Genomic DNA, 72,089 nt, shown 5'->3' with positions numbered 1-72,089 from the left:
TTCAAGAACATATTACCTTAATGTCTCATGTTTTTAAGAACATATTACCAATGAAGTCTAAGCAATATAATTAAAAGGGAACAACAAAAATTGAAACTAAGGAACATGTTTAAGTGATTTTCGTGGCATTACAACTTTTGCTCTTCAGTTGCAATTTGATTGCTGTTTTTAGCATGCTCTGCTTTCTGGTTTGTATTTTCTTCATCATAGTTTTCATTTGGGCTTTAGATATTTCTTGTATTTCTGGATTACAAGCTTGGTTGTATTTAGATTTAGTGTTACTCTTTGCTTGAAGGGAGTGATTCTTTACTTGATCTCCGATTGGTTCTTTAGGAATCTATTTTGAGCAAAGTTTTTTTTTTTTTGTATATTTACTTTGGTACTTTGTTTATGATTACAGCTTGATTGTGCCTAACATACCATCTTTTTTTCTTGTTTGTATTTTTTTGAATCATTGTTTCCTGATTTAAAAGTGACCTAATCTATGATTTTATTAAGTGCTATAGACTTTTATAAATTCATTTATGATTACACACACTAACTGCAATGGATTGTGTAGTTTCAAGAGCCATACTAATATAGAGTTTGTTTTGGACTTAATAATATGCATATTGAGCAGGTTTTAATTTCTTTTATTAAAGTACATTTTTTTATTTGGACAAATGCTTGCATTCTATTTTCTGATTCTATTTGAAATTTAATTTGGGGATTTATATGGTATTGTTCTTATATATTAGTTTCTGGTTATGAGATTTATGTCTTTGATTTTGGGATTTATATTTGTGTTAGTGTAAGATTTTGGTATTTTTGTGATGTTTGTTTCAGATTGATTGATTTTAGGATGTATTTGTTGGTTAGGTTTTTAAGGTTTTTGTTTTATGTAGGCACTTATAAGTTGGTGATTGGTTTACTAAGTTTGTTAAAATGATTGTTGTTTACCCAAAAAAACAGTTGCTGATGACATGGCGATAATTTCTCACACATGGTTGACACGTGGCGAAAGTACTGCTCAACTATCGACCAGAAGCACACCGAATCGTCAGGGTTACTTTTTGATATGACCAGGCTGGTCGTATCACCTAATTTATTTCCTTCTTAAGTTGTAATCTTATAATAATTGCATTGAATATTTCTTCATTATTATCTTGATACGCGATTATTAAGGGAAGATAAGATACGTTGGCATGTGTAACCCTCCTTGAGCCTATAAATATGAATAAAATAGCTCAAGGAAGGGACTTTTGAAATTTTGATTTCTGAATCTTTGTGCTAACTATTGAGAGAAAATAGAGCTATAGTGAATTGTACATCGTCTGATTTTAATACATTCAAGGTTTGTGAAACTCAAAGAACCCTAGTTCTTTGATCACTGCTTTGAGATTCAATAATAACAACATCACTAAGTGGATGTAGGTTATTACCATTCTTTGGGACCGAACCACTATAATTCCTTGGTGTTTTCTTCCTTTCCGTTAGATCATTTTTCTCATTCTTGTTTTATAATTTGTCATACATTTGACTCCGTGACCTTGGCCAAATCGAGGGTCAACATTCTGGTGCTTTCGTGAGAGTTGAACTCAAGGAACTGTGAATGAATCTAATGGCAAAAACATCCAAGAGACTGGACAGGCTGCTGGCGCTGCACCATCCCAACCTCCTCCCCCAAATGTGGCCGAAAATGAACCACATTTGGAGTTTGATGATGAGGAACTAGACTCCAAAACGCTGAGGGAAACACTAGGAGTGTTACAAGATGAGTTGGCCAATCTGAGGGCCAATAAGGAGAATGATGCAGAGACGATGGCGTTGCAGCAAAGAGAAATAGAACGCCAGCATCAGGAGCTAAGTGAGCGGCAGGTTGAGATGGATCGTCGGCAGAGGGATGCCATGGCCGCCCTTGAAGCAGCCATTCAACTGGCTAGGGGTCAAGTTGTACCAGCCTCCCAGCTAGATCATCCACCAAGCGCACCACCTCAAAGAGGTCCCAATCCAAGCCCTCCGCTCCAGCCAACAAGCCCTCAAAGGCCGGAGCAGCCGCCTATGGCCCAGGATGATGTCCCACCTAGGGATCCTGAGCAGCAGCCTCCTTCCCAGGCTGGTCGAGGCAATCCCCAGCGCCCGAGGCAGAATAGGGCCAAGCAATCGCCCCGCAGCCCTAGACGCCCAGGGGATGACGAGCCGAATCCACCGAGCAGGGGACAGCGTCCTTCTACCAACAGAAGGAACACAGAGTCAGGCTCTGCGGTCAGGGGCCCCCCACGACATAACAATGCATGGGGACCCAATGACAAGCGCTGGCCTCCCCCTGACGTTCAAGAGATGCCACCCTGAGGAGGAAATAGCGTGAACAGCCGGCCGCGCCATAGTCAGCCACAATTCAGAGATGGCCATGGCTATAATGAAGCTGATTCCGGCAGAGGGAATGCTGGCCGGAGAAATGAAGAAAGAGGTGGAGGTAGAAGCCCCCCACCTAGAGAAAATAGGCCAGCTAGCCTCAATGCTGGGGGGGAAGCCCAGGCAGCCGAACGTCTTTAGCCGGCTAGGAGCTAGCGAGCAGAGACAAAGAGACAAAGATCTTAGGGACGTACTTAACGACCGCCGTGAGAGGCACGATGAGTACGTTCCCCCGGCACCAGCGGGCCTAGCAGTCTCGGAGGCAGTTCAGGCTCAGATTGCGAATGACAGGGCATTATCTAGAGCTTTTCTTCAGTCGTTCACCCCCAAGCAAATGGACAAGTTGAAGTAGTCAACAAAACACTGAAGGATACACTGAAGAAAAGACTAGAAGAAGCTAAGGGGGCGTGTCCAGAACAATTTCCTAAAGTACTTTGGTCGTACAGAACCTCCCACTGAATAACAACAGGTCATACTCCATTCTCTTTGGATTATGGATATGAGGCTATGTTGCCTATTGAGTTAGATCCGCCTTCGCACCGCAGAATAACGTACGACCAAGGCTCAAACAGCCAGCTATTGATGGAATCCCTCGATTTAATTGATGAGAAACGTGAGCAAGTCCAACTCCGAGTAGTTGCGTACCAGAAAAAAGTCGCCTGGTATTTCAACTCTAAAGTACGAGAAAGAAAGTTCAACGTTGGAGATCTTGTACTACGAAGAGTTTTTCTAAACACTCGCGACCAAGCTGCTGGAGTACTCGGACCCAATTGGGAAAGGTCGTACCAGATTGAAGAAGTCCTTCACCTAGGCACCTATAAACTTGCTCGCTTAAACAGAGATCTCGTTCCTCGCTATTGGAATGGAGAACACCTGCGCAAGTACTATCAATAATCAATTCTTCTTAAAGAATTGGCTTGTATTAATTTTACTTTTTACAAGTTTTGAAAAAGGGTTGGTCATTTTATGTGACTGATCGCTTATAAGTGTAAGATCTTATTGATCACTCATACAGACATGTTTCGTCCATTTATTACGAGAAATATAAGGGACTGTGCGCAGCTAGTCATTTCTTGCCAATTATTGTATTTATTACAAGTATTTGCTCATTATGTGTGTTGTTTCGCTGTATTACAATTTCAATTATTTTGCTCCAAGCAGGATTGTTCAAAGAGGTTGTGGTCAAGGCAAGTGACCAAGGACCTAGAGCTCCTCGATCACTTGGGGGGCATATAAGGTACAAGTAAGCAAAGCATATCATCAAAAGGTATGTAAACACATGAGCAAAATAAGTGAAAGCATGTTAAGGTACTTAGAGTATTTTTCAAAATTTTGTATTTTGTTAAATCAAACCAAAGTACTATGCTAAGTTTGGTCATACGAACAGATGTTATAATAAAATGAAAATGTATTATAATATCAAAAACAAATTACTTTACACCACGAGCAGTACTGCTCGGATGTAATTGTCTAATTAAAAGGAAAATAGCTGCCAACGCAACAATAAAAAATTAATGTCTTTACATCATGACCAGTAGGTCGTGTAATTAAAAGATAAAATGATAAAAAGGAAAAAGACTAAGTGGCTGGAGGGTCTTGAGGAGCGTCCTGGTCGACAGCTGCGCCAGCTTCATTGTCTGCACCATCTATCCTTGTTGCTAGAGAGATCTCCGGGGAAGCAGGAACTTTAGCCCTCTCTTCTTCCTCCAGGTGAATGGCACACTGAGACATTAGAGTCTGCCTCAGGCGTTCTGACAGATATTTGAAGTTAGCCTCCTGTTTGTGCTTCCAGAACTCGTAGAAGCAAAGATGAGTGGCTTCTTTGTACTTCTCCAAGTTCTTGGCTTCAAGTTCCTCAAGCTCCTTCACGCGTTTTTCCAGCTCCTCCGTCTCCTGCCTGCTCACAATCAAATCAAGCTCGAGATGTATGGATTGTTGGTAGTTGAGTTTGGCGCTTTCCCTGAATTTTTATTTGTCTTCATTGGATTTCTTCAGGTCGTCCCGAACCTCCAATAGTTCCTCGGTTAGAGTGGCTTTTTGCTCGAGCAGTTCCTCTTTCTGCTTAGACAGCTCTGTACTCTTCTCAAGCAACTCACCATTCTATTTAGTTAGCTCATTGTTCTTCTTGAGCAACTCAGTGCTTTTCCCTTCGAGCGCTTTCTTAGCCTCAGCAAGCCTGGTGTCGAAATTTTTGGCCCGAGACACCATCGCCCCAGCACGGTTCCAGCCAGTGGTCATGGTCAATAATCCCTGCAATCAGATGAAAAAGGGTAAGGCGATGGCAGAAAACCAAAAATAAATTATTCAGCATCAGGAGGTAACTTACGCTAACTATCTCATTCAGCCCTCGGTTTAGTATTTGGTCAGGCTCCATGGAAATGGTTTCGGTAATGGCCTCTTGACTGCGTTTATATTTTGAGAGCTTGTATATCCTCTCCCTGGCTGAGCTGACCACGATGCTGGACATGGAGCCTTCGGGCTGAGTGCGCTGTGTTTGGCTGGTAAGGACCTGAGGAGTAGGGTGCTGGTCGACGGGTGTTGGAGGAGTGGAATGCTGGTCGACCGAAGGAGTTGAGGCCGGCTACTCGAGTGGCGATGGAGGTGGTGTGTTCTCCTTCGAATGGACAGTGGCTGGAGGGTCCTCGGTTCGGGCCTTCTTTGAAGCGATTTTACTGCTCTCCCTTCGAGACCTCTTGTTAGGACTATTTTTGGTATGGTTTTATGACATGTTTTAAGAGGCAATTTTAATCTTTTATTTGGTTTTGTGCGATATTATGCTGGTTTTTATTGTGTTTTCAGGATTAAGTGTGGTTATGAAGGAAAAAGTTTGAAATTGAAGCAAAATTGCTTAATTCTTGAAGAGAAGGTGTTAAACGGGCTAAGGAATGGAAGTTAGTGAAATCGGGGGTCAAATTGAAGATTTGGTGAAAAAATGCAATTTGAGCCGCAGCTCTATGCATTAGCGTCGCGGCCCTGAGAGTTACAGAGAAGGCAGCAATTAAAATGCAATTTGAGCCGCGGCTCTATCAATTGGGGCCGCGGCGCTACTTGAAATCAGAGAGGAAATTTGGATCGCGAATTGCACTTGAGCCGCGGCTCTATTCATTAGTGTCGTGGCGCCAGTCCGTACGGAAGCCAAAGTTAGGGCATTTTTCAAGGGCAATTTTGTCCTTTCGCACATAATTAATTAGGGATTATAAAAGCTTTTTTAATGACTTTTTTAGGACAAGATTAACCCTAGGAGACGACTAAAGGCACATTGGAGAGGATTGCAATCGGAATCGAAGAATTCATCACAGTTTTCTTCTTTTCTACTTTGAATTTCTGTATTTTGGATGCTTTTAATTTCTTCTATGGTTATTATGGATTTAATCATGAACTAAACTATTATTCTAGGGTGTTAATGGATTCTCCTGAACCTTTATTTTAAATTAATGCAAGTTTTATGATTTCAATTTTATCTTGTGATTTATTCAATTCGAACACAATGCTTGTGAATGATTGATCACCATTAACATGAAATATATGATTTTGATTCGAAATCTGAAAAGTGAGAATTTAATATGCTGTAATTGAATAAACATAGATTTCATATCAGGACAAAAGTACCTGTGTGATCTGTGTAGTTTTAGGGTTGTTAATCTTAATGCCTATCTTATGTTTATTTATCACAAAGATGTAGAAAATTTGCATAAGATTGAGACTTATATATCCTAGTACGAATATAAGTTATTATTGCTGGCCTGCTATCACAAGAGAAGAATTGAATAGTAAGATTTGTGTTAAGGAAAATTAAAGAGGATGGTTGATGAAATTAATTGCCCTAGTTTTTAATCCATTGAATTTTCGTAACATTATTTATTTTCAGTTATTGAAGTTAATTTTAGATTTTTATTTTACAATTTTAGTTAATTCTTGTGACTCAATTATTGTTAGCCAAATAGAAATAGGAATTAAGTTTGGGTACTTAGTATACAGTCCCATGGGAACGATCTCACTTACTCTTTATTACTTGTTACGATTACGTGCACTTGCGTATCGATTTTACACAACACCTCTTGCTGTCCTTCTTCTTGCCAGAAGATGCAGTGGCAGCCTTGTAATGCTCGAACACGTCTTCAGATGACATATCTGCACAAAAGGAAACAACACAAGCAGTGAGACAAGATATATATACGGGGCTAAAAATGAAAGTAAAGAGATTATAAGTAAAGTACCTGCGCTACAACTACTGGTCGCTACATTACTTACTAAACTACTTACTGCCTGGAAGAAATCTGAACTTAAGATTGGAGTATACTTAAATTTTCCATCCTCGTCAAATAAGTGACACAGGGAATTGGCAAACTATCTAAGAGCGAAAGATCAGTACCGTTCTCATCTGAAGATTCGTCGATGGGAGCGGGGGGTTCAATGGCCTTCTTTTTTCCTTTTCCCTTTGGGGCAGGGGGAGCAGCAGCCCGCAGAGTGCTGGAAGGTTCCCTGATTGTTACTCCAGTGGCCCTCCTCGAAAGGGGTTGTTCCACGTCTAGGTGCTACTCGGGAACCTCTCCGCCAGTAGCACTCCCTGCTGTTGACTCCCTCACATCCTGATGAGGGGCCAAAAGGTCGACCAGCCTAAGGTTAGCCTCTGTGACCAGATGCTTGACGCTTTTCTCCACGTCAGTCATACTGGCTAAGAGGGCTGATCTTAACTCCATGTCTGGAGTGGGGTCTGGTCGCAATCATGGGCCTAAAAGGCACTAAAAATCTAAGAAAAAATTAAAGAAAGATTAACGAACAGTGGTACAAAGGCGTTACCTCCGTGAGTGAAGGCCAGGTTGTTCGCAACCATGTCAGTCGTAAGAAAATACTCCTGATAGTACCTCCCCACATTCGATATGTGAGTGGTGTCGGACAGGAAAGTGCGCCCTGTTTCTTGATGACAAAAGTGAAAAAACCCCGCGCTTTCTTGGTTGGGGTTAGACTTGAGGTTGAACAGATAATTAACCTCATGATGGAACAATCCATTTTTTGTGGCTATAAAGGATATAGAGTGCTGTAAGCATTCTATATCCATTGGGGGTTATTTGGAAAGGGGTGACCCCGAAGTAGTTGGCCACCCCTTGGAAAAAAGGATAAAGAGGCAAGGTAGCCCCTGCCTCAATATGGTACCTTGACCAGGCGCTGAAAGTGCCTCCAGGCAAGTTCACCCGTTGGTCTTGATTAGGTCGGACTAGTGTCACCCCGGGAGTCCATATTTCCTAATATAGTTGGCAATCATCCTGATCGTCACCCGACTTTTAGGTACAACATACCATTCAACATCTGGTTGAATGACATTTCGGGGTTGAGCATGAGTTTGGATATTTGGGTCAGGAATATTTTTTGCTTGACCACTGGTCGAGGGAATTTCAGCATCAGGAGTAGGCTGATTTGAAGAATTGGGAGTTTTCTTTTTCTGGGCTTTAGTTTTTGCTCGACCCATATTTTGAACGAAGATCGATGGAGTGTTTGAAGTGGCACGAGAGAAGGGAATTTCAGGTATTAGCAACGACGGTTGCTCCTCGTCCTCAAGCAGCTGAGCTAGTAAGTCGTCGTCGATGGGTCTTTCTCCTCCCCACGAATCTTGCATGAAAAGTTGTGAGCAGAGAAAGGGGGAGGTAAGACATAAAGCTTAAAAGCTTGTGTTGAGAGTTGTAATAACGTTGCTCGCGTATAAAAATTAAGCTTTTATACGGAAAGCAGCATTCCAACAAAAACACTAAGTTCTATATGAGCAGTTTGAAAAACATATTGAAAAGCGGAAGTAAAAAGTTTTTCAGGAAAAAACTTTTTCAACTCCGAAGGGGCGGGAAAAACCCAGTTTTTCAACTAGCTTAAAAATCGAATTTTTACTTCGATTTTACGCCCTAAATCTACAATCTCGACTACCAAACTGGCTCCTAACTCCTATGGAACGTTATTTCGCTATCCTACCAAGCATCTATCAGTATGCCCATTATCCCAAAACAGTTTCGGCCAAGAACAGTAAAGAACACAAATTTAAATACATAAAAATCAGTTTTGCATGCCATCTCAAACATCCAAGGGGTTCGTAAAACTTACTTGGATGAAAAGGGGGGTCTGAAACGAAGCAGCTTTGAACGTCCGAGCAAATGATCCTTAGAACAGCGATGGAAGCTTTTCAAATTTTCTGGGCTCTGAAAGTCGAGGTTCTTGGGAGTTCTTGACGAGAAAATGGCGAGTGAAAAGTAAAAGTAAAAAAATAAATTTGGGGTATTATATATAGTGACTGCGACACGTTAAAAGAGGTAATCATGAGTTACTTTTTCTAAGCATGGGGAAGTGAAATGGCCGTCGGACACATTCTTGGGAAACCAAAAAGACTTGATTACACATGATCGGTCACCTTTTTCGAGAAAGCATGGGCGGTTCTGACAGATTTTATGGGGTATTCGAAGAGTCGGTTTCCTAAGTTTACTTATTGCTGGTCGCAATAAATAAACTTGGGAGGGCAAATGTTTACCCAAAAAATGGTTGTTGATGACGTGGCGATAATTTCTCACACGTGGTTGACACGTGGCGAAAGTATACTACTCGACTATCAACCAGAAGCACACCTAATCGTCAGAGTTAATTTTTGATACAACCAGGCTGGTCGTATCACCTAATTTATTTCCTTCTTAAGCTGTAATCTTATAATAACTGCATTGAATATTTCTTCATTATTATCTTGATACGTGATTATTAAGGGAAGACAAGATATGTTGGCATGTGTAACCCTCCTTGAGCCTATAAATATGAATGAAATAGCTCAAGGAAGGGACATTTGAACTTTTGATTTCTGAATATTTGTGCTAACTATTGAGAGAAAAGAGAGCTATAGTGAATTGTACATCGTCTGATTTTAATACATTCAAGGTTTGTGAAACTCAAAGAACCCTAGTTCTTTGATCACTGCTTTGAGATTCAATAATAACAACATCACTAAGTGGACGTAGGTTATTACCATTCTTTGGGACCGAACCACTATAATTCCTTGGTGTTTTCTTCCTTTCCGTTAGATCATTTTTCTCATTCTTGTTTTATACTTTGTCATACATTTGACTCCGTGTCGTTGGCCAAATCGAGGGTCAACAATTGTCTATTGATGGTGTTTGAACTTTGAGTTTCTACATTATCTATATAACATACCATAAATTCCTTCACTTGCTCAAAAATTTTATACATGACTTATAGAATTGGGCCGTTAGATATTTTCTTACTATGCTACTTTGATTTTTTTTTTTTTTTTGCCTATGATGTTGATAAATGATTTTATTTTATGTTGGTGATTATGGGACTTGATGTGCTCATATATTTGTTTTTTAATATATGTTGGTATATCAAGTGTCATAAATGCACATAATAATAAGTCATATTTTCTGAAATCCTTATGATGATTAAATTGGGGATAATTATTGTGTTGAGATTAATTATATTTTCCCATTGTTGCCAACCCGAACCCCACCTCCAACCATCGTCAGTGTCCACCTCACAAAGCCATCATTGACATTCACAAGTTCGAGAAAAAGGATGCTCTCTAGTAATAATCTCAAAGTGAAGAATAGACTTGTTGATCATTTTTATGAAATGTAATTAGTTTAATACTCATCTTTAATAAGCAATTAATATTTTATAATATATGTTTATTTATTTTATTATTAATGGTAAATAATTTATTTGAGTTCGGTTCGGAAGTCACAAGATGATTCTTAGTTTATAGAACATTTACCAAAATATGGAACATTTTATTATTAATTTTATTATTGTATGATTTTTTTCTAGTTTATTTCTAATATAGAACATTTATAAATAACAGTTATTATCTTTTACCTACACATAACCATTAAATTTGACCAAAATATAAATTGTGTAACAGACCAATAAAATCATGCTATGTGGGCTAATAAAATGACTCCACGTGGTCCATAATATTGTGCCACGTAGACCAATAAAATGATGACACGTGGTCTATATCAAATGATGACATATGTACTAATTATCAAACGACATGTGGACAAATTATTGTTTGACACGTGGAGCAACCACACGATGCCAAGTGGCAGTATTGACATATGCCACATGTATGCTACTATGGAAACCATGTCAGCAGACACGTAGGATGACAAGTCATTAAACACGTCATCTGATGACTCATCAATTGATTTATAACTTAGTGGGGTCCACTGATTCTTTTACCTACCAGTATTAATAAGGGTAGGTAAATACTCTTTCCCCACTAACCTTTACCTACCAGTCTCTACCAATTCAATATTGGTAGGTAAACCATATTACCCACCATTAGGCTAGTTTTACCTACACTTACAATTCGTAGGTAAAGACCCCATTTTCTTGTAGTGACTACCCCATTTGGTGGAACCCGAGGTCCCAGAGGCTAGGACTTGGTCCGGAAGCCTTTGATCATTTGATATTAAAAGAAACCTATTTTATGGTTGTGACTTAGGCTATCACTAAGGACTCAGAAACCGAGATCGCACTCGAGGGTCGTTCTCATTTATGTTTGCTTGGACCTAAGGTAAGAAAACTGCACCCAGAACGTGTTGTATGTGATTAGGGCTTGGCCCGTTTGTTATATATTAATATGATTAGATCTTGGGCCCCAGGATTGGTTATGTTAGACTATTGTTCTAAATGTTTGTTGATGAATGCTTAAGTACTTATATTCGTTACATGAATTCTATGGTTAGGGCATGTGGCCCCGTCATGTGAATATGTTTAGTATTATAGAAATGGTTATCCAATGGGATTATATGATTAGCATGAATATGTGCTTAATTTGTTGGGATGTGCCTATCCACATCTATTTCTTATAAGTAAGGTGTGTAATCCTGGATCAGGGCTTGACTTATGAGTCAAGGACGACAATAGCGCACTGTGCGCTGGTCGCAAGGTGTTGGCCTAAACTAGCAACGTCTTATTATGTTGATCGACTCTAAGGTCGGAGATGAACCACGGGGGTTGGGCTAGCTCTATGGCTAGTGAGACAAAGCTAAGGGCGAGGCCCCAGGTGACTCTATGGTCACGTAGCTAGGGCATAGGTCCGAGAGTTGGCATGAAAGTCAACTTAATAGGGCAACGACCCAGGTCGATCAAATGATCGTGTATTCGAACTAAATGGCATCAGCTATGAATTAATGTTGTTGATTATTGTTGAATGGTTATTTAAAGTTATATTCTTTGTTGTTATACGTTCTGTTTTCTTGCTGAGCCTCGACTCACAGGTGCTTTGTGGTGCAAGTAAGGGAAAGGGAAAGCTTGACCAGCCATGAGTTGGAGAGCTTCGGTGGCGACGTGTACATATGCGACTGCTCGACCATCACGACGGGGTTAACTCAGAGGAACTAGGGTTACAGCCCTGTTTTGCCCCTTAGGCCGACTGTTGTAACTTTTGTTATGTATTTACCCTTTTTAATAGTTGTGTTGTAATATTTTGGGATCCCATGTTATATAACACTTTTGGAATAAAGTCAATGGTTCTTTGACCAAAAATTTTAACCCTAACCCTTGTCATTAACCTTAGTAACACGCTTTAAGCCAAATGACCTGATTAGCAGGTCTAACACAATTTTAAGTACACAGTGTAACAGTCCTGGATTAGGAGGGCATTATAGAAACTGTGGGCTTGGGCTTTGAACGGAGATGGAGGCAGGTAGTCTAGATCTAGAGCTCCATGGGTGTCGACAACAGATTGCTCGGCAGTAGGGTGTAGGACCAACATGATGGTAAGGGTGCAGGGCGCAGATTACTGTTGGGCATCAGGTTTGAACTTGCCCAGGTCTTCAACGAACAAAGGAGCCTGCTGTGACTCCTTCGACTTTGATTCTCACTCTAGATACAGCAACACCTACGACAAAGGAGCTAAGATGGGCTGGTTTGAATTTCCTTTTTTACTTTATTAGATCTGGGGTTTGAGTCTTTGTTCATCATATTGGAATTTTGGGATTGATTTGTTTTTTATTTGAAGGGTAAGTATTCATTTGGTACCTTGTATTTTTGCAAAGTTGAGCTTTGGTACCCTCTATTACAAATAATACTCACATGATACATTGTAATTTCAAAATAAGAATAAAATGGTTCCCTAAACTAAATTTTGGTCAACAATTTTTTCTATATGACAAAATTATTCTTAAGATATAAACAATTAAGTCATTAGAATATTATGTTAAAATATTTTATAAAATAATCTTACATGTGTCAAAATATTCAAACTAAAAACATATTTAAATTATTAAACAACAAAATGTATAATTAATAAAAATAAATCCTAAATTATTCTATTCCTACCATTTTTTTCCTCTTCTACTTGTAGGTGGTCGACGTTGGGATCGACGGGGCTGAGTTGGGTCGAGGATGGCTGGAGACATGGCAGAGGGTCGGTAATTGATAGATGGGTTTGTTTGATCCACAGGATTTGGTGGGTTTTGCCTGTGAGATATGGTGGGTCAAGGATGGGTGGAAACGTGCATCTGTCATCAACTCTATTTATAGGTGCACATTCGATGGTTGAACTACGTTGAAGGGCGGAGAAGCTCTACAACATTTCTGGGTGCATAAGGATGGCTAGAGACGATGGTAGCTCAACAAAATTTCTGACTTTTTTTTTAGATTTTCTTGGCAGTTTATGCACCAATGAAGCCCTAACTGATATGATATTAGCTCCATTTTTCCAATATGTTTTCCAATCTCTTCCTCCTCCTCTTCTTCCTTTCATTTTCTCTTATGATATTGTAGGTGGTCGACACCAATAATGGGTGCATCTGAGTTTGTGATGGAGGCACCAGGGTGTTGGATACATGGGCTTTGTGACGGAGGCTCTGGGGTGGTGGTCTGGATTGTGAGTTCTTAAAAAATGTCGCATTTTCCTTATTGGAAACTGAGAATGGTTTTTCCATTTGTAACGCTTGATTCATTTTATTTTATTTTTCTTGTATGATTTTGAAATTTGAGTATTTAGCATTGATGAGGATAATATGGGTTTGATTTTGCTTTTAGCTTTGGTTTTGATTGGAAAAGAATGAAGCACTTTGAATTGAGTTTAATGTTGTTAATGATTTGGTTTTTTCTATAATTGTTGAACAAATGAAGGACAATAAAAGCTTGATTTTCTAAAGAACAGATTTGACGGAGGGCAACTTTCTACATTTTGATTGTTTTTCATTATGTAATTTTTTGCTTGTTAGCTGTGTTTTTCTAGGTTGTTTGACTGTGAAGAACAGTTGGGGAGCTGATAGCCAGAAATAGAGAATGAGAAAGAGTGGGAAAATAATAAAAAAGAATTTTATTTATTTTGAGTATTTGGATTTTCAAGTTGAAGGTGGAGATCAAATTATGTTGTTAAATCTGGTATAATTTTTTTTATGTTAAATCTAATTCTGTTTTTTGTTTATTATTAATTAAATATATTTATAAATAACAAACAAACCAATTAAAATTAATAAATTTATTATAATTGAGGATAATCTGGTCATTATGAAAAATATGTGACTAAATTCGAGCCAAATGTACTATTTTTAACTGATTTTCAAAACCAAGGGTACCAAGTGAGTAATATTATTGGTAATAGAGGGTACCAAAATGATACTTTACCAAACCATAAGGTACTAAATGAGTAAATTCCCTTATTTGAATAAATATTGATTGTATGAAGTTGTAGAAACACTAATTTTAGGATTGATTTGGAATTGAAAGTTTTTATTTTGAGATTGTTAGATTGAATGTTGAATGATGAATTTATGTATTTGATTTTGTTGATGATCTTATTTGTTTTTTGGATGAACTTCTAAAGAAGATGATAAATTTTTATTAATATCTTAATTAAGTTTGATTTTCAATTTATTTTAATTATGTTTATAAAGTTTAATAAGTGTCGTTGTTAACTTTTTATGATTTAAAATTAATTGAAATGATTATTTTTTAAATAAATTATATCCTGGACCAATAAAAGATCCACACGTGACATAATCTTTATCATTACATAATGAAGGAGTTAATATGAGTAGTGACAGAATTACACAATATGACATTTTGAATAGTTTTGTCGCCAATTTTCGAGTTTGGGTATACAACAGTAACTATAATAAAAAAAATTAAGTATTTATGCTGCAATTAACCCTTTATATTATAATTTAACATTGTAATATCACTATAATACTATATAATTTAACATTGCATTTTAACTCAAATTCAACAATCAAGATATGGAGTTCAAAGAAAAAGAAAATATAAATATGTTATTCAACATGCGAGTAGTAGCTATTATCGAAAAAGAAAACTTAATTTTTCTGTTCACACATTTAAATATCCCATAAAGCCTCTAGTTTAGGGGTGCTTAGGTTTGTAACCCTATACAAAGGAATAATAATTATAAAATACTTGTCACCTCTTTTTTTTTTCAGGTGGACGTAGACAATCTATTCTTTTCTTTGCGTAAACTCAGTAGTAGAATAATTTTTATTAAGAGGTTTTTTTTCTTTCTAATTCCTAGGGTAGAAGTAGAAGATCATTTTTGGTGTAATTTCTTCTTTTTTGATTTCTAAATCATTATAAATTTTGCATACCCAAATAAATAACAGGCGAAAAATTAAAAGTCGTCATTTGATGTGAAAAATAGTTTAATTCTTGGATATATAATGTCAAACACCTTGAATTTTATTTTTTGTTTACTTTGAATCCTTCATAACAATTATTATTATCTATGAATTTTATCCTTAATATCCTTAATATGGGACGTGCACCGTGCGCATGAGAGTAACATAAATGGTCTATGAGGAATGAGTAATAATATGCGGATGAAATTATACTAAATATGATATTTTTTCTTAAATTTTAAAAAATATAGTAGTTTTCTTTTTTAATTTTTTATGAAATATTTTTTTTGTTTATATTTTTATGAGAGTTTTTTTTCCCATATATTTGTAAAAAAAAAAATTGATGAAAAGGAAAATATATTAAACCTCAACAAAACAAGTACAAACCAAGCTCACAGGGAGTACCAACAGACAAAAGAAATTACAGATGACATATAAGCTCTAACACAGCCTTCTCTTTTCTCCCAAATTTCTTCCTAGAAAGGCTTAACAACCTAGCTTTCAAGCAAGATTTAATCAAGTGATCAACTCTAGAAACTAACAAAGCAGAATAGCTAAAAATACAAGAGTTACGATTAAGCCAAATAAAATAGACTGATACCGCAAGAGTTGTTGCTGCAACTTTTTGCACTAGACCTTTCAGTCTCCCAACCATCCATGAGGTCCAGTCATCGAATTTGGAAGGCCAAATGTCTTCTCCCAGCCAAGATGCGACCCTGTGCAGAATTTGTTGAGAGGAGACACAGTCAAAAAATAAATGGGCATGAGACTCCAGCTCCAGCCGCAAACAGGACACAAAGAAGAGTCAAGACGAATATGGCATTGAACAAGTTTATCCCGAGTAAGCAAATGACAGAGGATATATTGCCATAAAATAAACTTGTGTTTAGGAATAGAGAGATTACACCAAATAACATTAGCAAAATTAACTATCTCCTATTTCAACAACTTATTATACAGCAAACTCAGATTGAGCTTCCTTTTGGTAACCGCAGCCTTAAGATCAGCAAGAGATAAGAAAGATTTCAGATTAACTAACTTCCTCCAATACCAGCTCACATCAGCCTTGAGATTGTACTCTCAATAGTTTTGCCCTTTGAGATAGAGAGCATCAACCCATTTCACCCAGAGAAGATCTTGCTTGGAGGAAAGAGCCCAAACATACTTGGCTAACAACACTTTGTTCCATTTGGACCCTTCTTTAAACCCAATGCCTCCCAAACTTTTTGGTAAACAAACATGGTCCCAAGCAGTAAAATGTAGTTTGCTTCTGTTGTCTTTAGAACCCCATAAAAACTTTCTGCACAGTTGGTCTATCTCACGAGTGACACTCTGAGGAAGAAGAAAGATACTCATCCAATAAGATCTGATGCCTAACAACACTGAATGTATAAGCTGGGCTCGACCAGCGAAAGAAAGATGATGGCTGGACCACGAGTGAAGCTGGAGTTTAATCTTTTTAATTATTATACCACAATCTCCAGCCTTCCATTTAGCAGGGCGGAGAGGGATCCCAAGATAACTTAGGGGAAACGCACCTTCAACAAATTTTAGACTGTCCAAAATGCTCCGCGAATCCTCTTCTTTCATACCACCAAAATAAACATGAGATTTAGTCATATTAGCTGAAAGACCAGACACTTGACTAAAGGAAGTGAAACTCTCTTGGAGAATTTGAACCGATCTGAGAGATCCCTTACAAAAGAGCACAAGGTCATCTGCAAAACAAAGACTAACAAGCTTCAACTTTTTACACTAGGATGGAATCTGAAATCCTTTTTATGAGATGCTTGAATAAGGAGTCTAGTAAGGTATTCCATGACTAGCACTAACAGCAAGGGTGATATAGGATCCCCTTGTCTTAATCCTTTCTTACCAAGAAAACTCCCTTGTAATCTACCATTCATCAATATAGAGTAAGAAGTACCCTTCAAACAGACCATAATCCAGTGAATAAAACGACTGGGAAAACAGTAGGCTCTCAAAATGTCCTCCAAAATTTGCCAATCAATGGTATCATACGCCTTGCTAAGATCAATCTTCATCACACACCGAGGGGAAATATTTTTCCTCTTGTAGCCTTTAATAATATTCTGGAAAATGAGTATATTGTGAGCCAATAAACGATTTTTGACAAAAGCTCCTTGATTTTGATTTATTAACAGAGGAAGCACCCTAGCCAGTCTCATACAGAGCATTTTCGAAATACACTTGTAAAGTGTATTACAACACACTATTGGTCTATACTCCACTACCTTAGTAGGAGTCTCTACTTTAGGAATGAGTGAGAGGGTTATATTATTTATTTCAGTTGGAAGCACACCATGATCAAAAATCCCCAATATTGCAGCAGCAATTTCATCTCCTAAGTCTTTCCACATAACTTTAAAAAAACCCAAACCATACCCACCAGGACCCGAGCTTTTGATAGAGTTAATACTGAAAAGAGCTAATTCCACATCATTCTTAGTAAATGGTTTCAGTAAACTCAGTTGTTGATCTAGAGTCAAAGTACCACCATGTATAAAGAAATCTTTCTGAATAGGAGAAGAGGCCGAACTAGGACTGCCCATGATGCTGCGAAAATGATTCATAAAATGAGCCACTACATCCTCAAATTTATCATTTAGCTGACCTGTATCATCCAAAAAGGAGGTGATTCGATTAGTAGATTTCCTCTGTTTTCAGACAAGCATGAAAATAGGCTGTATTTTCGTCACCAAAATGAAGCCAGGTAATCTTGCTTCTTTGTCGAAGAAATATTTCATAGAGTCTAGATTGGCAAGTAAAAACCTCACAAGCAGACCTTTCCGCACATTGAAGCTCGGTGGAATGAGGGTCCTTTTGAAGATTATATTGAGCAGATTGATAGTGATCCTTAGCTACTGAATAATTGTAAACGACATCACCAACCTCCCTTTTATTAAACTGGTGAAGAACATGCTTAAGCCTAACCAATTTCCTCAGAATTTGCTGTAATCCATAAGCATGTAACGGCTTAGACCAGCTATGCAGCACAATGTCTCTGAATCCAGCATGCTCAGATCACATGTTATAAAATCTAAAAGGTTTAATCCCTGAAAACAAAGCTTGCATGGACTTAATGATGTAGTAACAATGATCAGATAAAACATCCCAATTAGTAAAGGCTTCAGACCGAGGAAATAGATCCATCCAATCTTCATTTTTGAAAATTCTGTCCAATTTGGAAAAAATTTGGGCTTCAGCATCTTGTTTATTCGAACAAGTATAATGGGAACCACTAGTGCGCAATTCATCTGCCATACCAAGAGCCCTCCACCTCTGAGCATCTTCCATTTCCAATTCAGTAACAGCATGCCCACCAAGACGATCATCAAAATCAAAAGTTGTATTAAAATCCCCAGCCAATAGCCACGGTTTAACTGGAAAATGCAGAACAACCAAAGCTTGCCATAAATGATGTCGCTCCTCAATTGTATTCCTCCCATAAACGAAAGACAAACAGAATTCTTTGCCAGTTCCCAAAGCTTTCACTCGACAGTGAATAAACTGATCACTTTCATGCAGCACCTCAACAGATACCAGATTAGACTGCCAAACCAGAAGAATCCTACCTTCAATAGCCGGACCAGTATAATAATTCCAGCCAACAAAAATATTTGTCATCATCTCCCCAATTTTATTACCCCGAAGCTTGGTTTCAAGAAATGCTCCTAAACCAATTTATTTACATAGCAAAAAGTAAGAAGGGATCTCTGTTTATCCCTTTTACTAAGGCCCCTTACATTCCAACTAAGTATGTTGCAATCCTCCATTGAAAATATTTGTTGTAGACAGTCCCAAGTTCATGACCTCCATTATCCGATCTTGCAAAGAACTATATGAATTCTTCATCAAATTCTGAGTTGCTGGTGCAGAATGTTTAACTCCCCCTAAACGTTTAGGAGTGATCCAATCTGAATCCTGCCCATTTTTTGTAACACATACCTCCTTTACAGCAGATTTTTTAGTATCATCTAAGATTAAACCACCATCAGTTTCCTTTGAACATGAGGCAGTAGGGGGTTCAGCAATGGTCTGACCTATCATAACTTCATATTTCTTTGGACCTTGCTTCACTTCTTTTTTCCTCCACACAACTCCCTGTTTTCGGTTACAATTCGCTTCAGAATGACCTAGAATTTTACAACCTTGACACTGAGTAGGTAGCCATTCATATTCCAGAAGATGTTCCATCAATTGGCCTCTCTCATTAAGGAAACTAATGGTTTTAGGAACATCATCTGAAATCTCCACCTCCATTAAAACCCTTGCAAACTTCACCATTGATCTGTCTTTGGTAACCTTATCAACTAGCATAGGTTTGCCAATGGTACTAACAAGGGCACTCAAGCACTTAAATCCCCAATATTGCAGCCTAAGACCAGGCAATCTAACCCATACAGGAATAGATTTCACTAACCTCATTGTGTCTAATTCAGTGGACCACAACCTCAGAATTACTGGCTTCCTATCAAAGTGCACGACTCCAGCTTCCAAAACCATATCACGCATGGCTTCATCCCTAAATTTCACAAGAGTATAGTCGACATTCATTTGAGCTATCCTTTCAATACCCAGTTTTCCCCAAATTCTATTTATAAATCCTTCAAATACTGCAAATGGGGGGTTGGCTCCAAGGACAATACAAACCATTGCTGAATTCCAAATAGAAGCTTCCACTTTTATCTCCTCCACATCCACCTAGGCAATCAATTTACCATCTCGCTACAATGGTTCCTCATAATTCAGGCGAGTTCCACCCTGGTGAGGCATCGCTGCTCGAAATTGGGACCATTTGTCCTTGGCCAAGTTTTGAAAATCGTTCACATCAGCATCCTCCTCACTCCATTTCAAACTAGAACCCATAGTACCAGGATCTACCTCATACGCTGCCGAAGACAGGTTTTCCCCTACCTCAAGAAATTCCGCCACTTAATCCTTGAATATCTCCTCTGTAACAATCGGTGGCTCATCCTCAACACCAATCAATCCCTCCTCATTAGAGAGCTTGGCCGAAGAGGTCTCAGTCATAGAAGAACGAATGTCAGGCTTCTGATTCACTTTCTTGCGTCTCGCCATGGAGAGAACCAGAGAGAAAATCGCACGCCTTATATTTGTAAAATTTTATTTGTATACCATATTTTATTTTTTTTATACATTTTAAATAGTTAGTTTTGACATGTTTTGAGATTATTTTTATAATTTTAATTTATTTGTATTATATTTTATCATTCATATTTTATAAAATATTGTATTTTTTACATAATTCTTTGAAGAAAAAAATCTGAGACCTTCATCATTATTTTTTATCTTCTTCAATCAACATTTTCTCCGCAGTAACTGGTTATTACTATCAAAATAATTTTGATTGTTTTTTGTGATAGTACTCCTGTGTCACTGTCAATTTTTTTAGTGATGTGTGGTAACTGATTATAACAATAAAAATAAGTTTTATTTTTTAAGTGGTGTTGTAGTAATTGATTACAACTATAAAAATAATTTTGATTTTTTTCAGTAATGTACCATTATCAAAATATCAACTGAATTGTAACTGGTTACTTAGTTAGATTCGGAAAAAAAACTAATATGAAAAAAATAAACTAAATTGATCGTGAAGGTAATTGGTTACAGCTAGGTCTGAAAAACAAAATAGATATGAAAAAAAGAACTAGTTGCGATGGTAACTGGTTACTTAGCCAGACTTGGAAACAAATAGGATCACAAACAAAAAAGCTAAACTAGTCATAATCGTAACTGGTTACAGTTTCAGATCTAAAAAAAAAAGAATCAATCACCATGGCACCTAGTTACTTAGTCAGATGTGAAAACAAAATCAGATCTAAATAAATAAAACTAAATTAATCGTTATTGTAACTAGTTACAGCTAGATCTAAAATAAACCAGATATGAATAAAAAGAATCAGACGCCATTGTACAAGGTTACTTAACAAATCTGAAGAAAAAAAACTTAGAAATCAGAACAGTTTGTGACTGTAACTGGTTATAGTTAGGTTTAGAAGGAAAAAAAATTAAATATGAAGTGCAAAATCATATTTGAAATGGCAAAACCAGATGTGAAAAAGAAGAAGAACAACAAAAAGAATAAAAATAAAACTAGATCTTAAGAAGAAGAAGATGAAGAAGAACCAGAGCAGTGGAGGTACCTTGCTGTCAAGGGTGGGGGCAGAGGTAGCATCACCGACGGAGGGCTGAGAGGAGAGAACCAAATGGGGGAGGAGAGAGAGAGGAAGAAATGAGAAAATAAAGAGAGAGAGTGATATCGTGGCGGGGGGATGAGAGAGTGAGAGAGAGTTTTGTGTATTTATGATTATAATATTCTTTTTTTTTATATTCTATGGAATTATCATATTTAAAAAAAATATTCTTCAAAGCTTTACCATATACTTATTTTTTTTCCCATAAATATAGAAACTATATTTATTTTTCTCATATTTATGTAAACTATTTTAATATATGTACCCAAAAAATGTATCAAATATTACTCACAGTGACATGACACTGCTTTTTAAAATAATAGGTTTCTGTTTTGATAAATGTGATTGATATGCTAAATTGCTACATCTTGTAATGTTTAGGTGAATATTTTTTGTGCATATTTCATTACTCCTCGTGAATATATATATTTATTGACTTCACATCACTAGTACCTATGATGTTATTGTGATTCGTCTTCAAAATGTCAACTCCAATTTATTTTTGAAAAATACCATATCTTAATATCATGAATTTAAAAAATATATTTAGTTAATCTCATATCTTTGGATTCCCGTAATTAATAATATCTCTCACACAGATATATTGATCTTCCCAAATAATCAGAGTGGACAATTGAGTATTTCAGGACATTTTTTTATACTTTTATGTTTATCTTATAGAGTTCAAGTTTGGATAAATGCTTGCATATGAGTTTAACATGAATTGGAAAGGCATCTATTTCTAGTAAAATTATGAGTTTGAGTGGGGTTTGGTGCAAATCAATCATTAATAGTGTGTGAAAGTAAGTAAATGCTCATATTTTTAATTTAGTACTAAAATAACATAACTAACTTTTTAATATTGCATATTACCAAATATGATATTTAGCAAATTACTATTTTATTCTAAATATTTTAATATTATGGTATATGTATATTAGTTTTGTTTAATTAGTTTTTTTTTTTTAAGTTATTTTGATTTTTTTTCGTTTTCTTATGGGTTGTTGAATGATATATCATACCACAAAATACTGAATTTAAAAATAATATACCAATAAAACTTACAAAATTATTACTAAAAAATATATATACTATGCTAACAACATTATATACTACAATTAAAATATATATATACCTTGATACAAAATTATATATTACCGTTATGTATAATAAAATAAAAACTAACCATCATCAATATATATATATAAACTTAAACAAAAATAAATAAATTATTTAATTAAAATATGATACTTATTTGAAATTTATATGACATTAATATAAATTTAATAAAAATAATTAATAAATTCTATAAATAAAAAAAAAACAAACGTATATATTGCACGTTTTTTGTATCTAGTATATATATATACCTTACCACAAAAAATATTTACACTAGTTAGAAAATAATATACCAATAACCTATAAAAAAACTTAAAAAATCAATTTAACTTTAAAAAAAAAAACTAATTAAACAAAAATAACATACATATATCACTATATTAAAGTCATACGCTCCTAAATATATACAAAATGGTAATTTAGATTATCAACAATGTAAAATGATCATTTCTATACAATTTTTAAAATGAGGAAATTGATTACAATATTTTGGATCATTTACTATAATTTCTCTTTGAGGGGAGTAGGTAACTTTGTGATGTTAAGGACTTGTTTGGATCAAATTTTACAAGGAAAAAGAGTAGAGAAAAAATAAGAAAATATTTTGAAACTTTTTAAGGGACTTTTCTTTTAAATATATTTATAATTATGCTAAATTTTATAAAATTATACTAAATTTAAGTTAAATTTTTTCTAGAAAAATAATTCTCAATTTTTTGTTTGAATCCAAACATGAGAAAGTAAATGTTTTTGGAATTTATTTTTTTCTCCTCCTAAAATCCAAGATCCAAACAATAAGGTAAAAGTTGGTTCCAAACAAACTTCTCTTTTGATTTTTATTATATGCACTGCAAAAACAGAAGTTGGATAGAATGTGGTGAAACCAACTCATCCATATTCAAATATTCAAAAAGATCAATGCCATTATCTGTATGTACACACTGAGATATTAGTGACACATTTTAATAACAATTAAATGTTCTATTCTAAAGGATGGAAAGACTATTATAAACTCAAAACATAAACCAGCTAATATCAGTACTCAAAATCTCTCAAAAGAAAAGAAAAAAATGAGAGAAAAATCATGAAAAAATGTTAATTAAAAAAATGTCCTATGAAGTGCAGCCTTTTAACAACTCAGTAAGGTCACTGGCAGCTCCTCTCTTTTTTGAGAGCCGTGAATTTAGCGGCTATATCATCATAGTCCGGCAACTTTGGATGAACATGGTTGGGAGTTTGAATAGGGAAAGACTTGGATCTTTGAAAGTTTTCATCGGAAATATCCTTAGGCCTTTCTGGAGGCATTGTCACAGTTCTAATATATGGTGGAACTGAATCTTTTCTTGTCCTGCAAGAAACTCCATTACCCCATCTTGAACCAAACCTCTCCTCCTTTTCTTCCAAGACATAGTTTTGGCTTTGAATTTGGTGATCTGGGTAGGTGAAAACATCATAAACCATAGATTTACTTTCATAGCTTCTTCTCCTTGGTTTCTGAGGTGAAATGATACTTTCTACCTCTTCATCCGTTTCTCCATTATGGTCTCTGCTATAATGACTGCTGGACAAATTCTTTGGCTTCCGGAATGATGGAGAATCACAATCATCATCGTCTTCATCAGCAAAAAAATAGCATGGACTTTCCAAGCTGCTGCAGCTATGTCTCATATTGTGGCTGGAACAGCATCTGCATTCAGGTTTTTTTGGATAACATCTACGGTTTCTTGGCAAAAAAGTAAATCCCATTTCTGTGTTGCATAATTGGTTTGGTCTCTTATCACCTTCATCAACTGAAGTTTTCTTCTGTTGCTTTCTTTGCAGTTGCTGATGATAAGATCTTTGCTTATTGGATGGCTGCTGACCATAGTAACTAAGGCTATTAGTATCCTTTATGGATTCGTTTTCATGAAATACCAATTTCCTCCTTGTTCTTTTCTTACTAGAGAAACTACTAGTTCTCCCTGAATTTTGTGAGTTTGACTTAACCTTTTCGTTCTCCAATTCATCACGGTCGTTAAGAGAACTCTCCTTGAATTGGATGGAAGACTTGAATCTGAATAGTCTTTGGTCCTGAGACTCTTCATCTTTTGGAGTGGAAGACTGAAACTCTTCAATGTCATCCATATAAACTACCGTGTCTTCATAAAATTTTGGCAAGCTTTCTGAAGAAGATGCTGTAGCACTTCTTCCGTCTTCCTTTTTCCCCAAAAGATTTCCTTTCCCATGTTGAGAATTTCCTTCATCAGAGTTCTCTTCTTTCTGTGCCTGAGACTCTAAAATGGTTGGCAACACCTTCTGTTCTTCAGAAGAAGAAGAAGAAGCAGCAGCAGCAGAAGCAGGTATATTGAGGTCTTGAATAGACTTTGAATGACATGGTGAATCAACAAACACCACTTTTTCAAGCTTTGAAGCATGCAATTCTGATCTTTCAGATATGTCATAAAAAGTTGGAACATCTGCACTCAGTGCTTGGTCTTCACTACCTGTTAGCTTCATCTATTGATTTTTGTGGAGCAAAAGTCATGAAAGTTTAGTTTAGTAAAGAGAGGAATAAAAAAAAAGTTCACATTTTTTGTATGGGCAGAAAAGAAAAGGTACCTGTTGTTTTTCCCAATCAGAATAATACTCAAGTGCTAAAATCTCTGGTCTGGGGCAATAATCTCTGGCAATTTCATTAACCATTCTATGCTTCAAGTCTTCAGAAATTGACTGCGTGGAAAGTTTTTCTTTCACCTGAAATTTTAACAAACATCCCAAAACTATGTTAATTACTATCAATGTCATCATATTTCCAAGCTTAGTTTTTTATGTCAAATAACACAAATGAATACCTGCCGGTTAACCAGATTCCCAGGAAATAATTCGAGAGCAACCATTGCAAATTTATGACCATAACGGTCCTCAAAGAGCTGTCGAATCATCCGAAGCTCAGGTAGATCACCACACCTTACAGAGGCATATATGAGAGTAGAAATTGCTTCATTAATATCATTTGGACATTCCCTGATAGAACAAGGAAATAATTTTTATTATTCAGATAAAAAATTATGGCCCCCATTAAAATTGAAACACATTGCATTGATGGTACTTACTTATGTCTCCGAATGTATGATAATTGGATGAGAATGAAATCACAAAAAATTTCCAGCAATTCATAGGCTTCATTTACTGTTTCATCTTTGATCAACTGCTCAACCTAAGAGAAAATTGTTCAGATGAATGTGAGAACAATCTGAGTAGCGGAAATGAATCACACTAATAATTTCCAATCTCAAATTTAAAAACATCAGTGTCTTTAATGAAATAATTTTTAATATGATGCTTAAAATGTTTAGAAGAATTTCACTGTGATTAAGCCTTTCCAGGTCCACTAAATAAATATACATCTTGTGGCTGTTGAAATATCTATTCTTGAGATCACATAAATGATTAATTCCTTGTACCAGAGGACTTAACTATTCTTAATATGAAAGCCATTTTGCATAACTTTTGCCACAAATACACATTCTACTTGTTTGAATTTATTACCCTCATTCTTTGAATGGAAAGAACAAATTAATATTTGAATACTTCTAATTCGGGATGAATGAAATAGCCTAACCAAAACCAAATTTGTATTGAAACAGAGGATATTATTACTTAAAAAAGAAGTACAGAGTATATCTTTTAATGATATAACTGCTTAATTTCAGTATTAGGAGGTAAGCTAGTTAGACTAAATTAATAAAATTTTATAGTAAATAAAACGATATGAAATCAATCAAAAATCACGCTACGAAAAGTATAAGAAAAACAGAGCAATATCAGCATATGTATATCTACCCGATGAAAGGCAATGCTTTGACGGCCAATCTTAATAAGCTGAGCCAAGTCTTCACGTAATTGTCTCACTATTGCATGTCTCTTGTTCTTCAGCAACTTAAGCCGGCACTGTAACTGTTTGATCAGTTTCTTGCTGCCAAAAAAAGAAGAAGAAGAAGAAGAAATTCACACTAAAGAACAATCTCTAATTGAATCTCCACATTAAAGAAACTCACTCACAGTTTTTATGTTCTTACCACTTTGAAGCCTTACGCCACCCGAATAAGAGGTCAAACATGGCTGGAATCCAAAGCTTCAAAGGGAAATTATGTAGTTTGATCCCTTATTGACTTGTTGGAGTATTAACAAACAACAGATACTGATATGGGGTTGGTTCAGCTGACAAAATCTTATTCTGGGATAGTACTAGAAAAAGAGAAGCAATCAAACATAAAAGGCCATGAAACTATAAACAGTTGAGTTTTGCTTTTTGTTACTATGTGTTACCTAGAGAGCGTTATGTTTAGAAAGAGTGGGTTTTGAAAAGAAAAAAAAGTCGTGGGGAAGATAGATAAGAGAAGAACGAGTGGGAAAGAGGGAGTTAGGCACGTGAGTGAGACAGTTGGTCCTTCTTTGAAATAAAACTACTCCCACTACACAGTACACACTAGTATTTAGGGACACTCGTCACTCTCTTCTCAAAAACGCTAGCTAGTTATACGTTATTAAGAATCGGAAGAAAAATTAGAGCGAATTATGAGCAAGACATGATATAATAAGAAGGAAAATTTTATAACCCTTTTAGAGAATATTGAAGGGAATAATAATAATTTTGTGTGCTATGTGTATGTATAGGCTGCAAGAAATCCTAATTTTAAATTTTATGTTTGTTGTACAGAAATCCTAGTTCTACGCTAATAAGGAAACTATATTTAAATTTAAATTATCATTTTTTTAAATTACATTAAAATATCTAAAGATATTAAATTACAAAAATATTTATAATTAAATTACAAAAATATTTAAAAATATTATCTAAAGATTTAAAATTATAAATAAATATCTAAATATATTTTAAATTAATTCAATATCTATATCGGAATTTTAGGTTTTTAATTTTAGGTTAATAGAGAAAATTATAGACCACTGATATTGGTTGGTTATTGATAATATGATAACGCCAGCCAACTTTGTCAGTCTTATTTGTCCAGAATTTCTTCGCCACTTTCTCCAATTATTATACAAACTTGATTTTGTTCACACTTTCACATTGCTTAATGATATTTCATTTTCACGTATAATTTCTTTGTCACGTACCATTGCGTGTACCCCATAACCATAAGGTAGGTGTTTATGACATCTATGTGCAACAAAAGAGAATTTGGTAACTTAATGATCAACATAAGAGTTTTGTTGAAAACTTGAAACATTAATCATGAAATTTAGTCAAGGAAAAACCCAATGCACAAAAAGATGAGTTATTTAAGTACATTCTTATACTGACACTTGCATCATTTTATATATAAATTAATTGCGATCATGAATCATGATCATTAAACTCATGAAACCTTAAGGCACACGCAGTAAACTGACTATTTTATTTAACTTTGTTATTTAGAAAACAAAAAGATTCCAACCCACCAACTCATTCTCTCCCATAGATATATATATATATATATCTTTATCGGATAAAGTGTGAATAAATTATATACATAGTTATTGCAATACAAATAAAATGTGTTTTTTTTAATTAGGAGAAGAAAATGGTTGCGTGGTTGTTAATGTTATTTGATCTTTATAATTAATTAATAGAGAATCAAAGGAATAGGTAATCAAATCCATGTTTTTTATTTTTGGGTTTATAAAAGGCTGGTGACCCACACAGCCTAAACATGCACAGTAGGCATGGAGAAAGAATAGCAGGTAAAGCTACTGAAAAAGTTCTAACAATATCATTGAGTGTGATAATTCTTAGAACTTTTCTATAATATTTTCTTCTTGACCCCTCACCAGACAATGTGTGAAATCATTAATCCACGCTCATGTTGTGGCCCCAAACTCTAATTTTTTTTTTTTACTTTCTATTTGTTTGTTTCCCGGGAATAATAGATGTAGTTTTCTTTTATATAGGGCAACTTAGAAAATACCACTTCACACTAACACACACATAATGGGTTTAATGCACTGTCTTATATTTACACATAGTGTATAAGAAAAGTTGCCAAAAAAGTCAAATTTTACATCAAAATATAATATTCTTCTTTTTATTCTTTTTAATCATCAATAATTAATTCAACTAATATTAATCTTATATAAATAATAACATTAATAAATATAATTAAATAATACTAATTTTATATTGAGTTAATAAACAACAAAATATTAATTTAGACTTAACTTTAATTGTTACATTATGAAAATCAAACATTACATTTAAAATAATTGTTCTAGTTTATGCTAGTATATTTGTTGTTTTTTTTTAAAATTATTGTATTTTATTTATGTTTATATATTTTTTATCTGTTTTTGCAAAAAAAATGATATAATATTTTAAATCTTAAAAATTAAAAAAATAACAAAAATAAATAAAAAAATACTTAAATAAATATATAAAAAGGATATCTCTCTATATAATAAATGTGTAGATAATAGAAATTATTGGTTTTAATAATTTTTTATTTTTTTAATATTAACTTTAACATAATATTCTTATATTTAACAGAATATTCTTATATTTAATGGTAGTTTGTAAACACTTAAACTTAAACAAAATAAAATAAATAATTAAAAAAAATTAAAATATGATATTTTTGAGATATTTTACAATGTAATTATTTAAAAATAATAAATAATTAAACAAATTAAAATATAATTTTTTTCAGATATTTTACAATAATAATTATTTTTAAATAATAAATAACTAAACAAATTAAAATGGGATATTTGTTAGATATTTTACAATGATAATTATTTAAAAATAATAAAATCATACGTTTTATAACTTAAATAAAATTTAATTAAACTTAAATTCACTTATTAGAATAATATCATATTAAACATATAATATAATCTACTGTGAATTAGCAACAATTTTTTTTTTAAAACTAGCAAGAAACTTAAATTTAAAATCCACGTATAATATTTACTATTACATTAAACATATAATAAATAATCTCTTGTTGTCACTCCCAAATTAAAAAAACTATCACAAACATAAATTTAAACAAAAATAAATAAATTATTTAATTAAAATAAGATATTTATTTCAAAATTTAGATGACATTGAGATAAATTTAATACAAATAATTAATAAATTCTATAAATAAAACTAAGCAAACGTGCATATTGCACGTTGCTTATATATAGTATATTACAAAGTGTGAGGGTATGCGTGTATTTTTTTTCCTCTAACCTAAAAGCTACATTATTATTTACTCCATTATTGATGTTGAATAGTGCAATTACATTATTTTAATGATAAGTAGTTTGATGTGCATTGGAGATGGATTTTGCACAAATTTGATGCAAAAGTGTATTTAAGGCCAAAAGTTGGAGATGCCCTAAGTAAATAATGCTAAATGTGTACTTAAATTACTAATTTTTTCTATTAAAGTGAGTCATATGAAATATTACATTTACGGCATGTTTATTTAAGGTAAATGAGAATCATTTGTGTGACAATAATTTTCATTCACATATTTACTAAAATAAGGAATGAGAGAAATTGGTTAGATAATGAGAAAAAAAATTGGAATAATTCTCTCCTAAATTAGCTAAGAAATGCTATTGAGGGTAATGACTATAAAAAATTAAAAGATAATTTTATCATTTGAAAATATATTTCATAAAATAAATATTTTATATTTTTTGAATAAAAAATATAATTTAAATAATTGAAGTATTCCGATTACATTTTTTTATGACAAAACAACATAAAATGATTTTGATTTGTAAATAACATAGAATACATATAATAATTCTCATTATTCTATATTTTATTCCCATTCATTTCTCCATTGATTTATTATGGTTCTGATTACATTTTAGTAAACGCGTCATTAAGTCACTATAAATTTTTTTAGCGATAAAGTTATATTTTGTACCAATTTAGTATGGTTGTTATTAGTCACTCTCCATTAAAACTAATGGACTACTTATTGACTTTCGTCACACTAAATTGGTGTAAAATGTGATTTTTACTGTAAAAAAAATTAATTAATAACTTAAGTGCAACATTTCAGACTATTTAATAACTTTCATCATGAAAATAAAAAAAATAATTAATAACTTAAGTACAATTACTTTATGATTTTTACCATAATTTTTTTAAAATATATGTTTAGATTTTTTTTGTTATTTAAAATACAAAATATATATCTAGTATAATGAAAAAAAATATGAATTTTTTTTTATATAATACAACAAATGTAACAACTAAAAAAATATCCAATAAAGACAATTATTTCAATACTGAAAAATATTTAAATAACATTATATGAATGGTATTATTATTATTATTATTATTATTATTATTATTATTACATCATAACTTTTCTAAGATAGTATATGAGAATAAAATAATTGCCCGTTATCATCATCACCTTTTTATTAATAGACCACATAGGAGCTCTATTATTTAAAAGAGAATATACTCTTGGTACCTTATGCTTTTGCAAAATATCATTCTAGTACCATCTGTTGTAAATAATGTTCATATGGTACTCTGTATTTTAAAATCGTACATATTTGGTACCCTAAACTCAGATTTGATAGATAAAATTTTGTCAATATGATCAAACTGTCATCTGTTATATGTAATTATGTAATTAAATTTAAATTTTTAACTTACATAATTGACAACAGTTTGATTAAATTGACAAAATTTTATCTATCAAATCTGAGTTTAGGGTACCAAATATGTACGATTTTAAAATACAGGGTACCATATGAGCATTCTTAAAAACAGAGGGTACCAAAATAATACTTTGCAAAAACATAGGGTACCAAATAAGTATATTCCCTATTTAAAAATATAACATACCATTTGGTAGAAATATTAATTCTAGAAGTAATTCTTTTTTTTTTTTTTCATTTTTCCTTTGATGCCAAACAATTTTGTTTGACATTTGGTTTGTACAAAATTAATAATAAAATCTGAAATAAAGATTAAGCACCACTACAAAATACGTGACTTTTTCCGGTGCAATTTTGCACCGGCAAAAGCCATCTAGTCTTTACCGATGCGCTTTTGCATCGACAAAAAGTGACGACGTAATCCGTCAATAATGGGACTTTTGCCGACACAAAATGCATTGCGCCAACAATTGTATCTTTTGGCGACGAAAAAATGCGTCGGGAAAAATAAGGATGCGCCGACGAAAAAAATTTCACGGGATTGTGAAAAACACTTTTAGTGGCGCAAAATTGCGACGGCAAAGATGTTTCTTTTAGTGGCGCAATATTGTTCCGGCAAATGTGGATATCTGTAGCGGCACATTTTTGCACTAGTAAAGGTTGAGACTTTTACCAACATAATTTTGCGTCAGTAAATGTATTTTTTAAATAATTTTTTTTTATAATATTACTAATTTTATTTTCTATATATTAATATTACTTAATAAATTTCGATTTTAATATATTAATAATTATTTAATTTTTTAGTAATATTACTTAATTAGAAATAAAATAAAATTGAACATTTATAAATAAATAAATAAAATTGATAACTATTAATGTTTATTGTCTCCACCAAACATGAAAATATAAAACTAGTTTAGTAAATTAAATCTCTAATCAATTAAACTTTAAATAAATAAATAAAAAAAGCTCTACAAATGTGTACTACCCTCCTCATCATCCATGCCCCCGTGAGCATCATCTTCCTCGTTCGGATCATGTTCTGGTAAGTCGACAGTAAAACTAGAAGCCAATACACCAACCTGCTTCAACAAAGCGTTGAACAGTACATCTTGACGCCATTGACGACTCTCAAGTTTAGTCGTATACTTCAACAAAGCACTGACCAGTACTTAAACTTTTATTTAATGAATTATTAAACTTTTATTAATTTTACTAACCCTAACAGGATTTGGACAGCATAACGACTATATTTCAAATTATCCCAAAAAATTTAAAACCTACAAATTAAACACATATATAACCAGAATATTCTTAAATCATACAAAACATATATATACATTAACAAATACATCAATTTACATATATACAAATATTTAACCACAAAAAAACATATACCAAAGCTGATTTTTTTATTAATACAAAAAAATTATTAAATACATATTTACAAACATATCACATTTAATATAAAACAATTTAAAAATATAAACATACATTATTAATCTGATTTTTTTTAAGTTCATACTTTAACTAAAATACATATATCACAGAATACAATATAATAAATATTAACAAGCAAAAATAAACAAATACATATAAAGCATTAAAATAAAAAAATACATATTCAAATATGTTTTTTTAATTGTACAAAAAAAATTAATAAATACAAATAACTTTAAAATAGTTGTTATTAAGAGAAACAAATACATATAAAGTATTAAAATAAAAATTAATGTTAACGGCTATAATTTTTGTAATTAATGTTAATTTTCCTAAGACTAACAAAATTTGGGCAGCATAACGGCTATATTTTAAACTATCCCAAAATTTTATAAAACTTGCAAACTACACACAAAAATATACATAATATTCCTAGAGCAATATACAGAATATTCCCAGAGCATGCACAACATAAACTAAGATTAATTACATATATCAAATCTTTTTATATCAGTAACATCAAAACAATTTATTTAGTAAATATTTATAAACAAATAATCTTTAATATAAAAAAATAAAGTATAATACAAATATACAATATAATATAATAATCCAATCTATTTTTTTAATATACATATAAAGCATTAAAATTTTAAAAAATACATACTCAAATCTGTTTTTTTTTTTAATTTTTTAATAAATACTAAAAACATATATTATAAAAATAACATAAAGATAGCAAATAAAAAATATATTTTACAGTGGGTCGGCAATGGCTCGGGGTTGGTGGCGGCTCTGGGTCGGCAGCGGCTCGGGGTTGGCAGCGGCTCTGGGAGACTCCACAGAAACAAAAAAAATATCAAAAAATATTCAATACATAACAAAAACTAAAAAAAATACAAAGTTAAACTCAACTTACCTTAGGCAGAGGCTCGAGGTCGGGGGTGGGTCGGCCTTGGACAGTTGGGGTGGCCGATGGAGCTCAAGGTGGGTGGCGATGGAGGCTTGGGGGTGGTGGTGGGGAAGAGGAGAAAAGATTGTGTTGGTGGTGGCGTTGAAGGGAGGGTCGGGGTGGTGGTGGTGCCGTTGAAGGGAGTATGAAGATGAGGAAATTGAAAGATTACAAAAATGGGGAAGAAGGGCTCAGTAGCTAGGGTATATCGTTATGACTTTTGCCGACGCGTTTCGTTGCGCCGACAAAAGTCTAAAAATGCGCCAGCAAAAGTCAATCAGAAAATTCTAATCCAAAACAGTACCGTTTAAATAAGTATACCTTTTACTGACGCAGTTTAGACTTTTGACGGCATAACGAAACGCGCCGACAAAAGTCTGGCCACCTATCTCCTTAAAAACGTGCATCGAGTTTAATATAACTCGTGTGACTTTTGCCGGCACGTTAGGTGAAATACGCCGGCAAAAGTGTCTGCCATTTAATTTCCCAATTTCCATAAATCTTTGCCGGCACAATTTGGGTTTGCCGCGCAAATGAACGTTGGCAAAAGACCTAGTTTTTGCCGACGCGTTTCACTAGTTGCGCCGGTAAATATTTCTTGCGTCTGTTAGGCCTTCTTTCTTGGACTGCATATTTAAAATTGAAACAATGAGAAAATAAATAATTTAGATGATATATATTTATATATATAATGAGGGTTGTGAAGAAACTCTTTATGGTACTCTTTTCTATATTCTACTTCATGACATAACATTACATGTATTTAGCATTTCTTTCTTTATATATGTAGATTTTAGGGTAATTTTTTATAAAATTTTCTTAAAAATTTGAGAAAATTGAATTAACATAACAAATTAAATGCAATATAATTACTGTTATTACTGTTATCAGTTAAGTCCAAAGAACCATTGAGACATAAATATAATATGAATAATATATAATTCTTATTAATGTGTAAAACTCTTTTTTAAAATAATTAATTTTAATGGTTTGTAACTAATATAATTACTTATTGTTATTATTATTGATGTTAATATTAATAATGGTGTGTGGGCACAAGTTAAAATATTACTATTAACCTTTTCTTTTCTTTTTTAATTTTTTGCTCAAGCGTTTGCATTATTGTTATTGACTTGTTTTAGAACTCTTATTGAGGGTTTGCTAAAGGCTGGTATGTTGGACATGACCTTAAACCTAATCAAAAGATAGGATCCAGATTGGTTGCAAACTATTGCTATAATAATTTGATTGATAATATATTCAATTGAAATAGAACCAAAGTTACGAGCTCTTGATAGATATGGAGACTTCTGGACTTTACGTACTGACACAGTTTACTCATAATTCTTTACATGGGTGCCTATGTAGAAGAGAAAAAATTGCAAAAACTCTTGAACTGTTGAAAGAGTGACGAATGCGTATACATAGACATGAACCAAGGATAAAATATTTAAAAGTCAAGTATCACTTAATTAGAGTACGTTACACAATATATAAATAAGTGAAAATTACACATAGTACCTAATTTAAGTTAACCTCTTTAATTTTTACTTATCTTTTAAAACTCTTTGATTAATACCCAAATTATTAATGACTCTACCCATTATACAGTGGTCTAGTGGAACTGACAGTGGAATATTATTTAAAGAGGGAAGTAAATGACACAACAGAGGCAAAAATTGATATTTTTACATTGGACTTTTAGTAGTGTTTTAAGGGTAATATGAGAAATGTGCTTAAAAAAGTGGGTAATATTCAACTAAATATTATTAGTAGCTATTTTTAGTTAACTAATCCTAAAACTTGGTATTTTTCAAGTTATCCCAATATATAACTCTTCTATATAAAAAGTCTTTTATATAAAAATTGTGTAGATAATAAAAATTATTAGTTTTAACCGTTTTTTACTTTTTTTCATTAAATTGAAAGTATCACAATGTTATTTTATTTTTTCTTTTATCTTATGTAATTAGCATAAAATATAAATTATTATACAACAAAAATAATCCAATCAATATTATAAGGTCTTAATTTTAATAATTATCTTGAACTTATTGACATGTTAGAGCCGTCTCTTTAAAATTGTGAGCATGACTTTTTTTTTTTTTTTAAAAGTGATAGAATATATATGTCATCTTGTTACACTATATACATATTATAGGGTGGTTATACAGTACACCCCTACTTGGTGCACCCCTTTTTATTTTTAGTATTTGAATGAATTTTTGCATAATTTTTTTATGATTGTGTATATTGTAATTATTATTATAACATACTGCAAATTTTCAAAAAATTCTAAATAATTTACAGTGTCAAAAACAGAATTCAAACACACTACTTTTCATCCGCATAAAATAAAACAATCACGCATGTAACAAACTATTTAAACAATATTTTCAGCACTCTATATTATTCAAAATTTTCTGAAAATTTGTAGAATGCTCTATATAACTACAATGTACATAATTATAAAAAAAAATTGTACCAAAAATTATCCTGGTAGCGAAAATATTGCACCAAAAATCTAGTACCATTACACCCTATAATTGTAGAATTCCCTATATTATATATACAAAATTAAATGATATAAAAATATATAGATATAAATATACTATCCATATATTGTTGGGGATATCTAACATTTTATGTATTTTTGTCAAGTTAGTTCTTGAAACTTTGTTCCTCGTGAGGTGAACAAAGTGGCCTACTCATTGGCAAAGCTTAGTCTACAGATCGATGTATTATTCATCTTATTGATGATGATTATTAATCTTTAAAAATGAATTCCTTTTTAAAAAAATATATTAATTTTAATATTGATATAAATTTGATAAACTTAACAGATTATAACTGATTGGGCAAGATTGTAATAATCAATCACCCGAAAAATAATTGTTGGACAAATCAAAATGAATTATAAAAGCACTTTATTTATAGCCACAAGTATTACACCCCAATAATTTGTAAACCACGTGAGATTTTTACAAAAAAAAAAAAACATTGCCCAACATACACAAATAAAACTCAAATTCACATAAATTATATTAAAATAGATAAAATAGTTCTAAATAATTATTTAATGCCACATCACTTCTCCAAAACTCTCATTTATATAGATATATAGATATGAGTATTGATAGATGCACTCTCAATTTGCAAACTCAAATTACACATTATGATGTGTAATTAATTTCAACCATATATACATTTAAATAAGAGTTTATACTTTTTTGGACCCTATGATTTGTCCCATTACCTATTTGGAACCTGTGTTTTGACAAATTACTTTTTGAACCCTATGTTTTGTAAAATTGTTAAAATAGAACCCTAAACCCGATTTTGGTCAATGTTTTCTCAACTAAAATCACAAATAATTTACCAGACTAACAATTCAGAACAAAAATAAAATCATTCTGCTTAAAAAATGTGTTGTTATATTCAATTTTTTCTTTATCAAAATTGAGTTTATGGTTCTATTTTAACTATTTTACAAAACATAGTGTCTAAAAAGTAATTTGTTAAAACACAGAGTCCAAACAAGTAATGAGACAAAACACATGATCCAAAAAGATATAAACTCTTTAAATAGTATGTGGTCCCCACTTAAAAATATTCATGATTGAGATTACTTATACATCATGGTGTATAATTTAAGTGTACTAACTGAGATTGCATCTATCTCTAAGACTCTATATAGAAACATTGGCTTAACCATACTCTGCCTACCAACAAGTTAACTACAAATTTTTATGTATTAATTAAATTAGCAAATTTAATTGTTGAGTACACACATGAAACTGAAAGTCGTACATGCCGCCAGCTTAGGTTATTTACGTTCACTACTCCATATGTATAATTGGATATTGATTTGGAAAAAACTTACAATAGTGCTACTCATACATCTCAACGTCACAATTCAATTGTAAATTGAGACAATGATGGGTTTATATTATTGTCCTAATAAAGCCAATAATCGATTATCCTTTTATCTATATATACAAACAACTTTCAAGTGCAATTATGTTACAATAATTTTGATTTTCAAATGCCATCATTCGATGTTCCATATATTATGATTTAAACTGCTGGATAATTATAAGTAGTCAAGAATGCCTTCAGGGAAATAATCATGCTCACTGGGATTGCCATTTTTCTCAAAATAAAATAAAATTGCACCGTAAATTACCTGTAAAAAAATATTCCAAAAAAAGACACATTAGTATATTAATAATTTCATTTAGATGCTCTCAAAAGCTAATGAAGATAAAACTTGAGTAAATTAATACATACAAACCATAAGTGCTATATAAAATGAAATCCAAATTATTTTAGAATGTTAATAAATAAAAAATGTCACATTATTATAAGATTTTCAAAAAGATATGAAAATTGTGTATCAATTGTACACACTAAATAACAATTATTTTTATATTATTTATGTTAGATTAAATAATAAAGAGAAGTGTGATAAAATGTGTTTGTCACAATTTGTAACATATTTTGAGAGTTACAAATAAGTGAGACAAATGTGTTTGTCCAAATTTGTAACATACTTTTGGGAGTTACACATCTTACAAATGAGGAACCATTTGTAACTTCCAAAAAATCACATATTAATGTGTAAAATAAGAGTTACACATTTCTAAATTGAATTTCATGAGCTATTACATTGAATAGTTGTTGGAGATGTGATTTTGACTCTTATTAGATGTATGAAAGTTACAAAATCAAAAGGTAATAGGACATATTCTGTCATTAATGTAATTTGTCATTAATTCTAATTTTATGTATAGTTATTATTGGAGAGAGTCCTGGGGCGCAAGATCTTTTAGTTTCCTCTATTTGATGATGTAATTTGTATATATGTGGGCATTATTACGTTTTTGAATGAGATAGAGATTTGAGATTAATCTTGGCATGGTATCAAAGCTAGGTTGAAGGAGATGTTTTATTTTTACCAAGAGTTTGGTGCGGTAATTTTTTCTGACATGGCCAAAGATGCAGCTGCCATAACCAAAAGCTCTAGTGGTGCCCCGTCGGTTCGCACAAACAAAACCATTGTTGGCTCTTCGGGACAGGCGAGTACTTCTCAGGCATCGCCAAATACTTCAGAGGCAACAAGATTATCTTGCATTACGCCTACCCAATGGCAGACCATTCTTGATCTTCTTAATTTGCCAAAGCCCAAAGATCGTTTGACGGGTAAGTGCTTATGGATACTCGATACCAGGGCCACTCATCATGTCACAGATACATTAAAATCGTTAATTGATCTGAAGACAATTAGTTATTGTCCTGTGCAATTACTAGAAGGTCGGTCTGCAGTCGCACACATGAGGAAAGTGTGGTGTTATCGAGAAATTTGAAACTTAATAATGTGTTATTTGTTCCCAATTTGGATTGTAGTTTGATCTCTGTGACCCAACTCTTAGATGAGCATAAATGTACTGTTCAAATCACTGATACTTTGTGTGTTATACAAGACCGAGTAACAAGGAGGTTGATTGGAGTGGGTGAGCACAATGATGTGCTTTTCGTTTTTTGTGGATTCCACACGCCAAGGTCCTAGCTATTAATGGTGATGAGTCCATGGAGTTATGGCACAAGCGTCTTGGGCATCCTACAGAGAAAGTTCTTCGAAAGTTTTCATTTGTGAGTCAATTTAGTGGTTTGAATAAAAATGGATGTGATGTATGTTTCCATGCAAAGCAACATTAAGAAAGTTTTCCTATTAGTAGTAGTCGTGCTAGTAGGATTTTTGAACTTATTCATTGTGATTTGTGGGTACCCTATTGGACCCGTCCTTCACGCAGGGCTTCTTATTTTTTGACTATTGACGATGATTTCTCAAAAATAGTTTGGGTTTATTTGCTTTGTAATATATTGGAAGTTGGCATCATGTTTCTGAGTTTTGTTACATTGGTTGAAAGGCAATTTAATCAGCATATTAAGCGTGTAAGAAGTGATAATGGAACTAAGTTTACATGCTTAACTGACTATTTTGAGAAACATGGAATTATTTTTTAAACTTCTTGTGTTGGGACCCCACAACAAAATGGTCGTGTTGAGCGTAAACATCAACATATTTTAAACGTCGCATATGCTTTGCGTTTTCAAGGGCATTTGCCTATTCAATTTTGGGGAGAGTGTGTGATGACGACATGTTACTTAATAAATCGCACACCTTCTAGTGTTCTTAATTATAAGACAACTTATGAATGTTTGTTTGGTCATGTTCCTAATTTATAAGCCATTCGTGTTTTGGGTTGTTTATGTTACGCTCATAATAAAAAACATCAAGGAGACAAATTTGCTAGCAGAAGTCGTAAGTGCATTTTTTTGGGGTTCCCATTTGCAAAAAAGGGATGTAAGTTGTATGATTTAGAAACGAAAGTGATCTTTGTTTCTAGGGATGTTAAATATTTTGAAAATGTGTTTCCATTGTCTGAACATAGAGTTGCACCACTTGATAATGCTTCTAGTCATAACGTGAGTACTCAATCTTTTTATGAGGACGAATTTGATGACTTTGTATGTGAAGGGGTGGCTTGTTATGATATCTTTCCTGCTGCCATTGAGGACACTGTGGCGCAGGGGGGAGTAATACAGAGATATGGGGTAATATGGAGATAGGGGTGATGATGGCCAGGAACGTGAAGGGGGTTTAGAGGCAGCCCAAGACTCGGTGGTTACAGATGCACTGGAGACAGTGACAGAACTGGGACAACGAGGCAAACGTTCAAAATTACCTAATTCTCGCTGCCGTGACTTTGTGACTCATACCATTGTGAAAAAGAAAAGTCCCTCTGCAAACTCATCTTCTTCACAAACTTCCTTAGGTACTCCTTATCCTATTTCACACTTTGTGTCTTGTGATAAATTTTATGATAATCATAGAAAATATATAGCAGCAGTAACTACAGGCAATCCTCCTAAAACTTTTAAGGAAGCTGTAAAACATGAAGGTTGGAGAAAGGCTATGGCCGAGGAGATATGGGTTTTGGAAGATCAAGGCACTTGAGTCCTGCAAAAATTACCCCCTGGGAAGAAAGCTCTAGGTAGTAAATGGGTATATATTGAAAAGTATGATGAACGAGGAAATTTGCAAAGATTGAAAGCTAGGCTTGTCATATTTGGTCATCATCAGGTAGAAGGTATTGACTACAACGAGACTGTTGCTCCTGTTGAAAAAATGGTGACAGTTTGTACTTTTCTTGCAATCGCAACTGTCAAAAGGTGGGAAGTTCATCAGATGGATGTACATAATGCTTTCTTGCATGGTGATTTAGCTGAAGAGGTCTACATGAAAATTCCTCCAGGATTTGAGAAAAATCAGCCCAATCTGGATGGCAGAATGAAGAAGTCTTTATATGGTTTAAAACAAGCACCTAGGTGTTGGTTTGCCAAACTTGCAACGACATTGAAGAATTATGGTTTTCAACAATCATATTCAGATTGCTCTTTATTCACCATGACGAAGGGCATAATTCAGATTAATGTGCTTGTATATGTGGATGATATGATTATTGCTAGCAAAGATACAGTGGCCTTGACAATATTTAAAGACTCTCTTGGAAAATTCTTTAAAATGAAAGATCTGGGGGTATTGAAATATTTTCTCGGGCTAGAAGTTGCTCACAGTTTAGAAGGCTTTTTCTTTTGTCAGAGAAAATATGCATTGGACATTATTTCTGAGACGGGATTACTAGGTGCTAAACCTGTTGAATTCCCTATGGAGCAAAACCATCTTTTGGCATTGACATCTGGACGATTCCTTGATGATCCAGAGCGATATCGTCGACTAGTTGGGCGGTTGATTTATTTGGGTGTTACGTGACTTGATTTGGCTTACTCAGTTCACATTCTCCCCTAATCTATGCAACAACCCCGGGAAGAGCATTGGGAAGCGACATTATGTGTTGTTCGCTATTTGAAAAAGAGACCTGGCCAAGGGATCTTATTACGTGCTGACAACAAATTAAACTTGGAAGGATGGTGTGATTCCTATTGGGCAAGTTGTCCATTAACGCGGCGATCATTGAGTGGTTGGTTTGTTTTACTTGGTTGTTCTCCTGTTTCTTGGAAAACCAAAAGGCAACCAACTATCTCACGTTCATCAGCAGAGGCGGAGTATAGATCGATGGCCTCTATTACTTGCGAATTGAAGTGGCTCAAACAGTTGCTTGGGGAGTTGAGTGTACAACATAAGATGGGCATGCGACTCTATTGTGATAGTCAGTCTGCGTTATATATAGCACAAAATCTTGCTTTCCATGAGCAGACAAAATATATTCAGGAAGACTGTCATTTTGTACGAGATGTGATTACAGACAGCTTAATTCTTCCTTTGTATGTGCCTACAAAGCAACAATTGCTGGATATTTTTACGAAAGCTTTGGGTCGATCATCATTTGAATTTTTTTTGCGCAAGTTGGGTATTTGATGTTATATTATTTCATATAATATAATATTAGATTAAATAATGTGACAAAATGTGATTTGTCACAGCTTGTAACATATTATTGAGAGTCACAAAATTGGACACATGTGTGTGCCTAAATGTGACATATTTTGGAGTTACAAAATCAGTTACAAATTTGTAACTCCCAAATATTACCCAATAATGTGTATATTATATGTTACACATTTGAGATTGGATTTCATAAAGCCATATGAGAAATGGCTGATAGAGATGTGATTTTAACTCCCATGTTGTGTATGGAAGTTACAAAATCAAGTGGGAATAAATTGGAACGTTTTGAAAAAAACTAAAAAATTGATTGCTGAAAATGACCAAGGGCCGCGGCCCTAGTGGCTGACAACTTCATACAGATTCGGTTTTTCTCCAATTTTGAACGTTTCCAACAGCCAAGTAACTCCCAAATCTCTATTTTAATTCCATAAAAAATCCAATTAATCATTGGTAACAACCATGGGGTTGGTGGAATTTGAAATTCAAAAAGTGTCTCAAAACTCTATAATTAGGAACCTAATGCTCACTTGTAAGACACACTATTTTCCATCCACAAAGCACTTGGCTGGAAAATACACCAAAAAGCTTGATAATTGCAGAGAGCTATTTCCTAAAAAGATCCCTTAGTGCTTAGAGAATAGGGGGAAATAAGCTTTTGGACAAATGTCTTGAACCTTGTTCAAATTGGTGATCCCCACTACTCTACACTTTGGTTGTGTGAGAGTTTGTTTGTGTTTTCATTCTTTTGTTCTTCTTGTTCTTCTCATTTACTTGTATTATTATAGTATTGAGTTTGTAATCTTCTTCTTCTACATCTTTCTATTTACTTGTATTTTGAGCAATTGAGTTGTAATATTTATTTAATCAATTATCTTGTCCATTGTATTTTTGCATAGAGTTGTATTTTGGTTTTTCCATTTTTCCATTGAGCAATAATATATATTCTCTAATATTTGAGACCTTCATGCTCCAACTTGTGTGGGGGCGGTAATAGGACATATTCTGTCATTAATGTAATTTTTCATTAATTCTAATTTTATGTATAGTTATTATAGGAGAGAGTCTTGGGGCCCAAGATCTTTTAGTTTCCTTTTTTTGATGATGTAATTTGTATATATGTGGGCATTACGTTTTGAATGAGATAGAGAATTGAGATCAATCTTGGAAAAAGGGAATGAGTCGAGATGTTTTTGTGGCAAAATGCAAAATTAGGATGTTACAAAGTGCCTCAGGCCGCAGCCTAAGAGGCTAATAGTCAAATCTCACTTTGCATTTTTATCAATTTGAACATGTGGAACACTTTTAGTAACTCTCAAATATTGTATTTAATTACATAAACACTCAATTAAATATTTGTAACAACCAAGGGGTTGATGGAGTTTGAAACTTCTAAGGTGTCTCAAAACTCTATAAATAACAGTCTAGTGCTCACTTGTAAGACAACTAATTTTCTATCCACAAAGCACTTGTATAGAAAATACATCAAATGCTTGATAATTGCAGAGAGCTGTTTCCTAAACTTGAGAGTCCCTTAGTGCTTGTAGATATGAGGAAATAAGTTTTTTTGACAAAGATCTAGAATTTTGTTCAAGTTAGTGATTCCTATTACTTTACACTTAGGGTGGTATAAGTGTGATAGTTTCTTTTCTTTATTTTGTTCTCATTTTCTCTTATGTTCATATTGTATTATCATTGCTTTGAGTTTATATTTCTTCATTTTTTTTTTCTATTTTCACTCCTTTTTATTTGTATTTTAAGCATAGTCACTACTACAAAAATGAGTTTCCCTACAATTTTTAACTGTCGCTATTGAGCAACGACGACAGTCGAATAATTGTCGTATTTGTCTATGTCGACATGCGAGTAGCTACGCCGACAGTTAAACAATGTCGCTGTTGTGAGCAACACCGACAATTATTAGGTGTCGCCGTTGCTGGCAACGTCGACAGTTATTAGGTGTCGTCGTTGCTGGTAACGCCGATAGTTAATAGTTGTCATGATTAGCTCTCTATGGTGACAGTTTTTAACTGTCAGCGTTGGGGTCAACTACAACAGTCTTTAACTATCGGCATTGGTCCCGAATTAACTGTCGGCGTTGTGGTCAATAGCGACAGTCGAAAGCAACGGCGACAATTATTCACTATTGGCGTTAGTTTATATGCCACAGTTTTTAACTGTCGGCATAGAGTCGGTTGACTGTCGTAATTGGGTGTCGGGAAAGTTCAGTTTTATAGTAGTGAGTGTTGTAGCCTTTATTTTATCAATTATCTAGTTCAAAGTTTATCAATTGTATATAGTTGAATCTTGTGATTTTATCACATATATTTTCATTGGAATAATAATAATAATAATAATAATAATACTAATGAAATCTGTTAGTTAGTGATAGTAACAGTATGACTATATATAAACAAAAACTAATACGTATGTTTTTCCGGGCAGTTTTCCTGGATTTGTTGAGTTTGGCAACTAATAATTAAGTTGAACTCAAATTAGACAGGTTAGGTTAGAAATTTATACATTTATGGCTACCAACTTAAACCGACCGAACCAGGAGCTTGCTATTGCTACAAACATATAATACTATTATTATTATTAGTCTTTCATTAACTTATAGATTATTTAATATCTACAAAAACAATTAAACGTAAAAATATTATCTTAAGTAACTAATCTTTACACGTATAGCTGCGCCATAGTTTACTACTTTCCTCCTCTTTTGTACTGTTAATTTATATAAAATTGGGAAATATAATCGTATGAATAGAAAAATTATTTTGAAACACATCAGAGAAGAAGAGAAAAATTGAAATTCCGTTTTTAGTAATTACCAAATTAATTAAACCATGTGAATTAATTAAATTGTAGAATAGTAATTAAATGTTGAAACATATTTTAGATCTGTCGGGACAGAGTCCAAACTTGTCACGACAGAAATTGAACACAATAAAAATAGTACAAAAACAATAAAGAACACAACAGATTTTTATAAAGTTCGGAAACTCTTTCGGATAACCTACTCCTTAGAGCCACGCCCAGAGAATAAACTCAATTAATAAAGAATCACAAGTACAAAATATGACTTAAATAAAACAAGACTTCCTCTTGAGATTTGCCACAACTTTGTTGTACTTCTCTTCACTAATCTTATCTTAATTGAAACGCTCAACCACTTGAACTCCCTTCAATAGTCAGTGAGTGCTTGCATCCTCTCGATGCAAGGCTTTGTAAAAATACTCTCCCGAAGACTATAAAAGTTGTGTTCAAATTACAACGTGTATTCACCCATGAACATGGTATAAACACACCATAAAAACTAAACACTCATTTTTCTACAAGATCACGTGAATACTATGATCTTGAATACAAATAAGGAACTCTCACAAATATTACAATACACTCACAAATTATATACCAATGAGTTCACTTTTTCTCAATGTCTTAGAAGCCTATTTATAGAGTCCATTTTGTGCTCTGAAAGGTTGAGAAAGAATCTCCTAATAAAAGCAAGAATAATTGAAGATATTCTTGATTGATGAAGAATTGCCTTTTTTAGAAGATTCGGATCCGATAGATATGAAGTTGGTGGGGACAGCTAATATCTGTGTTAGATAAAATATCTCAAGATAGAAATACCAATTAATTAATTAGTTTCTTGAAGTTTATTACCTTGAGCTGCACGAAAAATAAAAAGCAAATATTCTATAAATGAATTTGAGTAAGCACAAAATATTTATTTTATATAACTAAGATACAACTTCCTTTTATAATCATATTGTGATAAAATCAAGTTAAATAAAGAATAATATGAAACTTAATATTTCGAAAATCACAATAATAGGAAAGTAATATTCCAAAAATTACAATAATGGGAAAGTAAAATTATCTTTTAAAAAATATATATTTCTATAAAATTTGCCAATTTTAGGATTTATAAAAATAATTAATAATTTTGGGACTAATCTGTTGGAAAAAATTGAGTGAATTAGAAATTGATACCTAAAATGGTAATGGTTCAACAAATAACTTTGATCAAAGATGAGATTATCAGATTATTGTGTGATTAATTATGATTGATTTTTAACAAATCACTTTGGTCAAAGCTGAGATTATCATAATATTATGTGATTAATTCTGATTGATTTTCAGATAATCACTTTGGGTAACAACTGATATTACCAGAATAAGTGTGATTAATTCAAATTAATTTTCAGAAATTAAGATCCTAGATTTGTGAGATATTTGTGCATTAATGCACTTGATTCCCACACATTTAAACTCTCAATGAAGCCTATAAAAGGAGGCTTCTCCTCTCATTCTAGGACACACAGATACATAGTATCATAGACAAACTTCTTGGTTTCTTTCTCTCGATCAGTCTTTTGTAGTATTTTAAGGTGATAGAGGGAAAGTTTGTTTCGAGTTTGCTTGAACAGACGCAGTGATGCTTTCGTCCTGCTTGATAGTTGTTGTATCCTAGGAAGTGGTTTGCTCACGAATCCTCTAGCATCGTTCAGGTAGAGGGGGCAAATCTACTTTACAGAAAATACATTTTCCGTGACTCGGCTTTGGTTTATTCTTTGTATTGTATTTTTGCATTTATGTTATTCAATTAAATATATCAATATATATATATTTACTTCTTCTCCATTATATTATTTATAACAATCTTAAAGCAAATTTCGACTCCTTAGAGAAGACGAACAAATTGAAGGGTAGGAAACCATTTCAGAATTTTGTTTGTTTTGCTATTTAATCAGTGCTGAGAATATTTTATTATCTTTCTATGCTCCCAATTTTGTTTAGTATATATATATATATATATATATCTTGATTCCTAAATAGTTGCACTGATTCTCTGCCAAGATTCTTTATCTCTTTTGTTACTTTTATATTCGGTTGTATCCGTATAGAATATATAATTTATTTTATATACATGAAACACAGATATATATGTCATATATATGCTTAATGTATTCTAGAATTTTTAACATATATCATAAATTTTTGTTTTAGGATATTGTCATATATGCATATTAATGAAATGCTCTTCATAATCTTCTAATAAATGGGGAAAGATATATGCACATTCACTTACCTTAATTTGTATTGCCATTACAATTTTTCCACATATATTTATGTATGAATTGTACATATTAATATATATTATAAGAATACAATTGTATATGAATTTTACATACATATATGTGCATATTTTATATAATTTAAGTTTAAGTTACTTTCACTTAAAATTTTATATATTACATGCAGCATGAACATTTTATATAGTAATATATATATATATATATATATATGCACATGGAAAATTTGATAGTGTCATGATGACAAGTAGCTTCAAAATCAATGAGTGAGACAAAATGTGTTTATATAAAAAAATATAAACGATGAATATATTATTATTTGTTTGTATGTAGATGATATACTCATTGTCGGAAGCAACCAACGAATGGTAAAATCTACCAAAGATATGTTGAACTCAATGTTTGACATGTCTAGTTTGACATGAAAGACATGAGACTGACTGATGTAATTTTAGGAATAAAAATTACAAGGAGGCTAGTAAGACGTTGTTGGGCTTTTATGCCCTAATTAAAACCAAAATTCTTTGTAATCTCATTTTATTATCAATAAAAGAATAGAAATCATTTTTTGACTTGGTTAATCACTTTGCTCACATATTTTATTTTCATGATTATTTGTTTAATATAAACTTCTATTAAACCCCAAGCATATAGCTAATCTTATTTATAATGACGTAATCACAGTGGAATATAAATATGATTATATGTTCAAAATAAGTTAGTCCTAAGATTAGTCAGTGCACAGGATTTACATGACTTGCCAATCTACGATATGATCTACTTACACATTACAGTGTTATGTTCTTTCCAGAACATTAACAAAGTAGATAAGATCGGATGTATTTGTTACATCGGACTGGACCGATATTGACAGTTGATAAGATAAGTAAACATACCGTTATTATTTATTCTAGTCATATCATATAGTTGACCATAGGTCAATTCAATCTCAATTCTGAGTGGTTAGTATTCTAACTGGTTGTATTATTTGAGTTCTTTGACTTGTTCGTTACCAGCTTACCCTACGAACTAGCCCATACTTACATCTTGAGAACTCGGGAGTATAATTGAGTGGGAGTATTAATCATAGATATGAACATCTATAGCTTCTGATGAAGAAGTGAAACGATGGTTTCCTTTTAGTTTGGTTCAAGGTGTTAAATGATAGAGATCTCATTTCAGTAATTAAATTAGTTTACTGAAATATCATTTACAAGAAACTAAGTGCTTTAAGGATAAAATACAATGAGGGGTAAAACGGTATTTTAGTCATATCTCATTGTAGACCGTCTATAGAGGATTGAGTGAAAATTATGGTTGTAACAATGGTTAATTAATAGCGTATCTATATTTTTTATATAGCGTTCTATGAATTCAAGAGTACAATTTCGAGTCTATAGTGGAGTCACGAGGAATTAATAAGTTAGTAAATTTATTTGTTAGATTTTTGATAACTTATTGGAGCTTGATTTCATAGGCCCATGGTCCTCATTGTACCTTGGATAAAATCATCTAGATAGTCTCAATTAATTGATTTAATCATCAATTAGAATTATCAAAGTTGACCAGATCAATTTTGGATAGTTTCACAGAGTTGTGTAATTTTGAGAAGAAAAGAGAAATTATGACAGATTTATTAATTAAGATAAATTGGTATATAAATTAATAAATAAGTTTAAATCAATGTTCAAATTATAAATAATTAATTTGGTAAATGATTTAAATAATTATTTAATTAATTAAATCAATAGAAAATAATACATGCCTTGTTTTTAAGTCCAATGGGCTTATAATCAAATGGGAAATTTCACGGGAAGCCCATGATAATTTCGACCTAGGGCTTTAAAATGACTATTATTTTATTGATTTTTTTAATTAAATTAAATGGCCTAATTGAGTCTATAAAAAGAGTGCTTAGAGATAAGTCAAAACATAAGTTTAATCATTGGTTTTCTGATAGTTTTAGATTCTCTCTAAACACAAGTCCTTTTCTAACCCTCTTTGTTATTTTCTCTTCTTCTCTCTATATCTATCTCATGTGTTGAGAATTGCCCACACTAGTCTAGGTAGTTCTAAGGATACATTGGAAGATTGTGAAGAAAATAGAAGATCAGTTCAGTTTCTTGATAATACTCTGCGACAGAGAGGATACAAGAGTTAGAGAAACTGAAAGAATGACTCTTTCATTCCACTGCGCATACTGTAAGTATTCTGTTCCTTGTTTCTCTTTGAATTCAATTTTAGAAACATGCTTTAGGCTATCTCGTATTAATTTTTTTAATATTAGATATACATGAAAATAAATAAAGATCCTGTATAAGTTTTCCGAACGGACGCAATTTGAGTCAGTCACACTATGAGGACAAGATTCTTGACAAATTTAGTAAAAAGATTCTTGTGTGTCCAGAACACCAATTGGCATAAGTAATTATCTGTTCGAGAATAAAGGCGACAATGTCTTTCAAGCAGAGTATGCTAGAGGGATAGGTAGTCGAATGTACTTTATGAGTTGTATAAGACTAGATATTGCCTACACTGTAAGTACTTTAAGTCGGTTCGCGAGTAATCCATGTGTTGAGCACTAGAAGGAAATTATAAGAGTACTTAGGTACTTGAAGTATACTCGTGACTATGGGTTGATATTCCAGAATGGCCTAAACATGTGCTTGCAATATGCATATATTGTGATAATCAAGCAACAATTGGTCGGGCACAAAATGTTTTGTATAACAGTAAGTCTAGACACATACGTCGATGACATAATACTATTAGACAACTGATCTCAACTAGAGTTATCTCGATTGATTATGTGAAGTCAAAAGATAACATTGTGGATCCCCAACCAAAGGTTTTAATAGAGATAAAGTTGAAAAGACATCAGAAGGAATGAAACTTATGTCCAAATTAAATTGAGGTTGTTACACGCCTGATTAATTTTTTTAATGCGCGTGGAAATCAACATGTTTGAACCTAGTTTTCAGTACTGTAAACTATTCAGAATTTTCTGAAAATTTGCATGATGCTCTAAATAGCTACAATATACACGGTCATTAAAAAAATTACGCTGAAAACTGTTCACGGGTCGAGAAACATTAAGAGCCCCACTGGTAGGGCTTAAATGAATTTTTCATTCTTCCCCGAGCTCTCCCTGAGTGGTGACTGATAGAGACTGGGATTAAGCAAGAGTTTCAAGATCGCTACAAGGATAGAAAATGTTGCAAGAAAAGACACTTCAATGAACATGGAGGGTATGATGATGTCGAGACAGCCAGAAAGAATCCACCGGAGGACATTGACAACAAGAGTTGGAAGAAGTTGGTTGACCTATTCACCACTCCACAGTTCATGGCACGCTCAAAGGCAAATGCTGCCAACAGAGCAAAACAGAAGTATCCAAGTCTCCATGGATCAACTTCTTATGTTTCCGCTCGATTTAAGAAGGTAAATAAAAATATATAGATAATTTGAAATATTTTAAGTTATCTTAATAATAATTTCAATATTTAACTGAGATTTTGTTAATTTTTGTTTTCTAAAGATGAATCTCCAGACCAAGGAACTGCCCAGTATTATCGATACGTTCCATGACATGCACAATCATCTGACACGAGGATGGGTGAACACGAATGCTAAGGATGCATATGTAAGTAATTTTATAAGTTTTGTATCTATGTATATTATTCAATTATATTATGTATTAATTGTCTTATTTCTAAACTGCAGGATGCCTTGCAGCAAGAAGTCCAGACACAATCCCAATCTCAATCTGAATCTGAATCTGAAGCAGGAAGTGCCACTGTCAATGAGACACAAGTCGTCTCAAAGGTACTTGGTCAACGTCGTGGCCACAACCAAGGTATTGGACAGAAGTTAAAGAGCACTAGTACCTTTGCCTCAAGCGCCACCGGATCCTCTTCACAATCAGAGGCATCACCATTTTTGTCCACCACAGTTGGCCCTCCAATGATACCACCTGAGGCTTTCCAGTCCATGATTCAACACTTCAATCAAGCCTTTATGACCCAGAACAACAACTTCCATCAAATGCAACAATATTTGCAAACAACAAATCCGAGCATCCAACCTCCACAATTTCAGCCTGCCAACTTGGACATGAACATGATATAGTCCATGATGGCAAGCTTTCAACCACAAAAACCACAGCAGTCACAACCACCACAACAACAACCCCCACAGTTACCACAACAACCCGACGATAATGACTTTGGAATTGATTTTGATGACATTTAGTTTTGTTATATTACTATTTTTAAATTATTAATATTTTGAGTTTTTTTTATTTTGGAGAAAATACTATTTATGTTTTGTTATCTTACATTTTGGAGACTATGGATATTGTTAAATTAGTTTTATTATTTAATTCATAAATTGGTTTTATTATTTAGTTAAATAAGTTGGTTTTATTTATTTATTTAATTAATATTTTATTAAATAAATTTTAATCAATATAATCAATTAAATATATATTTTTTAAATTGTATACCTACAACGACGACATGTCGTTGCCGTAGGGTGAACGCTGAATAAAAAAAATCTGAGTTTCTGTGACACTACAGCGACACCATGTCATCGTTGAAGGCATATAACCTAACGCACTCTGTCGCGATGACATGTTGTCACTATCTATGGAGAGGTCGACGGACCTATAGTGACCACCTGTCGTCGCTGTAGAAGTTTTTGAAATTCATATTTTCAAATTTTGCAACCACCAAAAGTGACGACATGTCATCACAATATCCCAATCCAGCAAAAAAAAAGGATTTCCTACTGCAACCGACATGTCGTCGCTGTAGTAAAATACCACTGCGACGGTTGCGTTTTGTCATCGCCGCAGATTGCTACACATACAGACCTATAGCGACGCCATTTTGGCGACGATATGTCGTCGCTGTATACCTACAGTAGCGATTTCTTGATCTACAGCGACGACAAGCTCTTTTTCTTGTAGTGGCAATCAGTCCACATTGACTGCCACCTTATTCTATTCAAAATTAGCTATAACAAGCATGTTATTTTTGTATTTATTAAATGCAAATAGTATATGTTGGTATTGAATTACACAAAAAAAAAAATAGTGAAATGGTGATACAACTTAAGGTGCTTATATGGAAATCATTTTTGCTGATGTGTTCTAGGTGTCTTTGATTGTTGGTCATTCTTGTGTTGACTCACCCTATCATTTTGTACTTGCTATGTTTTAATGTTGAGTATTGCTAAGGGATATTGATGGTGTCTAATGCCTCTTTATATAACATACTGTTATTGGTGAAATTTAATATCTAATTTAACATATTTTAATCTAAAATTAAATGTCTGTCCTAATACTTAATTACACCAATCAATATCAAAGTAATTTTAGGCACCATGTGCCCTATAACACTGTTTTATTGGTTGCTGTATAATGAATTGATTTTCCAATCATTGCTTGTTCTATGTAATAAAGTAAGAGAAAGAAAGTTGTTTATGAGGTGGTACTAAAATAGTTGGCTACAACTACAGAGTGAAGAGAGGAGTGATGGCTAAGGGGATTAAGATTTAAGAGAGAGAGGTTTGCAATTTTTGTATCCTTTACCAAAGCATTTTCACATCTCTGACACTTGTTCTTGAGAGTTTGCAAAACCTGTTATATTCATTGATTCATAGTGGAGATCTGCTACTCTAGACGTAGGGTCTATTTTGACCTAAACCAATATAAAATTCTAGTCTTATTTTTGTATTTCTCTGTTGCTACTTTGATGTGTTGCTTACTCGAACTTTGTTGGTTGTTTTTTTGCATTTAGTTCTAGTTTAATCTCACAACAGGCATAATCTCGATAAAATGTATCTCATGATTACTATATGATATGTTTGTGATATACAACATTTAAAATTTCCTTAATTAAATAGAAGATAGTTTTTGTTATAAAATTTCCCATTATATACTTATTAGGTCCACAAATCCTATATATATATATTGCCTCTGTGGCATGCGTTTGAATTATTCACTACTCTATTTTTGAAATTTCGTTTTTTAAGATTATCAACTGAATTTAATCAACAATTTAATTAATACAAAATTGTTTGATTAAATATATATTCTGATGTATCAGGACAAATGATGATGAATCAGAATATACGAACAGACAATAAACCAACTAAAAGTAAAGTGACACAAGAAGTTTTTTACGTGATTCGGAAAACTTAGTCCACGAGACAACACCCAGAGATATAATCAATTATTAAAGTCTCAAGAATACAATAAGTAATTGACTCATACAAGATTAGACTCCCTCTAAATCATTGTCGCAACACCAAGAACACGAAATTCCTTCTGACCTTGATGAGTGCTCGCTTCCTCCCAAAGTGAGACTTAAGAAAATCTTCTCCCAAAGATTGTATGTCATGTTCACAAGCTTTATGATCTGCTTAATAATAAACAACACAAAGCAAAACAAGCAAACAAAGAGATAGTTGAGTAAAGACTACTCTTTACATATAAAAGTACTTTTCAAAATATGAAACGTTAGAATTGAGAAGAGCTGAAATTAGCTGCTTCTTGGTCTGATATTTATAAAGTTTAGGAAACCCTAAGCCAATCCAATCTCACTTTTTATCTCAATCAGATCAAATCAAAGAGTTTCTAAAAATAACTCTCAATTACCTTTAGTGCAGAGAAATTTGGATGAAACAGAAGATCATTCTGTATCATCAGAAAATGAACGAACTTGGACTTAATTCTAAAACAAGTTCATTTCGTAATTGATCTTTCTTAGGCACAAATATATTACAAGATAGTCAATTAAGACATAAAATTTTCACCGTGTTCAATTATATATTAAACATATGATTATAGTCATGGTTACCATATATAAATAGGGAAACTTGTCTAACGATAATTTATTCAATAAAAATTCATACTTACCCAAAAGAGCACAATACACCAATTATATCATATGTATATTTTCGAAATCAACACATAATTGGAAAAATATATAAATTAAAAAGTCATCCAATCTTAGGATTTTACTGTTTCTTATTTATTTTACACTATGTTTGGTAGGGAGGAGAGATAGGTAGGTGGATCAGAGTGGAGGGAAAGTAGTGGAAGGGGAGGTTAATTCCTTTTGTTTGCACGAGGGAGTGAAGAAGATAGAGAAGAGATGGAGGAAGGTCTCCCTCCAAAGCTTAAAAATTCAATCAATGAGGGATCCAAAAAAAAAACCAAAAAATAATATATATAAATGTCATATATATACCTGATATGTTTATTTTAGTATTGTTTTAGAGTAAGTTTTAAGGGTGTGTTTTTAATCTTTTAAGTTGTTTTGGTGCATAATTATTCTTGTGTTTTTAGGTTTTAGTGATTAATCAAGGGTTAGTGTAGATATGGTGTAACTAAGGGCTACTTTGAAGATAAACGACAGATTTTTTGCATTAAATGGTGTTTGGTCGTATTGGGGCACTTTAGAAGAGATTGATGGTCGCAAGGAAGCTTATAATGTTGATTTATTAAAATGGAGTTATTTTGAGCCGTAGCTCTTAAAGCTGGGCCGCGACGCTGGCTTAGTCAGAAAGGCTGTTATACCTCTGGATTTTGAGTCGAGGCAGTTCAATACTGAGCTGCGGTAGTATCCTTTTGAGTTGCGACGTAAGAATGCTGGGTCGGGGCACCATCGAAGTCAAAGGCTCCACGATTGGGGCTATCATGCTAGGGCCGCGATGCATGAAAGCTGAGTCGCGATGCTTGTGTCCATACACGTTTTGAAAATAAGGGCAATTGTGACTTTTAATTGGAAAAATTAGGGTGAAAGAGTTTTAAGAAGAACGTTTTAGAAAAAAAGAGAAAAGGAGCAGAAAGTAAGGAATGAGGCAAGAGGCTTGGGGGGAAAAGCTTGGATTGCATTTCATTGTCATTTTCTTCTGCTTAATCTTTGTTTTATGTTTTTTTTCTACTCTGTGAATCTTACAGTCATGTTGATGAACTAATTTCAGTTTTAGTGTTTTTAATTGAATCTCTTGAATTTCTTTTATAATTTAATGCAAAGTTTATGATTTATTTTTTTCTCTATTAAGAACTGTTTAATGTGTGGTTTTATATGTGATTGATTGGCCATCTATTTACATAATCTATATGAGTTTGAATCAAAATCGGAAAAGTGAGATTTGAATATGCTATAATTGATCAGACATAAATTTAATATTGAATGAGAGTATCATGTTTATTTATGTGGTTTTTGAGTTTTAAGTCTTTATGCTTCCTTTATGTGAATTTATCATAGAAATATAGAAAATTCTCATTTAGGTTGAGTTTAATATATGAATATTCGACGTTTTAGTAAACTCGCTATCTTTACGAAAAAAGAAGATTGAAAATTTTGCATTGATAACTAATAGAAATGATAGTTGATGAAATTAAATTCCCTAATTTGTTTTATTTCTTGAATTAATTCATTGTGTTAGTAATTAAGCTTTAATTAAATTCTTGAATTAACTCTCACCAATACCCAAACTCAGTTTATGACCGAGACTATATTTTCTATTCAGAATCTAGAAACACAAGTGGGACAGTTGGCAAATATGTTGAACAATAGGCCGCAGGGAAATTTACCTTGTAATATTGTTGTGAACCCCAAGGAGCAGTGCCAGGCCATTACTTTGAGAAGTGGGAAGCAAGTTGACCAGTCTGTATCGCAGCCTTCCGCAAAAAAGAGTGAATAAGTGGGAGAGACGTCTAGTTCAAAGAAAAATGGGGTTATTGAAGATCATCCTGTTACAAAGAAGGCTCCACCAGTTATTGTTGTTGACCCTAAAGTCAGAATTCCCTATCCTCAAAGATTTCAAAAAAATTCTCTTGATAAACAATTTTCCAAGTTTTAAGAGGTCGTCAAGAAGTTGCACATTTGCTGAAGCTTTCGAACCGATGCCCAGTTATGTGAAATTCTTGAAGGAGATTTTGTCAAAGAAGAGAAAAATGAAGGACTATGAAACTGTGGCGCTGAGAGAGGAGTGCAGTGCAATCTTGCAAAGAAAGCTTCCTCAAAAGCTTAGGGACCCGGGAAGTTTCACTATACCATGCACTATTGGGAATTTTAAGTGCAATCACGTCTTATGTGACTTGGGGGTGAGTATTGATTTGATGTGCTTATTTGTTTTTTGAAGGCTTGGTTTGGGTGAAGCAAGGCCTACAACAGTGACATTACAATTGGCTAATAGGTCAATCAAGCATCATAGGGGGATTATTGAGGATGTACTTGTAAAAGTGGACAAGTTTATTTTTCTAGGTGATTTTATTGTGTTGGACATAGAAGAGGATGCTGATGTCTCGATCATTCTTGGGAGACCATTTTTAGCCATGGGGCAAAAATTGATTGATGTTCAAAAAGGTGAATTAAGGCTTCGGGTTCAAGGTGATGAAGTGGTCTTCAATGTGTTTAAAGCAATGTCATACCATAAAGCAAGCGATAACTGTTTCTCCATTGATGTGATTGAAAGGGTTGTTTCTGAGAAGAATGGGAGCACTGATGCTCTTGAGGTGGTGTTTAAACAGTATGAAGAAGATGACAGTGATGATGTTGAGGTCATGGATTATGTGAAGTGGGTAAATTCTTACGGGCCTTACTAGTGTTACACCTAGATTTCGAGATGAGAAGTTATGACCCCGAAAACTGGGCTCGTCAGGTGTGAGCTTGAAACATATGCAGTCATCATATGATCCAAGTGTCGGACCTCTTTGAAGTAAACAATGACCTCGAGGATGTGTAGCCTCGAATATTCTCTGAGCTCGCAATGGTCATGGTATGACACATGAATATATTTTTCATGATTACCTTCAGGAGAGATGGCTTGAGCTCGCGAAGTGCAAGCTCGGATGTGACAACATTGTCAGTATCTACTTGTTTCGAGCATAGCGCGAAGCTAGGTTACGAGCTCATGATTAACTCATGGTCTCGCCAAGGTCAATGCCAATTGCCGATCTTAAAGATTTGATGAATCATCTGAGTTAATCAATTACGTGTGAATATGTTTATTGTTGTACAATCCCAATATTTAAGGGATATCATTTAATTTGTTATCCGTTCCCGATCTTCATGGGACGTTTCCGTGCATAAAGGAAATAATGCATTAAATAACATTATATTAATTGATTTACAGAATATCTTCCCGAGATATGTGGGAATGAATTCTGCAACCTTCTCTTCTCTATAAATAGAGAAGGAAGCACCATTTGTAAAGGATCGATTTTTGATTTATGGAGAGAAAACTCTTGGCAACTCTTCTCTGAAAAGTTTCCAGAAAACTCCCAAGTCATAATAACACAGACTCGTGGACTAGGCAGAGTTAAGTGTTGAACCATGTAAAAATTCTCTAGTTTTCCACTTTATTCATTTGCACCAATATTTTATTGTTTAATTGCTCTTCTATTTAAGTTGGTAAAAAACGACGTCAACAGTTTGGTGCTTTCATTGAGAGCTATTAAACAGTATGTGCGTGAGTCTGTTTGGTCAGGAAGCCTCTCATATTAGAAATGGCTGCAAATGATCCAAATATCCCTGAGGAGGAAATTTTAGATGAAGCTGAGTACTCCTGGTGCCCTAGAAAGCAACCAATGGTGAATTCTAACCCTAATGAGAGGAGTGGTCATCCGACTCTCGGGGACCACCTGCCCCCAGGGACGACGAGGACATGTACTACAATCGTGAAGGATATGTCCAAATAGTGGAACTTGAAAATCGTCAACTGCAAAAGAAGTTGGCAGAAGCTAAGAAACGCAACGAAGAGCTAGCCAGGCTAGCTGCTGAGGTGCAAGCGACTTAGGCCCCACCTCCGCAAGATGCCCAAGATCCGCCTCCGCAGGACATTCACGTCCCATCGCGTAGGCCTCGGGGGCGGCTGCGCAAAAACACTGCCACCCGAAGAGCGGAGTAGCCTCTGCCACTAGCAGAATAGCTTGCTCCACTGAGGCCCCAGAGAAGTAACCAATCTGGAGGTCTTGCTGACCCAACTGCAGAGGCACCAGTTGGAGTAGGGAATAACCGAGCCCCCTCGGAGGCTTGGACCCGAAATCCTGGTACTGCGCAGAATGGTGCAGAACCTGAGTGAGCAAACTCAGGGCCTTCTAGGCCCCATAATGGATGGCAACCACCATCACCATTAAGACACCCACCATCGCCAATAAGGCACCCTTCACCAACTCGGAGGAATACACAACCGAACTATGGTGATAAGGAAAGGCAAGCTGGGCGAAGGCATGGAAATGGGGAAACTGGTAGGGAGCATAGGGCTCCCCATCCCATGAGAATCCAAATGTCTCGATCTCACACTATTGAGACGAGACAACCAACAAGAAACCCATCTCAAAATAATTGTACAACGAGCCATGTCAATGAAGGCTCGGGTGACACTAGATTTGTAAGTATATACGACCAGGAACGTTGAAACACTGGAAATCGAGGTGATCACCCAGATTTACGGGAGCATTTGAACCATAATCGGGGGTGTGACAATCCCCCGAATTTGGACCTGAGAGACCATCTCAACAGGCGCAAGCACCCCACACCAAGGCGAGGAACTAGAGTTGTAATCAACGATGACCAGTTCCCGCTGCTTTAAGTCAAACCTCCCGTAGATCTAGTCCAAGAAAGGATTGAATAGTTAGAAAGAGCATTCAGGCTCTTGCAAAATGAACGAGGTCGACAACGGGATGAAGAGTTCGATGAAGAACTCGAGCCCTTTGCCCCGCATATTTCTAGCACCCCGTTTCCTCAAGGGTTTATAATTCCTCATGTCCCACCCTTTGATGGGAATTCGGATTCATATAGCCATTTAAGTACGTTCAACACAATCATGCAAGCCAGTAATGTGGGCTATGAGCTCAGGTGCATGCTGTTCCCAGCCTCACTCACGGGACCAACGAAGAACTGGTTTGAAAAATATAAGAGACATTCGATTGCTTCTTGGGATCAATTATCAAGAGATTTCAAAAAGCAATTCAAGGCCATGGTCTGCATTAGGCTCGAGGCGTCTACCTCGACCAATGTCCGAAAGCAGCCAAATGAGACACTGAAAAGCTATCTCACAAGGTTTAACTTAGAAGTCGCTCGAGCCCATGACGTCAATGACAGTGGCCATTTAATGGCTGTTCGAGCTGGAGTAATACCTGGAAGTTCTCTCTGGGAGGATATGCAAAGGAAGTCTGTAAGGTCCTTAACCGAGTTCAATCGACGAGCTCAGAGGTTTGTTAATGTAGAAGAGGCGATGTGCAACATTGAATATGACCTGTCATCCCATAACTACAACAATAAATGCAAACTCTGCCTCAACCTCGGCGGATCCTATGACCTCAAAACCCCATGGGGACAACCCTTCTAAAAGAAAGAAGAATGAAGGGAATAACCCCGAGGCAGAAGGGGGAAAGAAGAAGAAAGGGGAAAGATAATTCTTTGTATACAAGGTGTATACCGAGCTCAATGAGTCTTAGGATAATATCTACTTGGCTAATGAAAACCAGGTCCCCTTCAGACGACCTGACCCCATGAGAAACCAAAAAGTGAAAAGAGATTCTAATAAATATTGCAGATTTCACAGAGATATCGAAAATACGACCAATGAATGCAGACAATTAAAAGACGAGATCGAAGGTCTAATCTCGAGAGGATATTTCAGGAAATATGTTAGAAATCAAAACCCCAATCAGGCTTCCACTAGCCAGAGGGCAGCAGCTGCACCACCTTCCCAGAATAGCAACTCCTGAGCATGGGAAGATGAGTGACCCCCTCCGATTGATGGAGAAGATGTCATAACCATCTCGGGGGGGGGGGGGGGGGGAGGCTCCATATTGCAGGGTCGGGTAGGAATGCCCAGAAAAGATATGTGAATGAGCTGAAAAATGGTGACGGGTCTCCCTACGAATCCAAACCCAGAGCTTTGAAAAAGCAAAGGGTTGAATCTCTACCCATAACTTTTGCAGAAGATGACGCATCCCATGTGCAGTTCCCTCATAATGATTCGTTGGTCATAACCCTTCAGCTCACGAACAAGAGGGTACACCGAGTCTTGATTGATAACGGGAGCTCAGTGAGTATTCTCTACAAAGCCACTTTAGAAAAGATGGGACTCGCGCTTCGCAACCTTAAAGCAAGTGCAACTATGTTGTACGAATTTTCAGGAGAAGGGATTGCCAGTATGGGATCCATCGAACTCCCTGTAACCTTGGATGACTACCCAGTCTCGATAACCAAGATGATGGAGTTCATAGTGGTGGATCTCCCATCGTCCTATAACGTACTGCTCAGGAGACCCGCTCTAGTAGAGCTGGGGACAGTTTCGTCCGTTAGGCACCTGTCCATCAAGTTCCTGACTTCTAGTGGCATCGGGACGCTGAAAGGAGACAAGCTCGCGGGAAGGGAATGCTACATCATTTCTGTAAGAGGGAAGAAGCAAACAAGTGCACAAACACTTGTAGTAATTCAGAATAAGGATGGGACAGTCTTTGAAATAGACGAAGAGATCGATCCAAGAATAGAAGAAAGGGATAATCTCATGCCACTGGAAGAGCTCGAAGAAATTGATCCCCCAAAATCTGTGAAGGTTGGAAAAAACCTTTCAGAAGAAACAAAGTAGCAATTAATTTGCTTCTTGAGGAAGAACCATGATGTTTTCGCATGGTCGCATTCGAACATGGTAGGGATAAGTCCAAATGTGATAAGCCACACCCTTAACATTGATAAGAATTTCACCCTGAAGCAACAAAAACGAAGACTCCTGGATGATGACAGGAAGAAAGCCCTGAAGGAAGAGGTCAACAGGTTGAAGGTGAATCGATTTATATGAGATGCCTTCTACCCTGATTGGGTCGCTAACCCGATACTAGTTCCAAAACCTAACGGAACATGGAAAACTTGTATTGATTACTCTGACCTCAATAAGGCATGTCCTAAGGACTGCTTTCCTTTACCTAGGATTAACCAGCTCGTAGATGCCATAGCCGGGCATGAACTTATGTCATTCATGGATGCTTATTCTGGATATAACTAGATTGCCATGCATGCCCCAGACCAAGAGCATACGAGTTTTGTGACAGATAAAGGGCTATACTGTTACAATGTCATGCATTTTGGGCTTAAGAATGCTGGAGCCACATATCAAAGGCTTGTAAACATGATGTTCTCCAAGAAGATTGGTAATAATTTGGATGTGTATGTTGATGATATGTTGGTCAAATCTAAACATAACAATAACCAAGTGGACGACCTCGAAGAATGCTTCGCTGTGCTACGAAAGTACAACATGAAGCTCAACCCCCAGAAATGCTCCTTTGGAGTATCGTCAGGGAAGTTCCTGGGCTTCATTGTCAACGCGCAAGGAATAGAGCTTAATCCTGACAAGATTCAAGCGTTAATTGACATGCCCTCACCTTGAAAACATAAAGATGTCCAGAGTTTGATTGGATAGATGGCGGCATTAAGTAGGTATATCTCGAAATCTACAGACCGCTGTCTTCCATTTTTCAACCTTTTGAGAGGGGGCAGGAAATTCGAATGGGCAGAGGAATGCGAGCTGGCATTTCAGACCTCACAAAACCTCCCATCTTGTCGAAACCTATCACGGAAGAAACATTATACCTATATCTTGCCACAACTGAGCATGCCATCAGCGCCGTACTCGTCCGAGAAGACCAGAAGGTACAAAAGCCAGTATATTATGTCAGCAAAAGGTTACTGGGGACAGAATCGAGATACCCCTTAATGGAGAAGTTTGCTCTCAGCCTAATCCACTCATCTCGAAAGCTCCGACCTTACTTCAAAGCACACCCCATCCACGTACTGACCGACCAACCACTACGGCAAGTCTTGTCTAAGCCAGAAGCCTCGGATTGATTATTAAAATGGGTTGTTGAGCTCGGACAATTCGAGATCACTTATCATCCGAGAACAACCATAAAAGGGCAGACTTTGGCGGGCGTCATAGTGGAATGTACTGGAATGACTAACGACGAAGTTATAACCCTCGTCCGCGAGCTATGGAAACTTTATGTCGATGGATCTTCCAATGAAAATGGATCAGGGGCAGGAATTATATTGATCACTCCAACTGGAAGCCGATTTCACTCCACCTTGAGGTTTGGCTTTGAAGCATCTAACAACGAGGCTGAGTATGAAGATCTACTGGCCAGACTTCGAATAGCCAAGGAGCTCAAGGCCAAAGCAATACATTGTTACAGTGATTCGCAGTTGGTGGTCAACCAAATCCTAGGGGAATATCACGCTCATGGCATAAGGATGGCCGCATATTTAGAAAAAGCAAAAACAACACTAAAAAATTTTGAGTTCTATACAATAGAGCAGGTTCCCTGAGAACAAAATTCGAATGCAGATGCCGTAGCCAGGCTCGCCACATCCACCGAGGTCGATGAGTTGAATGTTGTGCCAATCGAGCATCTGTCGACACCCAGTATAAGCGAGCCTGAATAGGAAGATGTCTGAATGATTAACTTCGAGCCAACTTGGATGACCCAAATAGTTGATTACCTTGAAATTGGCATTCTCTCAGCAGAATGGAACAAGGCTCGAAAATTGATGTATCAGATTCCTAGATACACTATTGTGGAAGGAAGGCTATATCAGAGAGGATACTCAATGCCACTACTTCGATGTGTGATTCCACCCGAGGCCAAGAAGATCCTAGAAGAGATACATGAAGGATTCTGTGGGGACCACACTAGGGGCATAGCCTATCAAAGAAAATTATACGCCAAGGATACTTCTGGCCCATTGTCAAAGCAGACGCATTTGAGTATGTTAAGAAATGCAATAAGTGTCAGCGGTTCGTTACAATCTCGCTCGCTCCGCCTTTTGAGCTAACTATGATGACCTCCCCATGGCCATTCGCGGTTTGGGGAATTGATCTCATAGGCTCGTTTCCAACCGGCAAATGGGGAGTTAAGTATGAAGTGGTCGCGATCGACTATTTTACAAAATGGACCGAGGATGAACCTTTGGCAATAATTACCTCGAAAAAAGTCTTGGACTTTGTGGTGAAAAACATAATCTGCTGATATGGAATGCCAAGGAAGATAGTATCAGATAACGGTACTCAGTTCGACAGTGAAATGTTTAGCAATTCTTGTGAGAAAAATGGGATAATAAAGATCTTCTCCTCTGTAGCCCATCTCCAAGCTAATGGCCAAGTCAAAGCTGTGAATAAGACTTTCAAGGGTTCTATGAAAAAGAAATTGGAAGAAGCTAAGGGAAAATGGCCCAAGGAGTTGCCCCAAGTCTTATGGGCCAATCGAACCACAACTCGCATTTCAATAGGACACACCCCTTTTTCTCTGGCATATGGATGCGAGGCCATGTTACCAATCGAGGTCGAAGTACCCACTATTCGTAGCCATGTCTATGATCAAGCCTCGAACCAATCCCAGCTCAAAGTAAGTCTGGACCTGATTGAAGAAAGGTGAGATGAAGCTCAATTAAAAAATGCAGCATATCAGCAGCGAGCCACCAGATATTTCAATAAAAAGGTTTGGGACAGGAAATTCAGATTGGGAGACTTGGTGTTAAGGCGTGTGTTCCTAGCTACGAGGGACCCAGCCGCTGGCGTACTCGGGCCCAATTGGGAAGGGCCTTACCAAATCGAGTTAGTTATTCGACCTGGCGTCTACAAATTGGCAAGATTAAATAGAGATTTGGTACCACAAGCATGGAATGACAAACATCTACGACCTTACTATCAATAGTGTAGGAATGATGTCTCCTGTAACCATGCTTGTTTATCTTTGCAAAGTTTCTGTTAATAAATTGTTCAATTTCGAATAAAGTTCAATTCCATTTCAATATGTTGTATTTTTGCAAACTCTCTTAATTTAATAACATATGGTCACACTCATAGGATATTAAAGGGGCATCGGTGGTATACATACCATAAGGTTGAAAACATAACTCAAAAATAACATATACGAAAACATGCAAACGTCTGGATCATTAACCAGATTATTAAAATAAAGTGTTTGGATATAACCAAATGCGCGAGCCAAGATAATTTGGACATAACCAGATTATTAAGAGTAAAGTGTTTGGATATAACCAAATGCGCGAGCCAAGATAATTTGGACATAACTAGATTATTAAGAGTAAAGTGTTTAGATATAACCAAATGCGCAAGCCAAGATAATTTGGACATAACCAGATTATTAAGAGTAAAGTGTTTGGATATAACCAAATGCGCGAGCCAAGATAATTTGGATATAACCAAAATATTAAAAAATGTCTGGATACGACTAGATACGCGAACCAATGTGATCTAAATATAACTAGATCGAAAATATGTAAGTGTATGGATTTCAAACCAAACACGACCTAAATAGGTTTGGAACAAACTCGCAAAAACTAATCGACGGAAGGATGGGATATAAATAAACCCACTTCAATTTAAGTCGAGATCGAAGCTGGAATATCTTGCTAAAAGATAGTTTCAACCTCATAACTTTGGGGAGCTACCCAAGGACGAGGAAAAGTAACGAGAAAAGCAGGATATAACTAAACTACCTACCTTACACGCCATATAAGTACTTTTGAGTGCATGGTAAAAGTAAGTTCCGACCTTGACAGATAACGAGATCGGACATGGATATATCGAGCAAACTATGCGAGAATGCATAGAAACTCGAGTTGAAATCCAGCATGTGTTTGTATGAATAAACAAACATAAAGGAAAACTTTTAATATAAATTGCTTAAAATATTTTGATTTAAGAGATGTAAAGCAAAAATATTAAAGGGTCGTCAAACATGGTATCATAAATATCATAAGAAAATAGCTCTTTTACGAGCTTTAAATTGTCTTAGCCCCAAGGGCATGAAAAACAAAAGACATACACTATTACAAATGCCTCAGAGGGACGCAGCCCAGGATCAAAATTCAGGAGGCGGGAGCACCCTCTTTAGCCTTCTCAGCATCCTCCTGAGCAGCCTCCTCTGCTTCCTGCTGAGCTTGCCATTTGGCTAGAAGTTCATCCTCAAAAGAGCCTTGGAAACTGGTGTTGAGATCGGCGTTGCTGGTCCAGATTCTGTACATGGCCTGGTCAACCGCCCGATCCTTCCTCTCCTTGAACTCTTCAAGAAGATGAGCCTTCTCGCCCTCCATTATCTCGAAGGTGGACTTTTTATCCTCCTCAAGCCTGGCATTATGCTTTTCAAGCTCCTCGAGCCTGGCATTATGCTTTTCAAGCTCCTCGACCCTGGCCTTCATCTGCTCGACCTTAGCCTCCAGCTTCAATTTTGCGGCCTTAAACTCGTCAGTGAGCTTGAGCTGGAGATCCTTCGACTCCTGAGCATAATACATGCTCGCGTGGACCTTGTTGTTCAGCTTGTAGTTTAGCTGAGTAAACGCGGTAAGAGACTAGTACACAAACGAATGAAGTTAGAGCATACTCTAAGAAAAATTCCAACAAATAATCAAGTAAGAGAAGTTACCGTGGAGGTGAGCTCGAAACTTTTGTCATAAAGGATGTTGCAGTCCCGAGCATTGACCAAAAACTGCCACTGAGGAGCCTCAAAATTACTGATGCTTTGGCCTACCCGAGACAGGACGTCCGAGCCGAAGGTGGCACCGTGAACCCCGACAGCCTTGTTGACGACATACTCATCAACATGAGTAGAAATTGACAACAGGCGCTCTCTGGAGGTCGCTGATTTCTTCGAAGCTGGGCCAAGTGTTGGAAGGATCTTGATAGTAGGAGGCAAAGGAGGAGCATCTGTTGTCGTAGCATCGACCTGGGAAGTAGGGTCCGCTACTGGGCTCGGAATAGTAGAAGCTGGAGGAGGAGTCGCCTCGGTCCTTTTGGGGACCTTAGCAGGCCGGCTAGACCTTTGCGAGGCTCTCAGGCGCTTGCTCTGCTTGGCCCCTTCACCCATGGCGAACACATTCTCGAGATCGGAGTCCATAGTGCCTGCACAATCGAATCACATTAAAAAAAAAAATCAAGACACTAAAATTTGCATAATGCAGACAGTCAAAGGAATTAAAGACAAGTGACAAGGAACCTAACTGGAACTTTCCCCCGAGCTCTTGCTCGGCGACCACGTAATTCCCCTATCTTCAGAAGAGGCAGGGGGAGTCCCTTCCTTATATGTGGAAGTCAACCTCAAAAGGTCCCTATAGTCATTCGTCCCGTATTGGATGGCTATTCCATCCCAAACTTCATTCAGACTATACATTGTGTCGTACTTCCCTAGCCAGCTATCAAACCTATGGACCCTATCATCTACCCAAGACCATACATGAAAATTTTCCCTATCAACTGGGCATAAGATCAAGGTGTTGGGTTTATGCTTAAGTAGCGAAGGAGACCACAAGGCCGAGCTAAGAATGACCTTACCTCTGTCACTCGAGCTCGAGGCCTCGTCATTGGCATTGTTCCCCGGGCACAGACTCCTGGGACAGCGAGCTGGGGATTGTGCCTTAGAACTTCGCCTCAGAGGAAGGTTGCCGGTTGGGAGAGGCACAAACTCCCACTTGGTGTACTTCTTGTAGGCCCTATTGTCTGTGGATTGATCCTTCTCTAAGAGACCACAGGCTTGAAGCCTATCTTCATGAAGAAGATAGGATAGGGAGCGTCTGCCGTAAGAAAGCTGGAGCAAAGCCTCTTCCCTCATTGCGTCCATGGGAGTGGGACGGTGATAGTTGGCTGAGAGAATGGAATACACTATGAGTGGTTCGAACTTAAACAAAAATCGAGCATGAGAGGAAAAGGATCGTATACTTACAGATTCTTCTGAACGAATAATATCTAGAGGGAGCCAAGCCGTCCGTCCAAAAGAACGCCAGCTTAAAGTTAGGAGGATGGTTCGGCAGGTCCTCGAAGATCTTCTTCTCCCTGGGATAGCTCGAGAGGTAGTAGAAGCCATCTCCTCCCTGAGCTCGGGAGGGGTTTCTTTTCAAGCAAAAGAGATACAAAATCTCTTTTGGTGAAGGTCCTTCCCACTTTAGCTCGTGGTAAAGCGACCTCAGGCCTGACAAGAACCTGTATGAGTTGGTCTGGAGTTGGAACGACATGAGCCCAACAAAATCCAGAAAGTCCTTAAAAAAGGACTTCAAGGGAAATAAGGCCCCTGCCCTCATATGCTCGTGGCTCCAGGCCGCGAGCTTCAACTTATTGTTGGGACGACCATCTCCTGGGGCGTAACAACTCTGTTCATTGGAGGTCGGAGCTCGACACCTTAGCGAGCCTGATAATCCTAGGCCGTGGCGAGCTAGGATGTTGGTTATCTGCCCCAATGAGGAGACCGAGCTCCAATAATACTTGGCCTCAAAAAATTCTCCCCTCGAGGTGGGAATGGCGGCTGGCTGCGAGGTGGATGGGTGATTTGCTGATTCTTCCATCTATGAAAATTTGAGTTTGCCCGGTTTAAATGCGACCGTCACTTTGAGAGTAGGGTTGAGAGGAATTGGTCTTGGCTCGGGGTCCGGGTCTGGATAGATTGCGATCCTAAGTTTCTCCCTTTTTCTCTCTTCGACCTCGTCGATCTGGCGTCGAAAATGAGCTCGAGTATCCTCTTGCTCACACTTCAATTCGTGCTCTTGAATCAGCCGTTGGTTCCGAGTAAAAGGTGACTCCGGGCTCGGATTTGTCGGTGAGTAAGGAATCGCAAGTATTGACCCCCACCGCTTTTCCAAATTCTGCGACATCTAGCAAGAAAGAAAAAGGGTGAGGGCTAGGCATACAAGAAATTAAGGATAAAAATCGAGATGGTCTGAGCTCGAATGCTCGAGACCATCGAATAAGCTCGATCAAAAGAACGAGATCATGTTCGGAAGAAACCTGAGCTATCAAAAGAATTGAGCCCCGAGCGTGTATTTGACGCGAAGGGGGGAAAATGGATTTATTTTTAAAAGATCCCAGATTTTCAGGGAAAAAGTTGGCGGTTACTCAAAAAGTGATATTTTTGGGAAACGTGCAATTTGTAAACCCTAATCTTATACCCCGTTTCTTGGTCTACACGATATGATATTCAAAATCAAGATAACCCAGTAAAAGAGCCATATTTGCATCATTTATGAAAAATCTGGGTTTGGAAATCCGTAGCATCAGATGAGCCTAAAAAACTACACGATATTAACTAAAGCATTTTAGTGCTAAACTAGTACCCAAAGTGCAACAACAACATGTACATGCATGGAAAAAATAGAGTACATATATGAACATATGAGAACAGGAACATATACTTACACAATGCAGCTGGTGGATACAGAGAAATTGATGACCGAAGGAGAGGTTGCAAGAACGATTTCACGGAGTCGAACATGCCAGCAGTGTTTTGTTTCCTCGTCTTGGAGAACATGCAAGAGCTGAATGAGTTTTGAGTTCTGGTTTTTTGTTCTTCTCTTCTCTCTGAAAGCTCTAAATACGAAAGTAAGGGAAGAAGATGTCACAAGCGTATTTATAGACCACAAAAGAATGTCAAACAATGAATCAATCTGGACCGTTGGACGATTTTGGTATTTGATCGAACGAACGGGTACAGGCGTGGAAATGGCGAAAAAATGGTGGCAGATGAGAAGAGGTGGGCATGGTGCCAACATACTCAAGTACTGTTGTTGCGATATTTTTATTACACGCAAGTGCACGTATCATACAAGTAGTAACTCACACAGATGAGGTCGAACCCAAGGGAATTGCAGCTAAGTACTAACAAAATTGGATTTATATTTCTATTTGGCAACAATAAAAATTCGTTTTTAAAATTATAATGCAGAAAACACAACAAGCAAAACAATAAATAATAAGGATTTAACAATGGATGTGAAATTAGGAATATGATTTCAATTGCTTTGATTACCCAATTGTTAATACTAGTCAACTATTCTTCTTCCTCCAATGAGATGACAGATTATAAAATCACCTAAACTCTTTTCAGATCATGAAGGTACTAAATTGCATTGTCAACTATTGCATCTCTGAGATAGTACAACAAACAATTCGCATTAAGCAATAATCTAAAAGTCACATAAGCTATGCGAATACTTTCGTTTCACATCAAAACCTATGTTTATTCATTTAGAGCATTCCTAATATTCACTTTTCAGATTTCATATTAGGATCATGAATCATGCTTAAGATGATCAATCTCAAACATGTATTAAGCACAAAAATGAACAAATCACATAATCAAGGAAGAAGGAATAATCAAATAGCATTAATCCATGGAATAATCTCAGTCAATATCCATCAAATCCCTAAATAAGAGTTTAGCTCATAATCTCAGTATTCATATCCATAATCAAATTAAACATAAAAAATAACATAGAAAATTAAAGAAAAAGAGAGTGAAACTAGATTGGGAATTGTCACAGATCGCCCACGATTGCTCCAAGCTTCTTCTTCTTCTTCTTCTTCTTTTCTCCACTTGTTTTTTGTCTCTCCCCTCTAATTCACGTTTTTCTCCTCTTCAAATCGCATCAAAACTCGTTACCCTAAATTATCCCCTGTGAATGGACTAAAATGCCCTTCATTTAAAAATCTGCCGAATTTCAATTTCCAGCAACCTAGCGCGGTCGCACTCTACAGTAGCGAGGTCGCTCTACTCTCTCAGAAAAGGCATTTTTGACAGCTTTATGAATTTTTGTGCTTTTTTGGCATCTTTTTCATTCTAAATCATCCCAATCCTTCAAAACCTGAAAATAAACAAAAACAACACAAAACAAGCGTAAAATAGAACAAAACAACCCTAAACCTCTAAAATACTTCCTAAGTAGACACACTAAAACAAGTCTAAAACTCGCTAATCAAATTCCCCCAAACTTAACATTTACTCACGCTCGAGTAAAGAACTCTAAACAAACCTAAAACAACTAAACAAAGGCAAATCAAATTGACAACGACAAATCAAGCCTCCAAATTAAGTTTGTCATGCTCATATAGTTTTCAGAAAATCCAGCCATCATGATAATCTAGAATTTTGATTAAAATATTTCTTCAACTCACTCAATTCCAAACAAATATATGTTTGCCTGATCATGATCAATAAATAACATGCATTTGAATCTATTTAAACTTACCAAATTACTCACCACAAACCATCAAATCTTATTATCTCATATGCTTGCATCACTTACTACTCTCCACTAATATTGACAACACATGCTCAAGAATCAATAGGGCTTTTATAGCTTATAACGATAGGCTTAGGCATGGGTAGACGAGATGTCATTTAGGCTCAAAATTACCATAAGCATACAAACCATACAAACCACACTTGATATCCACATTACAGTTCACAAATAATCCCAGTATTTCCTTTTTTTTTTTTCAAGATTGAGATAATTCACACTTAGATTTTTTTTTTTTCAAACTACACTCCCCCAAACTTGTTTTTTTTTTATTATATGTTTAAAAGGAGTGTAGTTTACTTTCAATATCTTTTTTTTTTCTTTTTAAGGAGTCTCAATCTTTTTATTTATAACACTCCACAATACACCCTATTACAAAACCAATCCCCCAATCATCATTCACTTGTATGCTCACGGTAATCATTCAAGGGAAGGAAATATAATAACATGTTTAAAGTAAGCTCAAAATAGGTGTCAAACACAAAGAATGTAACATTAGGATCAAAAAGGACAACTAGGGGTTAAATTAATCAAGGTTGGCTTGAAAGGCTCAATCGTTCCAAAAAAATCGACTAAATCATCTTCCTAAGTATGCATTGTCTATGATTTCGCCTCAAGTAGCAAGCAAGCAAGTTCTAAGCATAATCATCCATCTTTCCTTAAACCAAAATTAAGCAAGCATAAATATCATCAAATGCACGAGATTTATCTAGAAATCATGATCAAGCTCTCACATATTTAGATAGACCCAAGCAACTCAAAGAAACATTCAACCAAGCACACAGATTTTGTTCAATTTTATGGCTTTCATTTCATCCAACTATACAAGCAATTCATTCAATCATTATCATCAACTAATCATCATCAACTTGATTTATCAGACACTCTAAACACCCTAAACAAGACACACTAGCACAAAACACACATAAAAGACAAAACATAAAAGACAAACACTCAAACAACAATAAATTCCTTTCCCCCAAACTTAATCTAAACATTGTCCTCAATGTTTTAAAGCAAAGCTAAGGAAAAAGAAACTTACCTGACAATTCAAACATCTCACGACGAAGGACCCTCACCACCATCTCCCTCAGGTGGAGGATAACCAAAATGCGGCGGCTGAGGAAACTGGGGAAATTGACTAGTGAAAAAAAGTCGTGTTTTAAACACTCTGATGCGCTCCAGCGCAGTCGCGGCACATATAGCGCGATCGCGCTACTGTCCTCCAGAGCCGCGTATGTTCGGCGTCGAGCGCAGTCACGACACTCCTAGCGCGGTCGCGCTACTGCACTCGTTTGGCCTGGCTCTCTGTGAGCGCGGTTGCGCCCCTCATGGGGCGGTCGCACTGATGGCATCGTTGGGCCTGGCTCTCTGTGAGCTCGGTCGCGCTAATGGCCCAGATTTTTGTTTTGTTTTTTTTATTACATAAAAAAAAACTACATAAGTAAATAAGAAAAATTAAAACATAAAATGTCTCAAACTGAACAAAAATTATTGTAAAAACTTGGGGTGCCTCCCAAGAGCACTGTCGTTAACATCATATAGCCGGACGCTGATTTCCTCTTCACCTTCAACTTGGGTCAAGTCCACCCCTTGCATCCTTGAGAGCCATCGTGTCATGCGAGGAAAATTCCCTACTACTGTTGAGAATATTGAAATTATCCCCAATGTCATCGAAACCTTCAAACTTGCCACACAATAATCTTTTCATACGACGTCGAACTGTTCGAAATCGTTCTTTGGTCTTCTTCTTCTTTTTACCAATTGATTCTTGACAATCATTCTCCATATCAACTCTACAACATGTAGGAATTTCAGTTGCTGCAAAGACATTAAAACTTATTTCCTCATTTTGGACCTGCAACCTTAACTCCCCTTTTTGTACATCGATTAAAGCTCGTCCTGTGGCTAAGAATGGTCTTCCCAAAATAATGGGAATGTTTGCATCTTCCTCCATGTCAAGAATTATAAA

The 72,089-nt window shown here is 35.2% G+C and overlaps 4 protein-coding genes across 4 annotated transcripts in view; 1 reads left to right on the top strand and 3 right to left on the bottom strand.

Annotated features, from left to right (window-relative positions):
- Window positions 1-18,800: 18,800 nt before the first annotated feature.
- Window positions 18,801-19,703, bottom strand: LOC133814183 (uncharacterized). The gene has a single exon (XM_062247178.1). It carries the CDS (start codon window positions 19,701-19,703, stop codon window positions 18,801-18,803), a length of 903 nt encoding a protein of 300 aa, XP_062103162.1.
- A 3,414-nt stretch (window positions 19,704-23,117) lies between these two features.
- Window positions 23,118-26,779, bottom strand: LOC133817720 (uncharacterized). The gene is made up of 6 exons (XM_062250306.1): window positions 26,443-26,779; window positions 26,207-26,339; window positions 25,477-25,580; window positions 25,216-25,387; window positions 24,983-25,117; window positions 23,118-24,880 (listed from the first exon to the last, which is right to left on the bottom strand). The coding sequence occupies exons 1-6, from the start codon at window positions 26,481-26,483 to the stop codon at window positions 23,531-23,533; spliced, it is 1,935 nt and encodes a 644-aa protein (XP_062106290.1). The 5' UTR covers window positions 26,484-26,779; the 3' UTR covers window positions 23,118-23,530.
- A 29,150-nt stretch (window positions 26,780-55,929) lies between these two features.
- Window positions 55,930-56,631, top strand: LOC133814182 (uncharacterized). The gene is made up of 2 exons (XM_062247177.1): window positions 55,930-56,102; window positions 56,169-56,631. The coding sequence occupies exons 1-2, from the start codon at window positions 55,930-55,932 to the stop codon at window positions 56,629-56,631; spliced, it is 636 nt and encodes a 211-aa protein (XP_062103161.1).
- Window positions 56,632-71,687: 15,056 nt separating this feature from the next.
- Window positions 71,688-72,089, bottom strand: part of LOC133814181 (uncharacterized) — a 1,545-nt gene continuing 1,143 nt past the window's right edge. Inside the window, exon 2 of the mRNA XM_062247176.1 lies at window positions 71,688-72,089. This exon is cut by the window's right edge and continues 127 nt beyond it. Within this exon, the coding sequence (XP_062103160.1) occupies window positions 71,688-72,089 (402 nt within the window).

Source organism: Humulus lupulus, chromosome 2 (assembly GCF_963169125.1).
Source record: "Humulus lupulus chromosome 2, drHumLupu1.1, whole genome shotgun sequence".
NCBI classification, from domain to species: domain Eukaryota; kingdom Viridiplantae; phylum Streptophyta; class Magnoliopsida; order Rosales; family Cannabaceae; genus Humulus; species Humulus lupulus.
The sequence above is the reverse complement of the archived record's forward strand: the minus strand, read 5'-3'. Positions and strand labels throughout refer to the sequence as shown.

Bases quoted from the DNA above. Each gene is read 5' to 3' on its own strand.
- LOC133817720 (XM_062250306.1), bottom strand. From the start codon at position 26,483: ATGTTTGACCTCTTATTCGGGTGGCGTAAGGCTTCAAAGTG. The intron at 25,581-26,206 runs GTAGATATACAT...ATTTTCTCTTAG, and splicing joins AAAGCATTGCCTTTCATCGG to GTTGAGCAGTTGATCAAAGA. The intron at 25,388-25,476 runs GTAAGTACCATC...TTGTTCTATCAG, and splicing joins TCATACATTCGGAGACATAA to GGAATGTCCAAATGATATTA.
- LOC133814182 (XM_062247177.1), top strand. From the start codon at position 55,930: ATGCCCAGTTATGTGAAATTCTTGAAGGAGATTTTGTCAAAGAAGAGA. The intron at 56,103-56,168 runs GTGCAATCACGT...TGTTTTTTGAAG, and splicing joins TGCACTATTGGGAATTTTAA to GCTTGGTTTGGGTGAAGCAA.
- LOC133814183 (XM_062247178.1), bottom strand. From the start codon at position 19,703: ATGGTTTGTATTGTCCTTGGAGCCAACCCCCCATTTGCAGTATTTGAA.